General features: G+C 53.8%; 2 protein-coding genes and 2 long non-coding RNA genes across 9 annotated transcripts; 2 read left to right on the forward strand and 2 right to left on the reverse strand.

Moving 5' to 3' along the window:
• The first annotated feature begins 3,841 nt into the window (after positions 1 to 3,841).
• On the forward strand, positions 3,842 to 13,596 carry ERFE (erythroferrone). The gene is made up of 8 exons (XM_036086448.2): positions 3,842 to 4,036; positions 6,469 to 6,591; positions 7,750 to 7,852; positions 8,984 to 9,228; positions 9,300 to 9,408; positions 9,488 to 9,578; positions 10,408 to 10,486; positions 11,681 to 13,596. The coding sequence occupies exons 1-8, from the start codon at positions 3,842 to 3,844 to the stop codon at positions 11,777 to 11,779; spliced, it is 1,044 nt and encodes a 347-aa protein (XP_035942341.1). The 3' UTR covers positions 11,780 to 13,596.
• A 1,310-nt stretch (positions 13,597 to 14,906) lies between these two features.
• On the reverse strand, positions 14,907 to 36,141 carry ILKAP (ILK associated serine/threonine phosphatase). 5 transcript variants are annotated; one of them, XM_036086447.2, is made up of 12 exons: positions 35,989 to 36,141; positions 28,678 to 28,743; positions 28,150 to 28,206; positions 25,377 to 25,496; positions 23,998 to 24,124; positions 21,740 to 21,846; positions 21,279 to 21,372; positions 20,912 to 20,999; positions 19,490 to 19,611; positions 16,543 to 16,662; positions 15,386 to 15,467; positions 14,907 to 15,200 (listed from the first exon to the last, which is right to left on the reverse strand). In XM_036086447.2, exons 1-12 carry the CDS (start codon positions 36,041 to 36,043, stop codon positions 15,057 to 15,059), a joined length of 1,182 nt encoding a protein of 393 aa, XP_035942340.2. In that variant the 5' UTR covers positions 36,044 to 36,141; the 3' UTR covers positions 14,907 to 15,056. The 5 variants fall into 5 exon arrangements, with proteins under 5 accessions (XP_035942340.2, XP_077927661.1, XP_077927662.1 ...); XM_078071535.1 differs by lacking the exon at positions 35,989 to 36,141 and adding an exon at positions 35,263 to 35,692; XM_078071536.1 differs by lacking the exon at positions 35,989 to 36,141 and adding an exon at positions 35,263 to 35,692 and having other exon boundaries at positions 28,655 to 28,743.
• Positions 36,142 to 36,287: 146 nt separating this feature from the next.
• On the forward strand, positions 36,288 to 43,690 carry LOC144381668 (uncharacterized). Of its 2 annotated transcripts, none has more exons than XR_013447438.1 (2): positions 36,288 to 39,800; positions 43,531 to 43,690. It is a non-coding gene; the product is annotated as an uncharacterized LOC144381668 (long non-coding RNA). The 2 variants fall into 2 exon arrangements; XR_013447439.1 differs by having other exon boundaries at positions 36,288 to 39,642.
• A 2,336-nt stretch (positions 43,691 to 46,026) lies between these two features.
• LOC144381669 (uncharacterized) lies at positions 46,027 to 55,301 on the reverse strand. Its single transcript, XR_013447440.1, has 2 exons — positions 55,051 to 55,301; positions 46,027 to 47,378 (listed from the first exon to the last, which is right to left on the reverse strand). It is a non-coding gene; the product is annotated as an uncharacterized LOC144381669 (long non-coding RNA).
• Positions 55,302 to 58,802: the final 3,501 nt, after the last annotated feature.

The raw sequence follows: 58,802 nt of genomic DNA on the forward strand, positions 1-58,802 counted from the left end.
GATTTGATTTGGGTCCTCTGGCAGGGCCCATGACATCACTAGGATTGTTCACTGTTTGGGAAAATAACTGTTTTTCACATGGCAACAGCTCCTGTCCTCAAAGCCGGCCTCATGCGGGCTAGGGCCCCCCACTCTGAGGTGGAAATGAAGTCACATGAACATCTTAAGGATCACATGCCCCAAATTGGATCCTTCCATTCCCAGAAGGCCCCAGTATTTCCAAAGGTGACAGAGCCCGAGCTTCACCTTTCCACAGTGTAGGTTGGGCCAAATGGCATCGGGCCCTGAGAGCAGTATGCATCACGTTCCTGCAGAGAGAATCCAGGCCAGCCACCCAGAAGTGGGGCACCCAAGCAACCTGGCCTCCATGCTGAGGGTCTTTGCTTTGCCTGCTCACACCTCACTTATGAGTGGGATCCCAGACAGGCTCAGGGGCAACAGCCATTATGCCCACTCTATAGTCCAGCAAACTGAGTCTCGGAGAGATGAATGCCTAAAGGAGGGCCTCCTCCAAAGCCAAATATGACTTTTGCTCCAGATGGCCAAGCAAGAACCAGGTTTGCTGAGCAGGCCCACTGCCGGGTCGGTCTATCCTATGCTCCAATCATGCTCTGCCTGGAGCCTCTGTCTTCACATCCGTCTGAAGGCAGCCCCCCATGACATGGTGCTGATGGCCTAGGCCAGGGACCTTTACAACTTAGGCAGCCTAGAAGGCAAGCAGGCCTCACCCATGGCCCTGCACAGTGCCCACCGTGACCTCAGCTCACCCTAAAGCAGGCTCCAGAGGCAGGTGTGCATTGATCCCACCTCTCAAGGAAGAAAACTAGAAGAAAACTCCAAGGATCTCTGGAACAAACTGGCCACCATCAGCAGCGAGGCAGAGTCAGGGTCTGCAAGTGGCCCCCAAGAGAAGCCTCTTCCCTCCCCCACGCAGGGCTGCCCCCATGGCATTCCACCTACCACCCAAGGTTGGAATGCTCTGTGGGTGAGCCCGCTGGGTTCAAGAGTGGCCAGCCACACGTGTTTCCCTGGACCTCCCAGCCAGACCCCCACGGGAAATCCCACGCCTATGAGTACTGGCTTGCTTTAGGGAAAGGACAGGGCCACATTTTCATCAAGAACCTTCAAGCTCATCATGTAGCTCATATTTCCCACTATCCAGAATAGGAAGGACCATAATGGCCAAGAGGTGTGATTGTGAAGATGGGACCATGCCCAGTGGGCAAGAAGGCCTGGCCCTGGCCCCGAACCCCGGCTGGGTGTCCCTACATAAGCCACCCGCCTCGCGGGGCTAGTCCGTGTGGTCTCCATGTGGTCGGTGAAAAGCGGAGGAGGGGCTGGGTGTGGACGTGTATTTTCAGAAACATGAAATGACCGTTCGCAAGCTGCATCTCCCAGGGCCAGGAGCCTCTCTCTACCAGCAGATTGGTAGAGAGAACACGCCCCACACTTGGCGTCCTATGGACTCAGATAAAGTCTTCCTGAATAAATGAAACTGAACAAAATTATAATAGTTAACACTGAGGCCCATGTCCCAGCACAAACATGTCATTACAAAGTTCTACACACCCAGCTTCCTAACAGACTTTCCTCGGGGGACCAGAAACAAGAACCCACCCAAGAAATCCTTAATTCTCTGAAGTCATTACAACAGCCTCAGCCAATTTGATTCCTTATTAGCGACAAAACGGTTGAATGTTTGCAGATGAAAGAAGTTCATATATTTTGTTGAATGCATATTACATAAGCCAGTGTTTACCAAATGTCTTCTTGGGGATCTGCAGTTTCTATAGGAATTTCAAATTTTTTATTCTACTGATAATTTAAAAAAAAATTTTTTTTCAAGATACAGACAGAACTTCTCTGTTGCAGTCTTAATTTGCCTCCGAAAGATACCCCACAGAATAAGTGTGTGGGACACACTGACCCCTGGGGGGACAGACTCTCAGGGTAGGCAGGGTATTTGGTTTGTTTAAACACCCTCCCCCCAAAAAACCCCAACTCTATCACCAGACTCACCTTCTAAAGGAAAAGAGGCAGGGTCACAGAACAATGAACACCTAATACCAGGCTTTTTCTAAAGTATGAAATATTTTCTGTGTCCCCCACAGCCCTCCATCTCTCCCCCTCCCCCGTCGGGCACAGGAAGCCAGCCTCTGAAACAGTGCAGGAGTGGGGGGCTCCTGGCTGGGGACTTCCCATCACCCCTCCCCCTGGCTAGGGAGGGTGCCACCGGCTTTCAGTTCCCAGTGTCTGTGAAATACAACAGGGTGAGGCCTCTTCTCTTCTGAAGAGGTGGAAATCATCTCCTGATGGGGGTGGCAGGCCCTTGGAAGCATGTCCCTTAGCTGCGCCTTCTGCTCGTGAACAAAGGACGCGGTGTGCCCACCAGGTGCGGGCGACTCAGTGCTACCCTCCCGCCTTCCGCTGCAGACGGAGAGGCAGTGGGCATGGAATAGAACAAAGCAGCCCAGAGGGGGTGGGGGGCCGTCTGGAGGAGCCTGGAGTTCAGGCCTGCAGGATCTGGGTCCCCTCCTCCAGCAGGGCCCTGGGCTGGGCCTTGGGATCTAGCCCCCGCGCCTGGCTAGGTCACCACAGGGCTCGGTCCTCCCAGCCTGGGCCCTGGTTCAACCACATCAGTGCAGGGTGGCTGCCCCAGGGTGTGGATTCCTTCTGTGCACCGGGATGGGGAAGGCAGCCCACTCTGAGGTTAGGGCACCCCAACCACGGGGAGAAGGCAGCCCCGGAAGAGAGGGGTCCCCACATGGGAAAGAGGCACTGGGGAGGGTCTTTGAGTGTCTTCCTGCTTGGATGTACTAAACCTGTGTTGGTGGGGTCTGGACCTCACAGGGTGCCACCAGGATAAGCCTCGTGGTCCCCACAGGCCTCAGAGCAGAACAGATGGGAGAAGGGCTGCCCCCAGGCTCAGAGGAGGGAGGCGACCCGGCTGCCCGGAGAGAAAAGGGTGTCAAGAGGGCAGAGGGTCCAGGGTCAGATGAAGGGTCACCCCAGCTCTCCTGAGAAGAGCTGACAGCGCAAAGGGAGGGGCCACGGGGCCTGGAGATGGAGCGCAGACCCGCTCAACAGGACTGGGCGCTCCAGCCAACGCGAGAGAGTCCTCCCTGCGCCCCTGTTGGCCCCCCTAGTCCCCTCCTCGTAGCCCCACCCTACTCCGTGCCCCTCTTTCCCACCCCGCGCCCCGCCCTGCACGCCCCCCTCTGCTGCAGCGTCCCCTCCCTCCCCACTCTCCGCCTCCCCGCGCTACACACACACACACACACACACACACACACAGGCACAGAAGCACACACAGGCGCGCACACGCACACGTACACGTACACGTACACATACGGGTAGACTTAGGCACGCACCCGGGCACACAGACACACAGACACACAGACACACAGACACACACAGGCACAGAAGCAGGCACACAGGCGCGCACACGCACACGTACACATACGGGTAGACTTAGGCACGCACCCGGGCACACAGACACACAGACACACAGACACACACAGGCACAGAAGCACACACAGGCGCGCACACGCACACGTACACGTACACGTACACATACGGGTAGACTTAGGCACGCACCCGGGCACACAGACACACACAGACACACACACAGACACACACACAGACACACACACACACACACACACACACACACACACACGCGCGCGCGCGCCCAGGCAGACGCTGCAGTTCGCGCCGGGGCCGGCAGGGGGCGCAGGCCCGTGACGCGCGGCGGGCGAGGCGGGGGATTCAAGCGCGTTATAAGGCGCGGAGCGGGAGCGCGATCCCGAGACGTCGGAGGCCAGAGGGACCCGCCGCCCGCATGGCCCCCGCCCGCCGCCCCGCCGGGGCCCGCCTGCTGCTCGTCTGTGCCGGCCTGCTGGCCGCCGCCGCGGGCCTCGGCTCTCCGGAGCCCCGCGAGCCCGCGGACAGCCGCGCCCGCCAGGAGCCGGGCCCCGGGAACGAGCTGCCCGCGGGCCCCGGGGAGAGCCGCGCCGGGCCGCCCGCCCGCCCGTCGGTAAGAAGCCGCGGCCTCCCTGCGCTCCGGACACCTCGGGCCTCAGTTTCCCCAGCCCGAGTCCGCAGCTCCCTGAGGTCCGGGTGCCCTAAGGGCGGAGGGCGCTTGCTTCGGGCGGTGGGAGGCGCGGCGTCGCGGGCAGGGACCTGGGCTGACCCGGGTGTCGTCCTGTCTGAAGTGGGGACGGAAGCGGGGCTTAGCTTGCGGGGCTGGGGGAGACCCAGGCCGTGTGGACGCGGCCCCTCTGCGCAGCCAGCCGGCCTGAGCCTGGGCTTTGGGGTAGTTCGTGCAACATTCTGCCAGCGCAGGTAAAACGCCGGGGTGGGGGGCAGAAGGAAGTTGCGAAGTGAATAAAACGTAAATAACTTGGTTCTCCTGAAATTGGGAAGAACCTGGTTGTAAAAGTGTGAGCCAATTACTGGCCACCCTCCCCCCAATCTATTAGGTGAAGTTCTGTCTGAAAAACAAATCCAGAGAAGTGCCTCCCTTTGGGTCTGGGGAGCATGGGGGCCTGTGACTTCTGACCACGAAGGGGTGATTTTTCGTTCTGCCCTGTTCCTTCCTGTGAGGGCAGTGAAGAGTGGTCAAGGTGGGGGAAGTGGGGATCGGGGGCTTCCGAGGAGCCCTCAATGTGGGTGGGGCCTTTCAGACAGGGAGGGGAGAGGGCCCTCAGGGAAGATGCTTAGGGGCAGTGCGGGGACTTGGAGCGACAAAGTCCAAGGACACCTCCTCTGAAGAGGGTGAAGGTGGCAGCCGGCCCTGGGGCTCCCTGGGAGGAGCCTCTCCCAAGTCCTCCTCCCCACCCCTGGAAGCCAAGGAAGGCAAACCCCACCCAGACAACTGGCCACACCTTCTGGAGGAGGGAGATGTCAGGATAGTCCCCAGGAGGCAAGGGGCCTTCTGTGCTTCCAGGAGGGGTTCTGGCCTTGGACTGTCTTTGGGGGACAACGTGGTAGCAGAGGCTCCCCACCTCCTTTCTGAGAGCCCCTCAAGGCTGGAGACCTCGGTGGGGCCAGGACCGCTGCCCAGCACCCACCCCCAGGCCTGTCTGCTGAGGCCGCAGGCTGACGTGGTTCCACCTGTTTCTGCTCCCCCCAAACCAAACTGGGGTCCGAGTCCAGCTGGGGGGTCAGCTTGGTGCGCCCATCCAGCCTGTGTGGAATACTCCCGGCATGTGTGCCCGCCAAAGGCAGCGTGAGGCCGTAAGCGGAATCCAGTCCTGTGTCCATGGCGAGCAAAGCAGCAGGACGGCACGTGGCAGGGCCCAGCACCCAGCAGGTCGTGGGGAGGCCCTGGGCACTCTGAGGCCTTCCTCTCTCCAACCCCAGGCTCCTCTGACATGGACAGCCCTGTCTCCCCCCACCCGTAGCACACGGGCTCCCAGAGGGAGGTCCCGGGCCCTGCAGAGCGGCTAGGAGACCGCTGGCCCTGGCTCTGACGGAGACCGCTGGCCCTGGCTCTGACGGAGACCGCTGGCCCTGGCTCTGATGGAAGGTCCTGGCTCTGATGGAGACCACTGGCCCTGGCTCTGCCGGAAGGTCCTGGCTCTGATGGAGACCACTGGCCCTGGCTCTGCCGGAAGGTCCTGGCCAGCTCGAAAACCCCGGGTCCTTCCATCGGCCACCTGCACTGGTGCTCATGCCCTCATCTGAGCCCTCGAGCTGATTTCCTTCCCAGCTGGAGGCCTTGCCTAGAGCCCAGACTACCTGAAGTCCACTGACTAATGGGCCAAAGGCCTCTCCCTGGAAGGCACCTCCTGGAATTTTCCTCAGTATGAGGACTGGTCAGAATGCAGCATGTGGGGGAATGGATGTTTCTGGAATCATCACTGTCCTTGTTTTGGAGGTCCTGGAGAAGCCGAGTGACTCAATGCAGGGGCCTTGGGTCATAACATAGCAGTGCTAGGCCACCAGCCCTCCAACCATCTTGTACCGCAAGCTGCGGCTACCCCAAGGGCCGAAATGGGCGTCCCTGGAACATCAGTGGGGGCCGCACAGGGGGCCCTGATGGTCACAGTCGCCTCTTGCCTGGCACTTGTGAGTCTGTTGGTCCGATCCTCCTGGTGAGTCTCCCAGGGTGGTGTGTTCACTGCAGCTCCCACGGAGGGAGGCCACAAGAGGCCGGGCGGCCCAGCCACGCCAGGGTTCTCACTTCTCACCTGCTATGGAGCTCTGCACCCCATCTTCCTCCACCCACAAAGTCTTCTCGCACAGCGCCCGGCCGTGGTGTGGCCTGGCCGTCCTGCATGCGTCAGAAGGGAGGGAAGCACGGATGGGGGGCTGTGCCGCCTTGGAGGGCACCGCTGTTGACAAGGACAGGGGTCCGAGGGCGCTGAAGGCCCGTCCCGCACGGTGACGTCCTGAAAAGTTCCATCTGTTTGGCGGGCACCCACTGGGGGAGGCGAACCAACCCGGGGGCCGGCTGTGTTCCAGGAGCCCACCACCGAGGGAGCACGTAACTTCGACCCCAGGGATGCCTGGATGCTCTTCATCAGGCAGAGCGACAAAGGTGTCAACGGCAAGAGGGGAGGCAGAGGCAAGGCCAGGAAGCTGAAGGTGAGCACAAGAGCCCCAGCTCTGTGTGTGTGTTTCCTGTGGGGGGCGGGTACGGCAAGCAGGGGGCCTCCACCTGCGGGCCCTCCATGCACCGCCAGCCCACCACCACCACCCCCTTGCACCCCTCACCAGCCCCACTGGCGCACCCTGGGCCTTGCCAGCGAGGACAGACCCTCCCCCTTGGCCTGGGGTCAGAGAGCACAGGCGACCCTGAGTTTGAGGCTTGTACCTATCATTTTTCCTGCACCCCTAGAAAGCTAGGCAACCCCATCAGCCACCCCCCTTTCTCTTCCCTCTGTATCCTAGTGAGGGAGGCCTGGGCTGGCCTAGGGGGGCAGTCAGGGACCGAGCTGGGGGGCTGCAGTGGGGCTGGAGTGACACACCGTCTGGCTCCCAGGAGGTGGGGAGCCTGGGGACCCTGCATGCTGTGGGGTTCCAACTGTCATTCAGCCTAGCCAGAACCCTGGCACCTGGTCCTGATGTCTACCTGTCCCCTGGGATGGGGAGCTCTGGGCTAGGGCTGTGTTGCTCACACTGGGTTTGGGCTTCTCTGCCACCCCCTCCCCCCCAGGGCTGGCCTCTCCCTGCCCCGGGTCGGCCCCAACACTGGAGTGCCGGGCTCTGGCCTCGCCTCACTGCCACCCCTTGGAGCCACCTAGCCCCACCCCAAGCTAAGCTGGGGCTGCCCTGTGCCCTTCCTTGCGGGGGACCGACTTACTCCTGTGTCGGGGTCCCACCCCCGCCCAGGTGGGCTCCCTGAGGGCCCCAGGCCCCAGCGCAGGGCCAGGCACAGTGAGAACCTGCTGACCTCGGCTGACCTGCGGTGTCCCTCTCTCCCTCTTTCCCTCCATCCGGGAACACCTCTGTGTCCCCACTTGGGGTCCTTGCCTGCTTGGAGCCCCCCCCCCAGGGGCCCACCACCCCAGCCGGCCCTGGGCCTCAGGCACAATCCAGTCCTCACACTCAGAGCTGGTGGCTTTCAAAGTGGAGCCTTACTGTCTCCGCAGAGGAGTCTGAGGCCCAGAGGCTGCCCTCCGCCCCACAGGTCAAAGCAGGACCCCCTCTTGCCTGCCTCTTAGTGGCAAGAGCTTGCAAAGGGGTCCCAGCAGTCCCCTGCCTCCCTGCTCAGTTAGCCTCACTGCTGAGGTTCCTTTTCAGCTTGGCCTGCCAGGGCCCCCAGGCCCCCCCGGCCCCCAGGGCCCCCCTGGCCCCATCATCCCTCCTGAGGTACTGCTGAAGGAGTTCCAGCTGCTGCTGAAAGGTAGGGGGAGTGCACCTGTGGGGGCACACACCCCCTCGGTGTGCGTGCAGCCGCGGGAGGGTCTCCTGGGGGAGCCGAGATGGCTAGATATCCCCCCATCAGCCGGCACTCAAGGAGGCCCCTCTGTGCTGGGCTCAGGGGCGGGGGTTGGCAGGAGTGTGGCAAGAAGGAGGCTTCACACAGAAGGTGGACTTGGCACTCAGTGTTCCGTGGGGGCTCGGGGACCAGCACCCATGCCCCCTCTGGGAGTCAGGTGAGCCCAGCCAAGGCCAGGACACCTGTACCCAACCCCGGCCAAGTGAGGATCGTCGGGAAGGGATCAGAGGTCCTTAACCTTGCAAAGTGCTCTTCTGATCACAAAGAAACCATGGGGATTTGAGACTCACCCCAGGTGACACGGGCCCCGACTGAGACCCCAACTTCTTCCCCTGGATCACCGTGTCCCTGCCTGTTCCCGGGGCAGGTGTCAGCGGCCGGCCAAGAGCCCCACGGGGGGCAGGAAGGAGCGTGTAGTGGGCAGCGCAGGTGCGGCCCAAGCTGGGGCCGCTGAGCTGGAGGCGGCAGGGGGAGGGCGGACAGCTGAGCCGCGCTGTCCTGCCCAGGAGCTGGCCCTGCATGTTCACTATGTTTACCAGAGTTCACTTTATTAGGAGAACTACTAAGAGAGCCTTTCCCCCGTTCAATTCTGTACTGTTTATTTAACAAGACCAGCTTCGGAAAGCTAAAGAACCCCGCGCAGTACTTCCTTACGCAGCTGCCTTGCAGAAGTGAGCAGGGCCGCTTACACGACTGCGCTCGGGGCACAGGAGAACTGGAAGCGGAGGGGACAGCAGCGTCGGGGGAGGCGTGGGGCGGCTGGCGGGGTGAGGCGGGAGAGCCCGGGCGGCGTGGGGCAGGGCAGGGTACCGCGAGCTCCCTGCTAGCCAAAGCCTGAAGGGAAGCGGCAGCAGCGCGGGCTCGGCAAGCGGGGCCTGCGGGCCCTGCAGCCCCGGAGGGGTCTGCGCGGATCCCCGGGCGGGGACGGCGCGTCGGTCGGCTGCCGTGGGCAGCGGCTCCCAGCGCTCGGCAGGGCGGGCTCCGAGCGAGGGGCAGGGGCGCGGGCGGGCGCGGCCACGGCTGGCTCTGCGGCAGGCGCGGTGCGGCAGCGCGAGCGCACGGAGCCCGAGCCCTGCACGCGCGGCCCCGCCGACGGCACGGCCGCCATCCGGGAGAACGAGGAGGCGGCGGCGGGCGACGCGGGCGTGCTGGCGCTGTTGGCGGCCCCCCTGGCCCCGGGCCCGCGGGCGCCGCGCGTCGAGGCCGCCTTCCACGGCCGCCTGCGCCGGGACGCGTCGGTGGAGCGGCGCGCGCTGCACGAGCTGGGCGGCTACTACCTGGTGAGTCCGGGCCGGCGGGCGGGGGGCGCGGGCGGCGGGCGGGCCCCGACTGACCTCCGTGCGCCCCGCAGCCCGACGCCGAGGGCGCCTTCCGCCGCGGCCCCGGCCTGAACCTGACCAGCGGCCAGTACACGGCGCCCGTCGCCGGTTTCTACGCGCTCGCCGCCACGCTGCACGCGGGTGAGGCCCGGGGGGGGAGGGGTCCGCCCCAGCGCGCGTGGCCCCCGGCCGCCCGTGACCGCCCCGCCTTGCCCCGCAGCGCTCGCCGAGCAGCCCAGGCGGGGGCCGCCGCGCCCCCGGGACCGCCTGCGCCTGCTCATCTGCATCCAGTCCCGGTGCCAGCGGAACGCGTGAGTGGGCGCGGGGGGGGGGGGACCCCGGCGCCAGACCCGCCCCCACGTGGCCCCCACCCGCGCCCCGTCTGGCTTGGACAGACCCCCTCCTCCATCGCCCGCCCATCGCCGCCGCACCGTGGCCCCGGGCGATCCCACACCTCTTCCTGGCCTCCCAGTGCCAGCAGGGGTTGGCAGCAGGCCTTCCCTTCCCGGCAGCGGGGGCTCCCTGTTCTTAACCCACCGCTTCCCAGCCTCGGGCTCCCCTCACCCCTGCAGGGGCCTGTCACCCAGAGGCACCAGTGGTTCCTCCTCGGAGAGGCCTCTCCTGACCACTGCAGCCCACCACCAGTCTCTCTCCTCGTGGCCGTGGGCTCCCTGACATGATCGCACCCCCCTTTCCTCGCACCTGTGGCCCCCGAGGGCAGCGGCTGGGCCTCTGAACCCCCAGCGGAGCCCAGGCACCCCACAACAGCTGTAGAAGGGAATCAAGTTCAGAACTTCTCATCCTGCGTTCTGAGGCCTGAACCCACATTTTAGCGTCAGTTGCTGCCACCCGGCCCCAGCCCAGCCCATGTCCTGTTTCCAGCAGAGCCAGGACTTCTCAGCCCCTGGCCCGGGCCCCGGCTTGCCTTTCCCGGCACCCGCAGAACCCCTTTGGCCCTGTGGACACTGTCCTGACTCTTCTTGGGGATCCAGTTCAGCCGCCACCTCCACCAGAACATCTGGCCAAGACAGCTGTTACCACTGCACTTAGCTGGGCCCGTGTTGGTTGCTGGGGTGATCTGTGGGTGAGGTTGGTGGAGCCTGGGGGTGTGGGCTGATCCTCTTTCTGTTTCGGCCACAGCTCCCTGGAGGCTGTCATGGGCCTGGAGGGCAGCAGTGAGCTCTTCACCATCTCGGTCAATGGCGTTCTGTACCTGCAGGTGCGTGGGGCAGGCTTGGGCATGACTGGGGGGTGACCTGGAAGGGAGGGGTGCTGATGGGGGCTCTGGATCTCTGGGAGCAGTGCTGGCAGACTCTGGGCCTGGGAGAGGTTGCGGGCCACACCAGGGGGTTCACGCAGGCTCACGCTTCCCCCAAGCGCTGGCCGGTCCTCCTCAGCAGGCGCTCCGCTGCTCAGGCTGCAGTCAGACCTGCCCATCATCCCACACTGAGGGCAGGTGCTCCGTGTAGGGGCTGGTGGCAGAGGGAACGGAGGTCCGCTCCACGCTGGCCTGGGCCTGTTGAGACTGTGGGAAGCAGGAGGCCTACCTTCTACACAGAACCCTACCTGACAGTCTCTTTCTGGCACTGGGGGGCTTTTGGCAAGGGATCGAGAAACCGATGCGAAGGTGGGATTTACTAAACAAGAAAACACTTAAGTGCAGATGTATGGAATCACAGCGGGCCCTTCAACAGCACTACACCAGGCCCTGTTCTAAGCTCTTTACGTAAATTATCTGCTTAATTATCATAGTGCTTTGAAGTCGGTAGTACTTTTTTGCTTTTTTAAGAAAATGTTATTGAAGTACAGCTGACGTACAGCGTTTCCACTGTTTCTAAATAAGGGAACGAAGGCGGAGAAGGGTTAAGTAATGTGCTCAAGCCATGTGGAATCGGGGGCCGGCTGAGTCCGGCCGGCTGTGGGTGCTGGAAGGCATTCAAGGGTCTGGCCCCAGGTACTGCTGGGGGCCACATGGTCCACCTGGGGTCCTAAGATGCGGAAGGTGGGTGGGCCCCCAGGTTCTGCTTCTCTGGGAGTTCTCAGGGAATGTGCCGCTGTCGCTATGTGGACCACACTTGGAGCAGGCAGGCCAGGGTCCCGGGCCCACGAAGGCTCTGCTAAATGGCTGGAGGCCACCCTCACCCCAGTTTGGAGAACCACATGCAGCAGAGAAACCTGTTTTGGGTCTTGAACCTGTTGCTGGCCTCGAGCAGAGGCTCACCCAGACACACTTGAGCTATGGGAGCAGCGAGCCGGGGAGAAAGCCCTGGAAGAGGGGTCAGAGGCGCCGGGTTTGAGAGCGAGGCCGGCCCAGCCCGGCCCTGGTCCTGAGAGCTTCGGGGGCTGGCCTGCTTGTGTGTGGGGCGCACGTGCGGGCCAGCAGAACCCGGGCTGACTGTGGCCTTCCACGCAGACGGGCCAGTACACCTCCGTCTTCCTGGACAACGCCAGTGGCTCAGCCCTCACGGTGCACAGCGGCTCCCACTTCAGCGCCGTCCTCCTTGGCGTGTGAGCGGCCACACCGCGCCCTTCGTTTCGCCCGGTGAACGGAAGTGGGGTCCGAACATTCTCTGGGCGGTGTTGGGGTGGCGGAGGCCACACGCAGGACGAAGCCCACTGGAGCCGCCCGCACTGGCCACTGCAGGTCAGCCCAGAGGTGGCCGACTACCGGCAGCCCGGGGAGGGGACACGCAAACGGGCAGTCCCAGAACCAGGAGGGATTTCAGGGTGCCGTCTTTCAAAAGGAGAAGAGCCCTGTTGGGCTGTTATTCAGCCCATGTTTCTAGTGGGCTCAGTGCCCAGGAGGACTTGCTTTTGTTCCTGGTTGCAGACCGGTTCCCCTTCTGGCCTATAGGGCAGCTTGCCCAGATGGCCTCAGCCTCTTTGCCTTGGCCCAGCCCCACCTTTTTCATTTTTTTTAGTGTTTTTGTGGGCTGCCGGAACGCCAGCACGGAGGGGAGACTGGTCACCTGCCTGGATGCCGTGCGGGGAGGAGGGGCAGCCTGCACCGGCCAGAGGGCCTCCCAGGGAGAGCGTGCTGGGCCCGCACAGCAGCCTCCCCGTCCCTCCCCTCGTCTCCACCTGGGGCCTCCTGGTCCCCACCTGCCTCTCCCCACCGGTGCCTTTGGCCTGGACCTCCTGCAGTGACCACAGGACTCAGAGTCTCACGGCCCCTTGGCACAGCAGCCTTGGGCGCCAGAGTGACACTGGAAAGGGGCTTGTGGGGGGACAGAGAACTCGTAAGTTCCCCCTGCAGATGGCCTTTGCAGAGCGCCCTGTGGCCCCCCCACTGCTGTAAAGCCTGTCCTAGACAGGTCCCTCTTCCCATCCCCTAGGAGGCTCTGACTCACCGTGGGGACCCAGCCACCAAACGAAAGATCTAGAACATCTTTGCAGATCAGAGACGAGCAGGCCCTGCCCATCCATCTGAACAGATAAAGCAGAGGCTTCCCATGAGCCAACAACTCCCACTGCCCACCCGTGGCCCCACGGGGTCCAGCCAGCTCTGTGGTTCTCCCATGTGTCTTCCCCCTGGGGAGACATGCAGCCCTGAGCTCAGGTGGAGAAAAGACAGATGGAGATGGTGCCCAGAAAGCTGGTCTTGGTTCCCCAAGACCTGGATCCCGAGTCCACCGTGATGCTGTAGCAGTGGTGGGACCGGGGCGGGGGGGGGGGGGGCATGTCCTGGCAGGGGAAACGGGCATCCACCTGCAGCAGGTTCCTTCCAAGGTGTAGGCCCCCCCCCGACCCCCTGCGTGGCTGCAGGGACATGGTACCACAAGGTGTCCTGGAGGCCAGGCTGGTCTGACTGGGGTGTGTCCAGGCCTGCAGAGAACAGGGCAGTGGCCACAGTCACTGGGACTGACCAGCTGGCCTCAGGCGCAGCAGGTGACTGCGGCCAGGTCTGCCGGACCCCCAGAGCCTACAGCGTCCCTCTCCACTGAGAGCCCACTCCCTCTCTCCCTCCCTCCCGGCCTGGGGGGGGCCCAGGCGCCCCACACGTAGGGAGCCACGTGGTGCCCTTGGCAGGCCCGGCGCGATTCTCAGTAGGGCCCGAATCCGCCCTACCGGGAAGCACTCTGATAAGGGCTGTGGGGCCACACCCTTCTCTGGATTTCACTTTGCACCCAGCGGGCGCAGATACTTCAAAGAAGTTCTCCTTCACCCTTGAAAAAGCCACAGATCTTTCCTTTGCTCAACCTAAGTGTATTATACCACAATTTGTTGAAGTATTTATTGTGTAATGTTGCCAGATGGAATGTATTTATATATATAACTGACTGGATGAGATGCTCAAGTACTTCAGAGTTCTCGTGCTACGCGACTATCCAGAGTTATAAAGAGTTATAAAGGGCAGACCTTAAAATAACGGATCTTCATCATTTCACCCAGACCCACTGCGGATGGCGAGCAGTGGACTGGGGGAGGGGAGGTGGAGGGTGGCCTCCCGCCCCAGGGGGGCCCTGGACCATGTGAAGACCATGGCAGGGGTGGGGGCCTGCCAGGGAAGCCTCCACGCAAAGCCACCCCCAGCTCTGGGATGGTGGTGTTCGGGGAGTTAGGGGCGCCTGGGTTGTGGTGGGGAGATGTGGACTAATCAACTCTCCTATTTCTCGGCTCTGGGATGCCGGGGTCCTTTCTTCAGGGGTGCCCGCCGTGCGAGGTCAGGGATGGAACCTGTGCTCCACACTGGGGAAGGGCGTGCTCAGAACGCTCCCGAGGTGCTTGCAGCAGGGACTCTGCTCTGCTAACGGAGCTGAAGGGGCGATAAGGCGTGAGCTGGGCGGGGGCCCGAGAGCATTAGCAAACAGCCTCTTCCCAGGCAAGGTTTTAGAAACTTTCATCATCCGCGGCAAACTCTACACAAGGCCTAGGAGCCGCTTTACTGAAATACGATTACAGCGACCGTGTGACCTGTTTTCTACAAGGACTCGAGAAGTACTTTATTCTTGTATACGGGCTAGTTACGCACTTGTTAACATCTTTACCACAAGGGTCCCCCTTCCAAGTGTCCCCGCAAAGACCGGCCTCAGCCCGGCACAGGGCAGAGGGAGCACACATTCCTGAAACTGGAAGCTGGGGTTCAGAGGCCGTTCCAGACGGCAGCCCGACTGCTCAAAGCAGGAGCCTGCCCGCTTCCCACCCCCACCCACGGCATCCAGATGCCAGTCCCGGGCACGCCGGCGCTCCACAGTCCTTGGCCACACACCGCATCTACCACCAGTGGGGTTGAATCCGAAAGCAGCCGAATTCCATGCCGTTCTGGGAGGGCCTGCCCGAGACCCGCTACGCCAGACAGTAGCAGCTTCGTATCCCGTCCCCCAGCAAAACCTCGCATCCTGCTCAACGTTTACGTAGCCTTCCTTCACTCTGACAGCTCATCTGGGCAGGTTCCTACCTCAGTCTCCTCCCTATACAATGCCACTTCCCCAACCAGGGTCATTTCAAGGGCAAGAGAGCACAGGAAAGGTGCCAGGAACTACAAAACGCTGCACACTGAGCAGCCTGTGGGTCCCTATCACAGGCCAATCCGAGATGCCACCGATGGTTTAATAAGGAAGACCCAGAGCGTATCCAGAAACACACACAACCCCTGAAGGGTCAGGAATTGCTCAAAAGTAATAAAATAAAACACTAGGAAAAAAAAAAAGAAACCTTTATTTACAACCATGGGAGTCCCACAGGAGTACACGAAAGACACAGAATGTGCACACACACACGATGAACCTGTGAAGTCAATACCATGCCGCGCTCCCGGCCCCGCCGCGCCCTCGCTGCCCCGCCGGCCCTCACGGGGACCCTATCCGCACCACCATCACGGTGACGTTGTCCGCCGAGCCCCGCTGCACCGCCTTGTTGGCCAGCCTGTTGCAGGCGGCTTCGTAGCGGGCGTCCACGGTGGGCTTCCCTTCCCGGCTCTGGATCTTCTCATCCTAGCGGGCAGGAGAGGGTCCCCTGTCACCCTCCGAGACGCCATCTCCACGAGGCGGCGCTGTTCCCCAGCCACCGTCAGAGCAAGGCAGTGAGTCCCCGCGGGGGAGCTCACCGGGCAAACCGCCCCAGGCCCGCACCCCAAGCGCAGCTCCCACAGCTGGTCCTCGCTGGTGAGCTCTCTTACCTCCAGGCAGGACAGGATGAAGTTCACCGCTTCTTCTGGCGTGAAGACCTTGAAGAGGCCGTCACAGGCCAGCAGAATGAACCTACAGCACGGACGAGAAATATAAACGGGCCGTGGCAGCAAACCTTATAAAACAGCGTGACGATGGAGATGAGATAAATACTCGAAGGCTAAGACATGAGCTTCCCCACAGTGTTGAGACAGAATCCTCCTTGTTTGTTCATTCTCACACCCAGGTCCTGGTTTTCCTCCTCTGAGGGGCACTCATCCAAAAGTACTCACTGATCACACGCTGTGCCTGGAACCCAGCAGGCACAAGGCCAGGCAGGCTCCCACCCCCTCCAGTTTGGCGACATACCCCGAGTGACCCGTCCCACAAACCCACGACGACGACCCCAAGCAGGGGCGCTCGCACAGTGCACACAACAGGGGGCCCGGGGTTCAGAGAACCAGAGGGGCTGGTAGAAGCGTCCCAGGCCCCCAAGGTTGGTAAGAGCACAGCGGCCACGCGGGCCAGAGGCACGAGTGGAGACTGGGCAGAGGCCGAGCAGGCAGGGCCAGGGGGAGGCTCCCTCGCACAGCACAGCGGGCAGGCCTAGCAGGGGCTCCTCACCGAGGGCGTCCCCTGGCTGTGGCCGGGCAGGGCGCCATCTCCGTGGGCAGCTGAGCACGGCCACCTCTTTCTCCACCTAGCCCGGCTCTGCTTCAACACCACCCCTGGTTCTCCATCAAGCATGAGCTAAAATTCAAACTCCTCAGCGCGGGACTCAGGACCCTTCCCAACCCGTCCCCAGAGCACCTTGCTGTCACTCCTCCATCACTCTCCAGGACTGGCATCTGCCTGGCCTTCTGTCCCACTGTCCCACTATAAGGGCTCTGTGGGTTTTCCCTCTGCCAGAGAGCCGTTCTCCTTCCTCCAACAGGGATGTGGCCCAAGTCTCCCAGAGCACCCCACACTCCCGACACACGGTGCCGGAATCACCCACTCACATGTACGCTAGCCTACCAGACTGGGGAGCCCCCGGGTCTGTCCGTCCTGCCCCGCCAGGCCCGGGCAGTGCCCCTGACAGGGCCTCCCCGACCCACACCAGGTTCAGGATCCAAACTACAAGTCGGGAAGAGAACAAGACCCTGTGCCTTTGCTGGGGCGCTGTTACCTGTCATTGGGGGTCAGCTGGCAGCGTCTGATGTCCGGCACTGAGGTGACCCCGCAGCGCTTGTACTGCCCGTCCCCGATGGAGCGCGACACTTCCAGCACGCCCAACACACGACCGTCCCTAAAATGAGGGAAACACAAAGACTCCATCTGACAGATCACGGGTTCACAAGACTTCCAGGCAGGTCTTCCGGGCAGAGCGAGGGATGGAGCCTGTGGCAGCTGCCTCATTAACCAGCACGCTGCCCCTGCGCACTTCGTGCTGCTCGTCACCGTCCTAGATCAGGAACGTCCCTGCTGTCCTCGGCGCCCCAGCCCCGCAGCACCCTGACGGAGCAGCCCGCAGCCTAACCCGCTGATCTGCCCACAGCCAGGCTGGACTTGACGGGACTGGGCTGGGGCCTGGCTTTGCTTCTGTTTTTTGTCCTAAAGCTCCTTCAGGTGATTTGAGCATGCAGCCAGGATAAGAACGGCTGGACTAGACTAGAAGGATTTGTATTTACACCAATTCAGACCTGGAAAACCCCTGGAAGCGACTAGTCCCAGATTCTGAAGCAGGTTTTCTTTACATGGGCTATGGATAGGCTTCACTTTAAACTGGATTAATTGTAGTATTCTGCACATTCAACTTCTACCCGTTCTATTTTTAAACGAGGCATCCAGAATGGGGAGGCGACCTCTAAACAGGATGCATGTCATTAGAGTTCTCTGAGCAGGGGAGAGAGCCCCGGCTCGGTGCCCCCAAGAACAGTTCTGGCGGGCCTACGCGCTACGCGAGCTCGCAGGCCCTCAGACCTTCACGTGTGAAACCAGAGAAGCCACACAACAAGGGACCTGAGTGCTCGGCAAACCCCAACGCTGTTCGTGGAGGTCTGTGGAGGTTTCCCAACGGACGAGAGCTCTGGAGAGGCGAGGCGGATGGACGTGTGTGGTAGGAAACGCCTCCCTGGCCTGGGCTGCCGCGTTGGGGTCAGGATCCAGCCTGGCCGCCGGCACTTCACCACAGCCACAAAGTCACCCTCCCAGTGGGCACAGACCTGCTGGCATCTACAGACAGCCGAGCAGTCTTCTCGAGTACAATCAGTGAAAGGAACAGCGAGAGGGGCCAGAGGACTCAGGAGCAGGGCCGAAGCCCAAAGGGCGGGGCGTCTCTCAGGAAGCAGCGCCAAGCACAAGCACCGTGAGAACCCAACGAAGGGCTCCTTCAGTGACCAAGTGACGAGGTACTGGGCGTGGATCCCCCCCACCTGAGTCACGAAGCTGGCTTGTTTCAACAAGACTGAGTGGCAGGTCCCAAACACCCGTTCGTGCCGCAACCCGGTAGAGAGAACACGAACGACTCCCGAGCCGCACCACAGAAGCCAGCACCGTGCTCCCCGCCCTGCTGGAGGGACAGGGGACAGCGGGAGTCCACGGAACCGCGGACCCAGGAGAAGCCCGCCATCTGTATTTCAGAGCACGGCAGGACAAGCTGACCGCACTCTGAGTCCTTCAGGACCGGCTTCCAGAGGAGAGGAAATGCACACAAGCCACTTCATGACCCACGAAAAATGCAGGCCAACGGGCCACTGGTGACCCCACACGACCGCTGGCCTCCCCTGCCGGCCAGCCCGAGTGCAGCCAAGCGGTGACCGTGCCACACGGGAAGTGGGAGGAGGTAAGGCGGACGCTGGGTTCAAAGACCCTACAAGTAGGTGGGGGAACAGGGATCTAGACGAGGCGGGCGAGAACCCAACCCCGGAGTCCTTCCTTCCCGCGGCTGTCTGCGACCAACCTTCACACAGGCCGGCCTCACATGCGCACACAAAGCTAATAGGGCAAGACGTTAACTACTGAATCCAGGCAGTTGATGTTTTACTATTTTAAATTTTTTTCCGAAAAACTTTCAAACGAATGCTTTAATGATACAAGTGGAAGGGTGTGGAGAAAAACACCCAGCAGGCCAGCCCAGGCCTCCGGTGAGGGACAGACCAGAGCCCGGCCCTGCTGCCGTGAGGGGCCCATCCCGAGCCGCACTGTCCAGTCACGTCTCTAAGGCACCCAAACCCTGCTCTTAATTTTGTGCAGAGTGGGAAACAGAAAGTAACTGCCAGCCATAAGACTGTCAATGTCAAAATCTCTCCATGGAGTTCAGGCAAAAGCAGAATTTTAAAGTTCTAAGAAACTTCTGAACAAACTCAGAGTTCTGACTGCTCCCCAGAGAGCCCCCGGCACCACCGGCCAGAACCCGGCTCGCCACAGTGAACGATGGGGACGAAGCTGCCGTTCCAAGGACAAGCAACTACAATCTTACAGGGATACCTTACTGCTCTCTCATCCCAACGCAACATAATATCCTAATGGTCAAGCTGTAAAATGAACCAGAAGACACTCTGGCCAAACTCCTAGCACAACGTCCTTGAAGGGGAGTTCTCCTGCGGTCCAGAAAAGACGTTCGCCTCCAGCAGCCACCTCAGGGACGCGGCGGATCTAAACCAGGGCAGGCACGCGGTCGTCAGAGACACCCGGGGAGGTGAACCGGGGCCGCAGACAGAGCCAGCCAGGCAGGGCCCTCTGTGCCAGGAAGCCCAGGGATGCTCAGCACGCGCTACAAAGACCTACTGTCTTCACCACTTCAGATCTCCTCTCTGGAGAATTTGCCTACAACTGTAGCTTATTCAGAGTAGCATTTAAGAAAGTTCCTAGGCACAGAGAAAATGTTGCAGATGGAGAACGTGAATTTGAGGCAGGCTTCCTCTTCTGCGAATGCAGGGAGCCATGTTTCCGGTACCCTCTTTTGCTCCCACTTGGACATGATGTGAAATCCTACAACAGCCATTCACCTGCTTCCCCAGGTTAGACCTCGGACAGTCTCATCTCGCTGCAGACTGCATCACATGGAAGGTTCTACCCGACCACTCCCACAGGGGACAGCCCACCTCCCCGGAGTGCCCGCCAGTCCCCGTCACCTGACGTTTCCTCCAGCCTTCTGTATTCTCATTCGCTCTTCGTACTGTGTGGGATTATGCTCCTTGCTGAGGCTTAAGGCTGCATGCTTTTGACTCTCCTCATTAAAACGACACAGGATTGCCTGGGAACATGGAGATTACAACAGTCAGGAAACTCAAAGTCGCCAGCTGAAGACAAAGCTTAACCATGGACTTTCAGATTCCACCTCCTGCTGACAAACACGAGTTCAGAGGCTCAAGCAGCAGAGGAGCGTCCCGGCAGCCAGGGAGAGAAGCCCTGCTCTGCGTCTCCAGTCTGCAGCTCGCACCGCTGGCTGAGCACCGTGCCCTTCCCCCGTGGGCTGCTGTCTTCTCGCCTGTGACACAGAAGGGAGGCCCCTGCCGAGGGTCAAAGCCCCTCCAAGTGGCACTATCCCATGAGTCTACAGGAGGCAGACATGGGGGCGGAGGGCGCCGACCACACTGGCCTCCATGCGCCCCACCGTCATGTCTGCCGCATGGGGACTTCTGGGAAAACCTCAGACTTCCAGAGAAGGAAGCCGAGGCCTGGAGAATGGGTATCGTGCCTACAGTCACGGAGCAGAGCCAGGAGCAGAGCCAGCAGAGCAATGCGGATCTGACTCCAGAGGCTTTTTTTTGGCTGATTTTACATGTTATTTGTTATGTTATTTAGCCTAAACACATGTGCACCTGGGACCATCTACTAGAAAATCACCAGAATATAAGACCCACTCGTGCAGGGACTGCCTGTGATGTTCACTGCCGCACCCCCAGGGCCGGGCATTTATTTAGAAGTCACTCTGTGATGGGGGTGGGAGCAGCAGGTCAGCAGACGCCGCCTGAGTGTGGGAACGGTCACTACGGCACTGTGACTGCTGATGGAGCGCAAGACTCGCTGCAAGAGGTGATGGAAATGACCGTCGGGTTCTGAAGGGGAGCAGGGGGCCCTGACTGTAGGGTGCCGCCCTCCAGCTTGAGGTCACTCCCCACAACTGGGGCTGGGATACGGGTGTCACCATGGGACATGTCACAGTGGGAAACTGGGTTTTCTTCCCTTGGCCATGTGGCCTGGGCTCTGGACAAATGGCACATCACCTAGCACTTCTCCAACTATTTTTGACTTTTTCTGAAATCACAATGACTTTGGGAGGCAAGGGTTACTGTCTGAGGTCAGAGAAACGCAGCTGGGAAATACTTAAGCGCCTTGCACACCAATGGCCCACAGCCCCGAGATAGGCGTGCACACACACTGCCCAGGGCGTAAGTGTGCCAGAGAACAAACTGCCTCGAGCGTGGCTGCCGGTCCCCCACCCGGATCATCGACTCTGCAGAGGCCCCGGCAGCAGCCCCACAAGACAGACTTCACCCCCGCCGGCACGTCCATCCTGCTGCACACTCGCGGGCCACCCGACTAGCACACACCCGACTATCTCCGAGGTTGGCGATATAGAGAATGTTGTCCACGGCCAGAACACACGTCGCGGTGGAGCCATCCTTCCAGGCAGGCTTCCTGCAGGGAGACACGTCGGAAGTCCAGTCACCACCAACATGCCAGCAACTTCGAGATGCACTCCAGAGCTGACTGGTCAGTCAACGTGGCAAGTTTCTCAACAACTTTCTTTTTTACCGTTTCAGATTCAGTTACAGTTATGAGAGCTTACTCAGTGCTAGGTACTTTTCAGACAGTGAGCACTAACATTCGGCTAAAAGAAGACCTAAAACGTGTTTAAGGAAAACCACACACAAACACATACCCACCACTCACATATCTTTATGTGGTCACACTTACTGGCTTGAAGCTTGTTTAAGAAACTCTTCATCAGTATGCTTGAAAGTGTCCAAAAGGCATCTCTTCACGGTTTTCTCTACACTGATTACATCTCCTATTAAAGAAAAAACAAGACAACAAACTCTTAAGAGGAAATTCTCCTCTTGCTGCCATTTTGTTTTTGTACTGTGACCAAGAACATCTCTACTTCCTCGCCTGCAAGGCAGGCTCGTTTGAGTCTGGTCTACAGTCTCCCAAATACACTCTCCTACACAAACATTCCACACAATGTACCATCACGCAGACAAGAAGTCCTAGGCCAGCACCCTACTCGGCCATCACCTGCTCACCCCAGAGCCCACTCTCCTCGGCCCCACCTTCAGAGAGCCACTAAGGATTCTTTCCAATGTGGCTTATCTTCCTGATTTACACAAACAACAAACACCAAGATGGACACAAACCAATTTAGTTCTCAGTCCCACCTTTAGGAAACTTCCTGATTAAGTTCTGATGCAAATTCTGTGCAGCAAACTTTGAGGCTCGAATTCCTCCATGACCATCAAAAACAGCGAAATACGAAACCCGGGTACTGGAAGAATGAACTGACGGTTAATGAGATTTTCACAAAGATCACGCCTCCCCACTAAGACCTCTAAATCCTTTTTTTTTTTTTTAATTTTATTTACGAGAGAGAGTGCACATGTGCACATGGGTGGGGGGAGGGGTAGAGAGGGAGAAGCAGGCTTCCCGCTAAGCAGGGAGCCCGACATGGGGCTCGATCCCAGAACCTCAAGATCATGACCTGAGCTTAACTGACTGAGCCACGCAGGCGTCCCAAGGCCTCTAAATCTTATCTCAAACAGTGAGCATTCACAAGACAGAGGATGTCCCTTGGTAAAGACACCACATTGTCACAAATGAGAAAAAAGGACACAGCATTAACTGAGACAAATGTTGAAGTAACTTTGATGGTACTTTCATTTTTATTTTTTTTTTAAATTCACTGATTTAAGTAATCTCTACACCCAACATGGGGCTCAAACTCACGACCCTGAAATCAAGAGTTGCACGCTCTACCGACTGAGCCAGCCAGGCACCCCAAGTTTTTAACTTTTAATTTAAAAATGCCATGAAAATAGGGGTGCCTGGCTGGCTCAGTCAGAAGAGTGTGTGACTCTTTGATCTCCGGGTTGTGGATTTGAGCCCCACAATGGGTACAGAGATTACTTAAAAATAATAATTTAAAAAAAGTTGAAGACTCACATTTTTTTTAAAAAATCAAGATCTATTAACTGATCTTTCACTGAAGACTAGAACTTTTTTCTATTTAAATCGGATTTAGTTTTATAAGCTAACACACTGATAAAACAGTTACTGATCCAAGACAAGAAAAAACATCTAAGAGAGCAGAGGGTAATTCCAGAACTGCTGCTCAGACTGATCCAACATCTAATTCTCGAAGCCCATCTCACCACTCTTATCCCTATTCCCCTTCCAGATTTTGCCAGAAAATGTGCATATATGGAACAAATGTCATTAATGATTTGAACTGTTTTGAGAAGAATGAACGAAAATGCCTATGAGAAATGACATTTTCTGTGCAGAGCTGCTTTTTCAAACATGGTTTGAGTTCCTTTTCAACGGAGACATCCTGAGCCATGAAAAAACAACTTCCTCTGGTTCCTAACCCTGAACCGTTCTCATATGCATGGTACTTGCTCAGTACGGTTTAGTGATCCCAGTGAGGTCTGCTCCCCTGGGGCTCTCCAGAAGTCCCTTTCCTGGCTTCAAAAGTAACCCCAGAGCACACTCCAGGTGAGCAAGGGCAGCCTAACAACAGTGAGCACATGTACATACACAGTCCCCTCCACGGAGGACCAGGTCCCCTGCAGGGGCCTTACTTCCTCAACTGGACAAAGGCCTCTGGCACCAATGGCTCAGCACACTGCATGTTAATGGCCACCTGGTGTCAGTTACTGAATGTAACCTACACATTACGTGACTATGGAAACCTGGTGGCATACGGACTACGTAATTATATAGTAGACAGCTCATCGTATGTGTAAATGTAATGCACGTTCACTTACCTTGGTAGGACATACCCTGATGTCCTACCTTCTGGTGGTTTTCCTCCATGCCTAAAGCTTATCCAAAGGCTTCATTTTAGTTTGTGCAGTTGCAGGGAAATTTTCCCTGTTTTTCTTCTCCTTGATGCCATTTCTGCTTTTTCTTCTCTTTTTGGGCCCTATTACGCTAGCTCTCCTTGATCCCATGTGCAGCTGTAATTAGCAGCTTTCCGCTCTACCTACCGGCTCACGGAATAAGAATATTCTCTGCTGGAAGCTCTTCAGATACTGATGAAGAATACCACACCCCAAAGACCCACAACGTGGAGACTCCTTTCCCGTTTAACAGGTTTCTCAGCTTCGGCAGGAAGGACATTTGGGGCTGGACAATTCTCTGCTGCAGGGCTGTCCTGTGCTCTGTAGGATGTTTAGCAGCATCCCAAGCCCCCCCAACCACCAGATGCCAGTTGCACACCCCTCCACGTGACACCCAAAAATGTCAGGGAGGGGCAGCAGTGTGCAAAATCAACCCCAGCTAAGAACCCCTGACCCCGAACCAAGCAGTCCCATCGATAAGCCATTCTTTCCAGTAAATACAACTGAACACGGTCCAACCACCCAGTCAGAACAGAGACTTCTGTGCCAACCAGGCTTGTCGGAGCATGGACACTCACATGAGGGACGACGGGGGCCTACACTCCTCCGTGATGTCATTCAGGATGACGTGGGCGTCCTGCATCTCCTCCCGCTCGCCCTTCCGCTCGGCCACATAGCCTTTCAAACCGAAGATCACTGAGGAGGCTAAGGAAAAGAGAACAAAAAGCCAATACAAAACTGTGCTCTTCCCTCCAGAAGCCCTAGTCCCAGAGCAAATGAGAGGGAACTCTGGCTGTTTTACTCAGTAATGTCCTAATTGTGCACATAAAGAAGCTGTACCCTCAAGCCATCTAGCTCCCCAGCTCCCCAGCTGGAACTAAAATCAGACCACTGTTGGACGAAGACAGTCTCTCAAAGGCTGAACAGCAAAGAGGAGGCAACAGGTGACGGTATGTTAGTAACCAACAGCGCCGGCTAAGGCACTAAGTCGAAGTACCAGAGCCAGGAATGTGCGTCATCCCGGACCGGGCAAGGAACTATGCGCACATCTAGTCTTGTCGGTAACTAAGGAGGGCAGAAAAATTCCGAGTTTAAGGAAATGCTAGTAAGTAGAGTTTACCCCAAATGCCCTGTTGGACATCTGAAAATATCGATTTCCATGCCTGAGGCTGGTAAAGAACTTGAACAAATGGTAAGACAGTTGCTTCTACTCTGCCTGAGGAAGAGAAGGATGAAAGAGCCCACGGAGGCAGAGCAGTCTATTTATATGTAAAGCCAGGCTAAGTTTGTTTGCGGACACCGCAGGGCCACGTAACTACTGAGCCGCTGCTGGCAGGCATCGTACTCCTGAGCTAAGGGCAGCGACGAGCTAAGCTGAAGACCCCGTCCTTACAGCGAGCTAGTAACCCTCTCGCACCTCTGCGGCATGGGACGAAGTGGGCTGGTACGGTGCGTGAGCACCCACAGCTACCTCTCTCTAACGGATACCTCTCATTTCTTCTCTACTCTGACAAGTTACATAGCTGATGACAAATTCCAACTGCTTTTTCCAGCCTCAGGCTCTCTCTTGGGACGCTGCCTACTAAGCTAGTCACAGAATTCAAGGTGCTCATCAACAGGCCGTGAACAGCGACAGGGAGTCAGAGAGAAAGTGGGTGCTCAATAAGCTAACTGTTCACTAGAGAAGATAAAGTCAAAACCACCTGGTGTTTTCACCCTTGAGGAACAAATGTAGGTTTTGTATCTGACCAAAGGTAGGATCACACATGAATGGGGAAAGTAAAGAGAGGAGGCAAAAGTAAATTTGGAAATCTGTTTGCAAAAAGGGAACCCTACCGGCTTCTTAAATATAGACACAAAAAGGAAGCGCCATAAATCAGAAAGCGGAGCTCGATTTTGCTCTGGGTTGTTTTAAAATATGAAGTCTAATACATTTGTTTTCAAACTGTCTGAAAACCTTTACAAACTTTCTTTTCCACAAGCTCTTCACTGCCATTCTTCTCTTCTTCGGGGGCTTTTCTCTTTGCTCCTTTCTCTTCATTCTTTACCGTCTGCGACATCGACGTGTCGAGAGGACCTGGACACAAGGCAAAGCCAGAGAGAGACAGAGCTATAAACTGGCAGGAAAGTCCCCAGACCAGGCCCCACCCCCGACCCGGGACACCACACGATGTGGCGCATGAGTAGGGGCAGAGAGGCAGGTGCCGTGGTCACGACTACGACCTCGAGGGGCAGGGCAGCGCGCCCGGGGAACCAGCGGGGAGGACCCCATCGCACACACACGGTATCTCAGAGCCACAGGCTCTTATTTGTAAACAGGGAAGTTTCCAAAATCTGCCAAGTGACACATCCTAAACAAGTCAAAAAAGTAGTAAGTGCCAAAAGGGGGTTAACATGAGGTAAATGTCAGGCTTTAGGAACTGTTGGTGTCGTGAAAGGCAAAACAGGGCTGCTGAAGCCATCCACACTTGCAGAGGGACGAATCCGTCCTCAAAGCCGACGCTAAGAGCGCCTGCAGTGCGAGCCCGTTTTGGGCAGAGAAAAGTCTCGTTTCAAGTCCCAGTTCTGCCACTCATGGAGGTGTGCCCTTGAGGCAAGCTACTTAAGTTTCTTCATCTGTGACACAGGGAGAATTCTGTCATCTCGGAAGGTGACTTTAAAACCGATGGGGACAAGGTATGTAAAGCATTTATCATGGTGCCTGGGTCATCACGTATCCCATGAATGGCAGCCGCTGTCCTAATAAAGGGCTCTATTCTCTGCGTTTCAGTATGAAGACAGGCAACCGTTACTCAACTAGTGTTTGCCAGACATTTCTGAGCACCGAGGAAGAAGGGAAGAAAACGTCCCTGCCCTCAAGAAGAGTCAATTACTTGCAAAAGGACAGACGACGTCTGCAACACGAGAACCTAACACACAAGTCCCGCCCCACATAATCAGGCACATTAACAGGGAAAATTTCACAGATGTTTCCAATACACTTTCCCCAGAGGTCTCTCCCGTAGCCTGTCACTTACTGTCGGTTCCAGCTTTCCCAGTGTGTATGTAAAACAATCTTCCTCTCTTTTAACTTGCAAAACAGAGACATTTTTATAGCTTTGTTGTTGACTCCTGATTGAATCACAGTGTAGCCAGAGAATGTGGTCTGTACATGAAATCAATTCTTTGTTGGGACTTACTTTATGGCCTAGAATGTAGTCGATTTTTGTAAATGGTGCCTATGTCTTCTCAAGAAATCCAATATATTGGATGCAAGGTTAGATTCTATATCCGAAAAAATCAAGCTTGTTAATAATGGTGCTGAAATCTTCTAAGTTGTTACTAGTTGACTGTCTTTTGCCCTATGAAGAACTAAGACATAGCTATGGTCAATTTTCTTTCTTTTATTAAATCTGTTAAAAGCCCTGTTTGCACACATTAACTTTCATTATAAGAATACTGTCTTGGGGCGCCTGGGTGGCTCAGTCGGTTAAGCGTCTGCCTTTGGCTCAGGTCATGATCCCAGGGTCCTGGGATCGAGCCCTGCTTGTGTCAGGCTCCCTGCTCAGCTCGGAGTCTGCTTCTCCCTCTGCCCCTGCCCCTGCGTGCTCCCTCTCTCCCAAATAAATAGAATCTTAAGAAAAAAGAATACTGTCTTTATTGGGACAGTTTTAGCCTTAACTGTGTGAGAATGCTGTACTGTTTTAGTATGGGTCCACAGGCCTGAAAACCTGAGAATTCTTGTGTAAGATGATTATAACAACTTTTTCTAAATACAGGAAGTATACTAATTTAATCTACACATTCTAGACTAATCCTGATGATTTTTATGTAATGAATTAATAACACAAAAAAATCTACTTAAAAAGCAGCAAATGTTTCACTTGATGACATAAGGAAGGTTCTTACACTAGAAGATAACTGCATATGAAAACAGACAGCCTGCATCCCGCACTGTCCCCTCCCTCTGTCCTGTCTGCCCTGCCCCCACTTGGGGGAATTCCACGTGAGAAGCTCTCAGTCATATGGAGTAACAGATTCATCACGGTGACAACGGACAGGAATCTGCTCTGCTCTTCCCTCTACCTAACTGGGACGTAAAGAGGAAAACACATTTACAGGAACAGGTGCAACCAATGTTAATAGGCCTGACAAAAATGAAATCACATCAATAAAGAGATTCTTGAGAACGTGTAAGGATTGACTGAAAATAATCAACCAAGGTCTTGAATTTCAAGAAAATTCCTGCACGTGGTCTGTACCAGTCACTACACCAGTGTCATTCAGATTTCATTTTCTTAAGATCAAAGTCTTTTTAATGTAAGTGCCATAAAAGAGAAAACTATCGGGTTCAGGGATATTAAACATGTTGTAACTATTTCATATATTCAGATACTTCTGCTGAATATATCTGAGTTTGTCAGGGACAGAGGGAGAGGCATACTCTGAGATTTGTTGTTGTTGTTGTTAATAACAAAGTTCAAAGTAAATGATTGAACTCTTTAATTCTTAAAGTTATTTGCAAGAGGTTGAATTCCAAGTAAAAAATAATCACCAAAAAGTGACGTAGTATATGATCTTTTTGCTTCCACCTGATGGTGCCTATGTATTTTTTATTTTAATAAATCTTATGCTGTACTTAATGTCATCCTAAACCCTGTTAAAATCTATTAATAAATACATTTTACATAAGAATAAATTTTGTATGTATTATTCCCATCAACACACTGAATTTTTTCCCTACCACTTACCTGAATCACCACTGCTGGCTGGTGGGAGATCATCAAAAAGCAAAGGTCCCCCTGACCCTGAAACACAGCAGAACACTTGGTGAGCCCACAAAAGCTGGATGAGGCTTAAGTTTCAGAATCCATCCCACCAGGACACCAATGCAGGTCATTGAAATAAACTCAAAACCTCTCGTGTCAATCCAGTGGCAACTCATACTTCGGTAAATAATGTCTTGAACCTATTTTATTTTAAGGTCCTCTCAATTCAAAGGAAACAATATCTGCCTGAAAGAGTTAAATCTTATTTCAGCTAATAAAATAAACACTCAAATGAACCAGAGAAAACTGCTCAACATGTTTACGCAGTTCCTCAGGGCTAGCGACTAGCGGATTTTTCTGCCTTACCTGATGCCATGGATTCAAAACTTAAGACAGTCCAACACCTAAAACATCTGTGTGTTGAAAATGGGGGAAAGGGAGAAAGATTCAGACAACTACAACCCCAGGATGACACGTTGACACACACCTGGGAGAGCCTGAAGACTGTACCTGAGTCAGTACTGCGGGCCGGAGGGAGGTCATCAAAAAGCAGAGGCCCCTTCTGAGCTTCTTTGCCTGGAACACAGAGAGCCTGCTTAAAGAGCATTCGGTCATCAGCCAGGACAGGTGGTCAAAGGGGGAGGCCTTCTGAGATGTTTGCTATTCAAATGTTCTCCTCCTAGCTGTGCCAAATTCTACAAAGTATCTTCTCAGTAGCTATTTAACACAGAAGTCCGCTTCCAACAGTTACAATCAACATAAATGCAATGAAACACGACCCAATGGGCGCCACTGGATATTCCGAGGAAAACAAATATTTTTCTCGGTAATTTCATTCCTGCAAGCAGCAAACACTGAAAAACCCTTTTTTAAAAAATGAATCCTGGGAAGAAATATACTGGTTCTAGAGCAAGAAAACAATTATTTGGTCCCTCAAGATAAAACGTCAAAGACAGAGGGATCTCTGTCTGACCAAAGATCTACAGTCTTAAAAAGTCTGATTTCAATAGCATTCTGAACGAACCACCCACTAGAATCTCAAACAATGAGCACAGAGAAGGTGAGAGGCTGACGGAAGCAAATCTGCGTGAACTTGGCATCCCCAGCACAGTGCCCACTTAATTACTGCCTATGGAGAAAATGAGGAATTTCAGATACTCCAACATAAACTCAGGAGAAAGCCAGGGAAATTTTTTAAATCTAAAAACCTGAAGATTTATACACCAAGAGGACTGGTCTTAAATGTTTATTCAATTGTCCCTTTCCACATAAAATTTAACCACCGTTCTTCATTGTCCAGCTTTCCCAAAAATTTCTATTTAAGCTATTAAATATAGGGACTGGTACACAGGAAATGGGGGAAACAAAGGGCTGAAGACGTAGGCGTGCACATTCCCATCCTATGAAGTTTGTCCCACCTCTTGTTCCTCAGAGTTCAAGTACAGAAATGTACTCATTTAAAAACTAGTTCAACTGTATGCTCCAAAAGGCTCATCTATATCGACCCTTTGCCTCTAGGCAGAAATGAACTGGGTATCAATTCTACTTTTTTTTTTTTTTTTTAAGATTTATTTATTCATTTGAGAGAGAAAGCGCACGTGCACAAGCATGCGAGCAGTGGGAGGAACAGAGGGAGAAGGACAAGCAGACAGCACTGAGCGCAGAGCCCCACAGAGGCCAATCCCACGACTCTGAGACCACTGACCTTAGGCGAAATCAAAGTCGGACGCTTAATCAACTGAGCCACCCAGGCGCCCCCAATTCTACTCTTTTAAAAACAAAAATTTAGGGGTGCCTGGGTGGCTCAGTCGGTTAAGCTGGGAAAGCTCAGGTCTTGATCTCAGGGTCGTGAGTTTGAGCCCCGTGTTGGGCTCCATGCTGGGTGTGGAACCTACTTAAAAAATAAACAAAGAAACAAATAATAAAAACAAAAATTTAATTTAAAATTTAGAAACTCCTTCAGGAGTTTTTAGGTCAAAAGTACCTTAAATACCTTATAAATTCCTGATTTAACAAAAAGCAACTCTTCTGCTTTACACCCTAATTCAAAATGGGAAATGTCTACTCCATTAAATTATACTGTTATCCCTCAGGATTCTAAACAGACTAAGTAACTGCAAATACTTTCATTTTCCTCACAAGTGACATACACACTCTACGGAGGTATTCAAACAGCAGCATCATGAGGACATTAAATGGCATTTAGAACAACCATTTACTCACTCTGTAATTCTCCTACAAGAATCCCTAATATTCTCGCAGGGCACTTCCAAGAGGAACCCAAACCAAACTGGGTCTAACCATCAAATGCCCATTCTCCTCACAGACTGAAAACTGTATGGCACGATGCAGAGCAAGCACACTATGTTCAGTGGGGCCAGAGAGCCGGGCTTCTTGGGGGAGAGAGAACATTACAGGGAGGAGGCCAACCTGAAGAGCAACCAACCCCTGGGTCAGGTCAGATTTTAATTTCCAAATTAAACTACCCATCTAAATCAGGTCTTTCCCCTGCCAATGTCCAGTGGGGGAAGTCCTCCTTCCCAGGCAATACATTTTCAGCTCTTACAAGCATTTGTCACCATAGAGCTTCCAGCTTACCACCAGCCTGGCCTCTGTCCTTCGGCTACAGCTCTGAAATAGTGCCCTGATCTGAGCACCATCCCCAGACAGTGGCCCATTTCCTCGTGCCGAATCAAATGAGCCTCCCCGCTTCTCCTTTCTCACTCTGGAATACTGTGAGTGCTACTTCAATTAAACACAACGAGATCTTCTCATTTTTGGTGGTCACAACTGAGAACGGCTCTTAAGAATAATTAACGCTGCCTGCCTGCCAGGCACTGTTCCAGGGCTCTCTTTGTGTTTCCAATGCACTAAATCCTTACAGCAGTTTTATGAGGTGAGTACTATTATTGCCGTTCCTCACTGATGAGGAGACTGAGGCCATCAGGTGGAACTAAGGGAGAGCCGGTGAGGAGCGGGCAGTCAAAGCCAGGCATCCTTGTTTCCGTCCGTGCCCTTGTGAGGCGCCACACTGCCTCCACACACCGTCTCATTTAACCCTCCGACAACCCTACGAAGATAATCCCAAGGTTCTTGATCTCTGGAATACTTTTTGCATCATTGAAAGGATCACTTATAATAACTTGTATTTGGATTCTTAAAAAAATAAAAATAAAAATCTGTGGGGCGCCTGGCTGGCTCCGTCAGTAGAACACGCAACTCTTGATCTCAGGGTTGGGAGTTCTTGCCCTACATTGTGTGTGGGGATTACTTAAAAATAAAATCTTAAAAAAAAAAAAAAATCTGTAGGTGATAGATGCTATAATGGAAACGTCTGATTAGCCAGAACCTTACATTCCATTTTGGATAGAGTAATCCAAAGTGATGGGGGTCATCAGCAATAATTAGACAAAGTATGACTTTGGGGAAGTAGGGTAGCAGCTGAGTGTTATGTTCCAATTTCTTTTAAGCTGATGCACTTGTGTACATGCATTTTACTTTTTAAGAGGCAGAAGCGTACTGTACACCACATTCTCCATCTACCCTTGTTCATGTAAGCCCTCCGGGCATGTTCCAGGCCAGCACATCTGGGTCTAACTACTCTTTCCAACAGCTGTGTTCTGTTCTGTGTGGGAGGCCCTGCCACACACATGTCCAGTCCCCTCACTGATGGGCATGCAGGCTGATTCCAGTTTCTCGCATGACAATAATGCCACAGTAAACAACCCTAGACATCTATCCCTACTGAATCTGCTAGACCGCTAGGTCAAAGCATATGAGTGGTTTGAATTTGACAGATGTCCAAATCTGTTTCCAAAAAGTGGTGGTAATGTCTACCCCCAACACACTTTATGAGAATGTCCATTTCTCTCCATCTTCACCACCATGATGCCAATTTTTAATCTGCTGGCTGAAAACATGATGCATCAGTGATTTGCTACTCGTTTCCTCAGTGACTGAGGAAGCTAAGCACTGGTTTCGGCTGACTGGTCATTTGCATTTCTTCTTCCATAAACTGTCAGGATACAGCCTTTGACAATTTCAAATGGGCTACCTGTCTTTTTCTTACTGATGTGTTTGAACCTTTCATTTACTAGGGATCATTGGTAATGTGTACGAAATTTTAAGACTTTATTTATTTAAGGGCGCCTGGGTGGCTCAGTCGGTTAAGCGTCTGCCTTCAGCTCAGGTCATGATCACAGGGTCCTGGGATCGAGCCCCGCATCAGGCTCCCGAAGCACAGTGGGGAGTCTGCTTCTCCCTCTCCCTCTGCCCCTCCCACCTGCTTGTTCTCTCTTAAATAAATAAAATCTTAAAAAAAAAGAGGGTTCACATCCCTCAGAGCTATTAAAAAATTAGAGATGATTCAAAAAATTTATTTATTTATTTGAGAGAAAGAAGGATAAATAGACTCCCCACTGAGCAGGAAGCTCAATGTGGAGCTCCCATCTCTGGACCTTGGGATCACGACCTGAGCTGAAGGCACTTAACCTATTGAGCCACTCAGGCGCCCCTACAAAATTATTTTCTGTTTGTCTTTTGCTTTTGTGGTATTTTGCCCTGCAGAAATTTTTATTTTTACATAGTTAAATCCATTTTAATTCCTTAAGAGTTTTTTCTTGCTTGCCCCTGAAGTTTTACAGTTAGTGTTTTTTTCTAGTATCTTAACCTTTATTTTATATTTAGATCTCCAGGGTTTTTCTGGAAAGAAATATTTTGAAGATGGCCTACCATGCAGTATTTACTTAGTTCTGCCAGCTGACCATCAGTTTTAAAGTATAGCGGCGTAGCAACCTCTAAGTGAAAGAACCACCCTATAAAACTGAAACCAACTTATTGTCAGAGCAACTTTAAACCAGGACACCTTTAACTTGTTTGGATTATCAAGTATAAGCTGTTGATCTTAAAGACATCAAGGTAGCACTTTTAGGAGTATGAGAGAGCAGAGAAGTTTCATTCCTGTCTGATATGGGCATACTTCCTCGTTTAACTCTCTACATACAAAAACTTGAGCCACTCAGCAATCAAATCTATAAGTGCTGGCGTGAAAACTACTCATTTAACACAAAATCTGAAACGATTTAATGCGTTCCTTCTACATTTTTCTTCAGACCATAAAAATTAAGAGGCTTGCAGGCAGGAACATTAGATGGAATGTTTAAAACAAAAACCAAAGAACAAAATACACTCGATGTGATCTGAGCAGTGGGAAAGTTCCTCCCTTTGGACACTCACAAAATCCAGTTAAGAGTGCATGTTTTTTCTTTTAAATAGCCGTAAGGTTAACAGCTCATACACTAACATCTAAGCACTAGCATCTACTAAGCACTGACCACGTGCTACACCTGCGCTAAGCACCGAGCATGCAGTACTCTAACACGTGCTAACAGTAGGAGGCGCCAATCCTACTTTACAGATGTGGGAACAGTCACAGAAGAAGGCACTTAGTGGATGTGAAACCAGTTTGATTACATGTCCAAAACCACTCTTCTCTGAGACCGTGAAAATGACTAGGTCCTTATTGCTCCCTGCCTGAGCACCCGCACATCATGTGTGAGGATCACGATGGTGCAGTTTTGCTCATCTTCCCATCCACTTTATGAAACCAACCTTATTTTCCCTTCATTTACTCCATTTTTAATTTTATCAACCAATATCATTGATTTTCTGAAACAAAGTATGGCATTTAAATTAGTTTTTCAAAAATCACAGTTTTTTCACAAGATCATGAAATCAGATTCTGGGTTTTTTTTGTTCTTTTTTTTAAGATTTTATTTGACAGAGAGCGAGCACAAGTAGGGGAGCAGCAGAGGGAGAGGGAGAAGCAGGCTCCCCGCTACCGCGGGGCTCGGTCCTGCCCGAAGGCAGACATGTCACTGACTGAGCCACTCAAGCGCCCCAGGTTCTGTTCTTGTTCAAATGATTGTTTTAACCTGTTAAATCTCATTTTGTCGGTATTAACTGCCTGTCAAGATAACTTTGGATCCCAACTCTGTCACTCACTTTAGTACTTATCCCGCTCAGCTTCCTGCCATCTACAAATTCAGAAAGCATGCCTTCTTTGTTTTTAAAGCTATTTTTAAAAATACACTCAGCCAAGCAGGCCCTGTGACAGCGTCAGTGCCCTTCCCACAAGCAGGAAGCAGTTCACTAATCCACTTTCCAGGGAACAGGGGTTTAAACACTGCAGCCCCTCTGCTCCCCTGGCATCCCAGGCAGGGTTGGAGATGCCCCCCGCCCCCGACTCACTGTGTTCGGTGGCAAGCTGTCAAATACCAACTTGTAAGAGTTAGGAGTTGTCAGATTTTGTATCTCATAAAGGGTGCCTTCTCCTGAGCAGACAAATTAATTCCGGGTAAAAAGTAATGGAGATTTTTTTTTCTTTAAATGATAGGCTTACAGGCACATCTGCAAATCCAAACTCTGCCCCAAACATACTCAGAGAGAAGGTATACTCCATCGACAGCGTTAAAAAAAAAAAAAAAAAAAAGACTGCATACACAAAGTAGAACAATTTTACCCTCAACTAGAACAATTTAGCAAGTGAATGGCTCAGAGACAGTTATTTAGATGTTTCTGCACCATCAGAACGGTAAGTGGGCAAGACTAAGTGCCATTACTGGGTATAAGGGCTCCATAAAGACTGGCCCGGCCGTCCACACCTGAGAAGCAGAACCCAAGCCCCGTGCAGGGCAGGACCAGCCGTTCCTCAGGGCCAAGTTCACCACTCCTCCACCCTGGTATGCTCGCACAAACCAGAGGGCCGAACGTGCCCCCACGCCGTTCCCTTGCCTAGAATCTCTGCAAATCACGTCAGAGGCCCCATTCCAGCACCGCCTCCTTCCGCAGTCCTCCTGGACGGCCTACAAGCATCGCTCCCCCAGGCACTCCGCGTTTCCCACTGTCCGTAACTTTGCCAGTTGGAATCACAATCACTTGCACTCAGATATAAGCTCTTTTTGCAAGCCAAGGCTGGAGCTTGTCCCCTTCCTGTTCCCTCCAACAGTGGCTTCCAAAACCTCGGTCTCCAGACTCCTGCTGCGCTGGCCGGTCAAAATCCCCTGGGGATTTAACAACACACATTCAGGACCCTACCTTGGAGGCTTTCCGATCCAGGGGACGGAGCGGAGCCTGGAAATCTGAACTTGTTCTTAAAGTTTTCCAGGTCGCCTGCCACCAGACAGGCTCAGAAACGCGGCCCTGCGGTGCAGCGTCCGCTGAACGTCCTGCGCGGGGAAGTGCTAGAAGTCCCGCACAGTCAAACCCGCAGCGAGCCCTGCGCACTGGACACACCGCGCTAACAAAGGCCTGGTCCCAGCTGCTCGTGCGTGGAGCTCACGCACCCGCGCAGGCCCGGCGCGCAGCGGACGAGCGCACCTGCGCTAGTGCTGCTGCCTTTGCGGGGCCGCGGACGCGAGAGAAAACTGCTGCGAAAAGTCAAATCGTAAGAGCGCGGAGGACGAGCGCTCCCCCCTGGGCCTGACACACCAAGGATGACGGCGGCGCTGGCCGCGGCGTCGGGGGTAAACACAAAGCCACCTGCAGCCCGAACTTGCAGCCCGGCCGCAGTCACGCCCGCGGGCCCGGGCCGCCCTCCGCCGCCGCACGTGCGGGCCGCACACAAAGGACGCGGCGGCCGGCGGCCCGCTCCCGCGCCCGCCCCCACCCCGCGCGCAGCAGACATGGCGGAGGCCCGCCGCCGGCCCCGCGCAGGCCGCGCTCGCCCCCGCTCCGCCCCGCCGCCCGCCTCAGGCGCCGCGGGCCTCCAGGCCGCCGCCGCCCGCCCTCCCCTCGCCGGCCGGCCGGGCGGCCACCGCTTACCGACAGCCGGGCGCGGCGAGCGCTCGGGCTCCGGCAGGTCCCCGAACAGGTCCATGGCCGAGGCGGGGCGGCGGCGGCGGCGGTCGCGCAGCCTGCGGGCGGCGGCAGCGACGGCGGCAGCGGCGGCGGCAGCGGCGGCAGCGGGGCGGTGGCGGCCCGGGCGCCGTCAATCACCCGAAGGCGGGCCCGAAGCACCACCAATCGGCGCGCGGCGTGGCGCGGCCGCCCCAGAGTCCTGCGCGCGGGCGGGCGGGGCGGCGCGCATGCGCGCAGGGTGCCTTCGCTTTGGGTGGGCGGGGGCGACGCCGCGGCCGCCACGTTCCCTGCAGGCGGCAGGGCCGGCCCTTCCTGCTCTGGCTTGGCCGGGCATCCGGTTCCTAGAAGGCCGGTGTGGCCAGAAATGTGAGAGCTTAAGGGGCAGCGTAGCGGGCCCCGATGTCCGGGAAGGCGTTCGGTCCCTTCGTCCTCACACCGCCTCGGCAGGCCCGCATTCCTGGCCCGCTGTAGAGACGAGAAGGCGAGGCGGCCCCGGGCGCTAGCACCGAAGCCCGGGAAACGGTGCAGGGCGCTTCCGTCGGCCTGTCCGGCCAGTGCGGGCTGGTGGCGGGCGGGAAAGAGGGCGCTTCCGCGAGGTGCCCCGGAGAAGCCGCGGGCGAGGCCTCGGCGTCCTCCTGCTGGGTGGACGCCAGCCCCCGGCAGACGGAGAACACGAGACCACTCTCATCGTGTTGAGCGCACACGGACCGAGCGTAGTCCAAGCCACAGAAATGAGCGAACCTCCCTCGGCCCTGCCCAGTGCGAGTAAGCTTTGTCGGGGCCTCCCGCCTTTTGGATAAGCTTGATTAAGGCACCCCGTCCCGGAGTTCCCTCCTCTTCTGACACCCAGTCCGCAGCAGAGCCCCGCAGAACTACCTACCACACAGCCCAGCCCCCGAAGCACTTCCCAGCATCCCCCTAGCTAGGTGTCCCCGGGCGCTGGTCTCCGTCGCTGCTGGCGTGAGTAAGAAACCCAGCTTGTTTCTGGTGAGATGTGGCTTTGGGACTCTGCAGGGCCCGGCAAGCCTCCCTGCCTCTCTTCTGCGCCGCGCGTCACTCAGCACTGTTTGAAACCTCACTGCTCCCTCCTTACCCTCTGGACGGGGCCTGCCCCCTCCTCACCGCGGAAATACTCTGACAATACTCACAGTCTCCCGTTCCGTTGCCTCTCGTGCGCAGGGCGGCCGACCGGACCCCAGCTTGACCTCCACTTCTCCAGAACAGTTCCTGCCAAGGCCTCCAGTGACTCCCACTCTGTTGCTAAATGGAACTGAGCTTTCCAGTCATCTTCCATGAATCCCAGCAGTACTGGCAATGGTGGCCTCTTTCTCTTTGGCTGTGAGACACATCACTCTCCTGGTTTTATTCCTGTTCTCTGGCCGCTACGTCTCTCTTCATCCACAGGCCCAACGCCTTCTGCCCAGCTACTCCTGGATGGAATTCTTTAAGACTAGATCCTGGGTCTTCTCCTCGTTCTGTACCCCTCCCTGGACAATCCCATCCACACTTGGCTTGAATTACTGTTCATCTGAACATGGTTTATTAATTTATATTTCCTACCAGCTCCAGATCGTGAATTCAAATAAGTACCCACGTGATACCTCTTGGATGTCTCAAAAGTGCCTCAAATTCAACGTGTCCCAACTGGAACCCTTCTCTCCACTCCCCACCCCTACCCCCTTCAATCTATTCTTCCTGGGTTGACACAGCCCTGTGCTCCACCCCAGAACTCCTCTATGGAAGAGAGCCTCCGAGTGGCCCCCATGATCTCCATCTCCTAGGATTCAACCCTTGTGTGGTCCCCATCCCTTGAGTGTGACCAGGGCCCGTGACTTGCTCTGGCCAACAGAGTCCAACAAAGGTGTCAGGATGTATGTGATTATGTGGATGTGATTCTTTCACACAGGTCTGTGACACCCGTCCTGCTTGGGGAACCTCCCTCCCTTGCTGGCTCTGAAGAAGCAAGCCACCATGTTGTGGAGAGGACCACAGTGAGGAACTGAGGATGGCTTCCAGGTGACAAGTCAGCGAGAATCTCAGGTTTTCAATCCAAGAGCCCACAAGGAAACGAATGCCACCAACAGCTGTCTGAGCTTTGAAGCAGATCCTTCTTGTTGAGCCTCAGACGAGAGCCCAGCCCCTGGCCAACACCTGACTGCAGCCTCGCAGAGGACCCAGTTGTGCCCAGACTCCCAACCCATGGAAACGGTGGGATACTAGATGGATGGGGCTTTAAGCCGCTAGGTTTGTGGTACTTTATTAGGCAGTGGTAGATGCCCAGGACACCCTCCATCACCAAGTCCTATCAGTCTTATGTCCTGAATGCCTTTTAGATCCACTCCCTGACTCCCTCCCCCACCAAGTCTGTGTCACTGAATCACAGCCTCCAGTCAGGCTTCTCTCTCAGAACGTCGCTCAGTCCCTCATCCTTGTCTTTCTCTTGTCCCAAGATATTTTCTCAGTGGGTCCCTTGGCTTGGTATGTTCTCCTTGACTCCCTTCTCCTGGTTAAATTCCATTCATTCCTCAGATTTCAGCGGAGTCATCCATTCCTCAGGAAAACCTTTCTTGAGTGCCCTAAGCACGATCCCCCTTTACACCTCTCCGTTAGAGCTTTTGTCCCCGTCACAGTTTTACAGGTATTTGTGTAATTACTTCGCTCATGAGCTGTATCTCCCATCAGAATGTAAGCCAGTAGAGGTCAGGAACCACGTTTGGTTTTACACATAACCGTACCCCCAGCACCTGGCACGTAATAGCTGCTCATTATATTGGATGAACGAATGAGTATGTCCGTTTTTGAAGCTCAAAGTGCATGACACAGCCTTCCGACCTCAGGAACGTCCAGAAGGTTGGAGCCGAGAGCAGTGCCTCCTGTGCTGGCCCAGGACTGCCCAAACTGAGTTCGCTATTTTGCTCTTAGAAAAAAAATCCTAATTTCTGATTTTAAGAATGTGAACTGTCTAGGGACAAGGAAGGTACCTGCTGTCCCAGGACATTATCAGCTGCCTGTGTGGCAGACGGTATTTTCCCAAGTTTGCTGCAACAATATCTCCCATCCCTCGTGCTCTTCTAAAATGTATCCCTGCCACCTTCCATCAGGAGGTAGGCTGCGCGTCCTCTCCCCTCGAAGCTGGGTGAACTGTGACTGCCTTGGCTGTTAGAGAAGGACAGATGTGCCGTTATCTGATCGCCAAGGCTCGGTCATAAAAGGCCATGCAGCTTCTGCCTGCTGCTCTGGAGACACCTGCTGGGGAGTCGGTCACCAACTGCGCTGGAGAAGTTCCACGTCGGCACAGAATTCAGCAACACAGGCTGAGCTCGCAGCCAATAGCCAGCGCTGGCTGCCTGCCTTGTCAGGTGAGTCATCGAGGACATCCGTCCCAATGGAACCCTCAGATGACTCCAGCCCCAGCCAACATCTGACTGTGACCTCGTGAGAGGCCTCGAGCAAGGACTGCCCAGCTGAGCCCTTCAAGAATCCTGAGCCACAGAATGACAAGCAAAAAATGTTTCTTAAGCTGCTAGGTTTGGGGGTAATTTGTTACACGACAATAATAACTGGAAGAGCTTGATGTCCAGAGTGGAATACTGACACCTCAAAACCCCAGCACATAAGGTACTGTCCATGGGCCCAGGCAGCAGGCAGCTAGAATGAAGAAGGAGAATGAAGAAATGACAGCTGTGCTGTATTCCAGGTGGCAGGAAGGATTTTATAGCAACTCTGGTGTGGGGAAGTTTGCATAAATGTCAGAAAAGGCTTCACACTGTGCAAAAGTAATTCACTTTGCTATTTTTATTATGAAGAAGGGGCAGAAAACTGAGAACACTGGGTGCTGCCTGTTTGGGGCCAGGTGCTAGTTAGGCACTTTGCATATGATAATTTGATATAATCTCTTAACAGCCTTTGGAGGAAAGTACTATAGCCTGTTGGATAGGTCTGCAGAGGGGTCCCCTTGCATCTTCAGGTGAGAACCGATGAGCACTAGAGTAGGATGACCACCTAAGGCTGGGGGAAAAACAGGAAGGAACAGGACTAGTAATTCTCGAAGTTCATACAGGGCCAGGAATAGTTCCCGTATCCACTAACCAGAGTGGAAAGTCCTCAGGCTACAAGAGACGTGTGTGCATGGGCACCCAAGTGCGTGTGTGGCGTGCACGGCTGTGAGGGGGCCTGGACTGCACACCTTCTCTGGGGCTTCCAAAGTCAGGGGTGAATGTCAGATTCATCTTGGCTAGAGGGCAGCGCACAATGGGGTGCGGGGCTGCCACATCTCTGTAACGGATGGAGAGGAGTTGGGTAGGTGGGTAGGACTTGAGGTCCAAGTTACCTTGGGGTCATTTCACAAGGGGTCCTAAATACCAAAAAGATGAGTTTAACTCTGGGGGAGCCATAGACCTTTTCACAATTAGAAAAATTTCAGTATCCTAAAAAGACAATGGATGGGCGCATGTTCTGCTTGCGCCCTCTGTCTGCAATTTGTAGCCATTTCACAGAATGATAAAGCCAGCTACTGTCATGGCAGAAAGAAACCCTGTGGGGGTTGTAATCCCTAGGCCCTGTAGTCCCACCAGCCTCAAGTTAGAAGGGAAATGTGGCCCACTCCGAGCCCTCTTTTCAGATTTGATATTGGCTTCCCTTTATCTAAACATTGACACGCCCAGGGCGTGGTCCTAGACCCTCTTTTGTCTTTAATTTACTCACTTCCAAAATCATCTTTATTAGTTCTTTGGCTTTAAATACACCTGTATTCTGATGACGCACCTGTACGTGTCTCTGGCCTTGACCTCCTCTCAGAACTGTACATACATATATCCCCACCTACCTCCTGAGCATCCCCGCTTGGATATCTAGTAGGCACCTCAAATCATGCCATTTACAGTATATGCCAAATACAACTCCTGCCCTCTCCCCAAAACCTATTCACCCTCGTCTTTCTCAAATCACCATTTACCTAGGCATCAGCCTTGATTCCTACCTTTCCCTCATCCCACACATACAATTCGTTAGTAGATCTTGCCTCTTCTACTTCCAAAACTCTTCCACGTCCCATTTCTGCCACTGTGACCCTAGACCAAGCCCCATTACAGGCATATCTCATTTTATTGTGCTTTGCTTTATTGTGCATCACAGACACTGTAGTTTTTACAAATGGAAGGTTTGTGGCAATCCAGTGACAAGCAAGTCTACTGGCCCCATTTTTCCAGTAGCATTTGCTCACTTGGTAATTTTCGCAATATTTCAAACTTGTTCACTATATTCGTTATGATGATCTGTGCTCAGTGATCTTTTTTTTTTTTTTTTTAAAGATTTTATTTATTTATTTGACAGAGAGAGACACAGCGAGAGAGGGAACACAAGCAGGGGGAGCAGGAGAGGGAGAAGCAGGCTTCCCGCCAAGCAGGGAGCCCGATGCGGGGCTCGATCCCAGGACCCTGAGATCACGACCTGAGCCGAAGGCAGACGCTTAATGACTGAGCCACCCAGGTGCCCCATGTGCTCAGTGATCTTTGATGTTACTACTGCAATCATTTTGGGCACTATGAGTGGTGCCCATAGAAGACAACAAACGTGACCAATAAATGTGTGTGTCCTCGCTGCTCCACCCACTGGCCGTTCCCCATCCCTCTCCCTCTCCTCGGGCTCCCTGTTCCCTGAGCCACAACAATATTGAAATTAGGTCGGTTAATAACCCTGCAATGGCCTCTAAGTGCTCAAGTGAAAGGAAGAGTCACATATCTCTCACTTTCTTTTTTTTTATTTTTTTAATTTTTTATTTTTTTAAAGATTTTATTTATTCATTTGAGAGAGAATGAGATAGAGAGCATGAGAGGGGGGAGGGTCAGAGGGAGAAGCAGACTCCCTGCCGAGCAGGGAGCCCGATGCGGGACTCTATCCCGGGACTCCAGGATCATGACCTGAGCCGAAGGCAGTCGCCTAACCAACTGAGCCACCCAGGCACCCACATATCTCTCACTTTCGATCAAAAGCTAGAAATGATGACGCTTAGTGAGGCAGGCATGTCAAAACTGAGACAGGTCAAAGGCTAGGCCTCTTGCACCAAACAGTCCTCCCAGTTGTGAATGCAAAAGAGAAGTTCTTAGGGAAATTAGCAGGGCCACGCCAGTGAACACACGGTTGAGAAGAAAGCAAGACAGGCTTATTGCTGATATGGAGATAGTTCTCGTGGTCTGGATAGAAGATCAACATTCCCTTAAGCCAAAGCCCAATCCAGAGCAAGGCCTGACTCTCTTCAATTCTGTGAAGGCTGAGAGAGGTGAAGAAGCTGCGGGAGAGAAGTCGGAAGCTGGCAGAGGTTGGTTCAGGAGGTTTAAGGAAAGAAGTCAGTCGTCAGTCTCCATAACATACAAGTGCCAGGTGAGGCAGCAGGTGCTGATGAAGCTGCAGCAAGTTGTCCAGATCTAGGGAGGTAACGAATGAACGTGGCTACACTAAACAGATTTTCCCTGTAGACGAAGCAGCCGTATGTTGGAAGAAGGGGTTATCTAGGACTTCGACAGCTAGAGAGAGGTCAGTGCTTGGCGTCAAAGCTTCAAAGGACCGGCTGCCTCTCTTGTTAGGGGCTCATGCAGCTGCTGACTTAAAGCCAATGCTCACTGACCGTTCTGAAAATCCTGGGGATTTTGGGATTATGGGAAATCTACTCTGCTTGTGCTCTATAAATATGATAGCACATCTGTGTCCAACATGGTTTGCTGAATATTTAAGCCCACTGTTGAGACCTACTGCTCAGAAAAAAGGACTCCTTTCAAAATATGACTGCTCACTGACAACGTACTAGGTCACCCAAGAGCTCTGATGGAGATGGACGAGATGAATGTTGTTTCCATTCCTGCCGACACAACATCCATCCTGCAGCCCGTGGATCAAGGAGTCATTTTGACTTTCAAGTCTTATTATTTAAGAAATACATTTCATGAGGCTCTAGCTGTCATCGTGGCTCCGCTGATGGATCTGGGCAAAGTAAACTGAAAACCTTCTGGGAAGGATTCACCATTCTATATGTTTTATATTAAAACAGTCATGATTCATGGGAAGATGTCAAAATATCAACATTAATAAGAGTTTGGAAGAAGCTGATTCCAGCCCTCACGGATGACATGGAGGGTTCAAGCCTTCTGTGAGGAAGCCACTGCAGATGGGCTGGGAACAGCAGGAGAACTGGAATTACAAGTGGAGCCGGAAGATGGGACTGGATTGTGACAAACTTGTGATAAAACGCGAGGGGTGAGGAGTTGCTTCCTATGGATGAACAAAGAAAGCGGTTTTCTGAGACAGAATCTAGTCCTGGTGACGATGCCAATGAAGACCGTTGAAGGGACAACACAGGATTTAGGATATTACATACGCTTAGGTAATAAAGCAGTGGCAGGAAGTTCTACTGTGGGTGAAATGCTATCAAACAGCATCACGTGCGACAGAGAAATTGTCCGTGAAAGGAAGGGGCCATTGATGCACCAAACTAACTTTGTTGTCTTATTTTAGGAACCTGCCACAGACATCCCGGCCATCAGCAGCCACTACCCTGATCTGTCACCAGCCATGAACATCAAGGCAAGAACCTCCGCCAGCAAAAGGACTATGACTCACTGAGAGCTCATATGACGGTTAGCATTTTTTAGCAATAAAACATATTTTAATTGAAGTATGTATATTTTTTAGACATAATACTGTTGCCCACCTCACAGACTACAGTATCATGTAAACATAACTTTAATATGCACTGGGAAACCAGTAAGTTCACTTGACTCACTTAACTGCAATATTGGCCTTATTGTGGTGTTCTGGAACCAAACCCCCAATATCTCTGAGGCATGTTGGCATTTCTTTCTGAGACAAATGAGACTGCCTCCTCCCTGTTAGACTCTTGCCCTCCTATAGCGATTTTTCAGAAAGGGAGAGAGATCATTTTAAAACACAGCTTGGCCTATTGCCCTCTCCTGCTTTAAGTTTCTCAGTTGCTTCCCATTTGCTTGGAATCAAATCCAAACTCCCTGCCATGCTTATGAGGTCCTCCATTAGCTCCCCTTCTCCCCCCTCCAACCTCATGAGTCCCATCCCTTGTCTGTGGCGCTGCCCCTGGGCTCCTTTCTTTCTCCAGGACACAGCAGGTCTTTGGACCTCAAGCCTGGGTCCCTGCCGTTCCCTTTGATTAGAACAACTTCCACTCCTGAAGCGGCTGCTCACTCCCCAAATTCAGCTCAAAGGTCACTTCCTCAAAAGGCTTTTCTGGACCCCATCTCAGGCACTGAGATGAGCAATACACATCTTATTTATGAATATATTTGACTTTTCACAAATGAGATTTGATCTAACATTTTCTGAGAATTTTTAACCAGGAAAATAAATTTACTAGGACACTTTTATACTTTATTCATGTAAGTCAGTGATACATAGGTCACCATTATTCACTTTTTTTTAAGATTTTATTTATTTATTTGACAGAGAAAGACACAGCGAGAGAGGGAACACAGACACAGTGAAAGAGGGAGTGGGAGAGGGAGAAGTAGGCTTCCTGCGGAGCAGGGAGCCCAATGTGGGGCGGGAGCCCGATGAGGGGTGAGAGCCCGATGCGGGGCTTGGTCCCTGGGGTCACGACCTGAGCCGAAGGCAGATGCTTAACGACTGAGCCACCCAGGTGCCCCACCATTATTCACTTTTTTATATAAAAAATACTTTTACTACTTTATTTCCACCGGGTACATAATTTTCTGCTATTTGTAATGATTGATTTCTTTGATTTTTTTTTTTTAAGTAAACTTTTTTTTACTGAAGTAAAACCATACTTACAGGCAAGTACACAAATCCTAAGTGTATATAGCTTGATGAATTTTCACCAAGTAAATACTCCCACTAACTAGGACTCAGATCACAAAACAGAGTATTTCATGCATCCCAGAAGCCATTTCCAGTCACCACCCTCAAGGTTAGCACTATGCTCCAGGCTGATTTTGCCTGGGTTTGAACTTCATATAAGTGGAATCATACAGTACGTGCTCTTCCAACTCTGACTTCTGTCGCTCAGCACCACGTTGGTGAGACTCGTCTGAACTGTTAGCGGTCGGACCTGACCTCTTCTCGTCACTGCCGAGTAACCTCCGTCTGGAGGCAGCGCCCTCGCGTTACGGACAGCTGAGTTGTGTCCAGCCTGAGGCTCTCAGCAAATGCTACCGCTCTGAACTCTCCCATGCGGTCTCCTGGTGCGCACTGGCTCTTCACTGGGAGGGGCCCAGGGAGGCAGTTATGGGGTCTTGGGTATGTTTACGTTCTGCGCGGTTGATGACTTTCCTTAGTTGACTTTTTCATTGTGGTAAAATATACATAACAGAAAACTTACCATTTTAGCCATTTGAAGCGTCCCCTTTAGCGCCATTAGGTGCCTTCACGACGCTGCACCACAACCACTGTTTCCAGAACTTTTCAGCGCACCGGACGCCAAGTGATACCTCCTGACCCCTTTCTTCCCCTGCCCCCAGTACACTCTAATCTGCTTTGTCTCCGTGAATTTGCCTACTCTAGGTAACTCGTGTAAGTGGAACCCTACCCTGTTTGTCTTCTGTTTGGCTCATTTCACCTGGCAAATGTTTTCAAGATTCACCCATGTTGTAGCATGTATCAGAACTTCCTCTTTTTTTTTTTTGCTAAATAATAGTCCAAAGATTTTTCTAAAGACTGTTTTTTTTTTTTTTTAATGTTCTAGGCAAGTGAATTCACTGGGATTGGCTCATTTATTCCGAAGAATTGTCTTTATTTTTCATGCATACTTTTCTGCAGTAATATAACAATCAAATTTTTGCAATGCAAAAAAAGGTTTCAAAGATTAGAAAAATTTAAACAGAATCTGTGACCTTGAAAAGTTGATGTTTCATTGTGATGGTCTCTAAAATGGAAGTGTTTTTTAAAAAATATTCAATCTGATGGTTTATTAGATGACGCCTTGCAGAAGATGATGAAATCAGAGAAACAAAGAATGGCAGAATATTTTTTTTTTAAGATTTTATTTATTTATTTGACACAGAGAGAGAGAGACAGAGAGCACAGGCAGGGGGAGCGGCAGGCAGAGGGAGAGACAGAAGCAGGCTCCCTGAGGAGCAGGGAGCCCGATGCGGGGCTCCATCCCAGGACCCTGGGATCATGACCTGAGCCGAAGGCAATCGTTTAACTAACTGAGCCACCCAGGCGCCTTGAATGGCAGAATATTTTGAATGATTTTAGCTATGACACTTTGAACAAAAAATAACGTGCATCTTAGAGAATCCCAAGAAACTGCTGGAGGTCCCTATGTCTTGTCTAATAAAATACAGAACAAATGTGTAATGCTGTAAGCAAACCACGTAGATCGCCTATCAAGAATAAAGGATGCAAATACTTCTCCTTACTCTCTGATTGTGCTCACTGTGAACAAGTGTCAGACTGTGAGGGCTGCTTGCGTGGAGAGTAATGTCGTAAGGATAAAATAACATATACTGACTTTATCGAAATGAAAGAAAAAGCCTCCTAGGTCTAGCGCAGGAAAGTAGAGGTTGGAAAGAGAGTTGATATAAAAAGTGCTCGTGAGCAGGGATGTAATAAGGGAGCAAGGATGGCGAGTTAATCAAGAGTGCGTACACCATGATTTTCCCCGAAATATGACCGTGTCACCTTGGTGCCTCCCTCACTCATAATCTTCATGTGCAAAAATGCCCCTTGTGTGAAACCAGATTTGATAAGCTTCTTTAGCACTGTGTAAAAGCCATAGACATGCATCTTTTTTTGTGATTTCAAAAAAAATGAATGAGCAGAAGGGATATTCTGATGTCTGTTCTAAAACCTCCGTTAAAAACACATCCAGATACCCCATAAGGTTCAAAATTAAATGCAATCAGGCACTTCACCCACAAAGATATTTATAAATATTGAAATATATATCAAATGAAAACTACAATACGTTGACATTGAAAGCATCGCAGTGCAAACAGACTGCACACGTCTCCGTCTGTGTGGGACGCTAGACAGTGAAACAGGACTGTGCATCCAGCTGTGCTTAATGCTGTCCCTCTGCTTACGGCACAAATGTAACTTGAAAGTCGCCGATGAATGTAAGATTGTAGCAGAAGATATGAACATACGGCCTGAGTTTCAAAATAAAAATATGGAAGTTGAAAAGGAATCGCTGGACAGTGGGGCTGATGATGAGAAAGCTGCACATCCGATGGAGATTAAGCTCCCAGACACTCTCCTGCCACGCTGGAAATGAAGACATGAAAAATGAACACGTCTTCAGATTCTAATGCTGTGCCAGGAACTACCTCTGAAGGCTACACATTCCAAGTTCAGGATGGCACTCCTGGAACCTTAAAAAAAAAAAAAAAGCTGTCTTCAGATTCTGAATTTTTAACTGGAGAAAAATTATTTTCTGTGTATACATCTGATTTCCGCAAAGCAGCCACCGAATGGACTCTTCAATATTCTGACGTAAATCCTCTGGACTACAGAAGTTTCATCTGGAATTATCTAAGCAGCATGCAATATCAGTACTTGATGATGTACAATGATCCCCGTGTCTGGTGTCTACATCTTCTAGAACAGTTCACAGTGCGGAGTGCACGCCTCTCTACTCTGGGAGCGGCCTCGAGAAGGCCGTTCACCCTGCCCGTCCCAGTGGCGTCCCATAAGACATCTCAGTAAGCTGCAGTTCATGACCATGAAACATTTAAGCTCATCACGTGGTCAAAAGAAATCAACCTGGCCATTCTCTCCACTGAAAATAAGGAATAGACTTTGGAAATATGACTGAGTTTGTTTCCATTAAAACTGGTAAGGTAAAATCATCAATTGGTTTTGTATAAATATTTAAACTGAAGAAATATTTTGAATTTTAATATACCTATTTTTTAAATTTTCAATGGGTTTTCACCTGCTTTAACGCTCTAGAAATTCCTCTTGCTTTGTGCTCCAGGATTGCCAGGCAGGGTACTGAGCGTTTGCCTCTGAGAGGGAGTGGGGACTGATTGAGGAGCATGAGGGGACTTTCTGGGGGTGACGGGGATGCTCAGGATGTTGGTAAGGGTCTGAGTTACAAAGGTGTACGGATTTGTCACAACTCAGCAAGGGTTCACTTATGAGCAGGGCACTTCACTGTAAGTTTGGGGCCAAAAGGAATACTGTGGACAATGAATTCTAGTTAATGTGTGCATGCTGAGGCACGTAGGGGAAAGCATCCTGGAGTCTCTAATTCACTCTGAATGCATCAAGAAAAAAATGGACTCATGGATGGTTGCCCAGATGCAAGGAAGTCTAGGAAAATGTGAATGGTACAACTGCAGATTTCCATAGTAAAGTGTTGGGGAAGAGAGAAGGCGCCTCTCATCCTCTATACTTTGCTGGTCCACCTGAGCACCCCCTCCAGCCTGAGTGTCTCCTGGTGGAACCACTGGGGCGGATCTGGGTCCAGTATCCTGAGGGAGAAGTGGGCAAACCTCCAGGGGGCTGCATCAAGCCTCGGAGGAAAGAATTGGCACCAGGCAAGAGGAGTTCTGGAGTATGCTCCCCAAATCGGGCAGGGCTGGGGCCGGGAATCCATCTTCTCCCTCCCTTTTCCTTCCATTCCATCAAGGCTGACAGCTTTGCCGGTAAGGAAACCTTGAGCCCTTCCTAGATTCGGTTTATTACTTACACAGACGATGAAAGGAAGAATAGCCAAAGGTGCCAGCTCCCCAGGACCCTCACGCAGAGTAAAGGGGAAGTGGCCAGATGACCACGATGTGGAAGACCGCCCCTCCTGCTGAGGGCCCCTGCCCTCCCTGGCTAAGCTGCTGTATGGCTTCAGGCCTCATCGGAGCCTGCAGGTGGCGCACCCTATGTCAGGACAGCCCTGGGGACAGGGAGTCAGCTCCTCCCACGCCGTTCTGTTCGGGGAATATCACAAGGCGTTCTGTCAAGACTTGGATCCGTCTGGGGTCCAAGCCTTGTCTGTGTGGCCGGGGGCACCAGGGCCCCTACACTTCCTTCTCAGATTTTCCTCCCTGTTCCTCCACTCCCAAGACTGGGCCATCAGGGGCTCTGGAAGTATAAAGAGATGGCGGGCCCACCGTGGCTCTGAGGAAAACAAATAACTCGTAAGCTTTTTCTTTTTTTAAAAAAAGATTATTTATTTGAGAGAGAGAGAGCGCGCATGAGCAGGGGGGAGCGGCAGAGGGAGAAGCAGGCTCCCCGCCAAGCAGGGAGCCCGATGCGGGGCTCGATCCCAGGACCCCGGGATCATGACCTGAGCCGAGGGCAGACGCTTCACCGACTGAGCCACCCAGGCGCCCCTAAATAACTCGTAAGCTTAAGAAAAGATGCTCCATGTCACTCGGGAAATGGGAACGAACAATAATCAGATGCCCTGGAAAGGCTTACTCAGGGAATGACGTAGACAGAATGCTTTTTAAAGGAGGGCACCTCTTGCCACTGCACTGGGTACAACTCTCGGGGTACATCTCTCTCGTGATGGAACAATTCAGGTTACAGTTTGAAAAATGCCAGTAAAATAAGCAGAATATCAATGCATGGAACGCAGTATTGGGACACCTGGAGGCCCGGGGCCGCTGGAGGGGCAGAGACAGAGCGGCCCCTACCGCGGCCCTCGATGACCCCACTCTCCGGGTCCCCACGCCTGGGTGACCCCCTCCCCTGGAGTGCGGCCTGCACTGGACAGACAGATGCCCTCTTAAATGAGGCTACAAAAAAGGCAGCCTTCCTCCTCGCCTGCCCTCCCGGGCTCCCCCAGAGGGCAGCCGCCGGCCCCGCGCTGAGCTGCCCTCTGGAGAGGCCAGTGTGGCAGAGAGCAGGACAGAACGGGGCCCTCAGTCGGACAGCCCGGGAGGAACCGGTCCTGGCGCCACCAGCGAGGGAGCTGGCGCGTGCAGCCTGCCTGCGTGGAGCCTCTGACGGCCACGGCCCGCAGCCTCGAACCCAGCCCGGGGCGCAAGCCCCCGACGAAGCCGTGCCTGGTGCCTGGTCCCTGACTCCGGGACGGAACAGATGCTGGCCTTGGGCTGCTAACTTGTGCGGCGACTTGCTACACGGCCACAGATAACTCTGCTTGTCCACTTCTGTGGTTTTCCTTCTACGGGATACGGAGTCCGTGGCCAGCTCCCGCTGCCCCGGCTCGGCCTACCCTCCCTGCTCGGGCTCTGGCCCCCAGAGTTCAGGGAGGGCGAGCAGCACCGCTGGACTGCAAGGCCGCTGACAATCCCAGTCCCCACTGACCCCGGGAAGCTGCTCCCGGGGAAGCTGCTGGAGAGGGAGCTCATGTGGAGAGAAGCAGAATGAAGCCCCAGAGGGGGCGCTCTCTCTGAAGCACTTCCGGGTGCTTCACCCTCCTGGTTCCTGCCCCCCCCATCCCCCCCGTGTCATTCCAGGGACCAGAGACGGCCACAGGAAATTCTCAAGTCAGATTCAGGAGCATGGTGACCTCTGGGGTCTAAAGGTAAGTCCTCCTCCTCTGCTTAACCTCCTACCTCCCCCTGTCAAGAACCTGGCTGTCCTGCAAGGCTCACATACCACCTCCTCCAGGAAGCCTTCCTTCAGGAGCCTCTGCTTGTGGAAGGTCATGTCACCCTTTCCTCCACCCTCCAGCCCTATTTCTTGTTCTCTCGTGGCCTTTGTGTCCTGTACATTAATGATCAGGAAATGTCTGTCTCGCCTGAAATTACATTGTCCTTAAGGCAGAGGCCCTGCTGCTCCGGGTGGTGGGATTTCCTGCTGGAACTCTTCCTGGTTACAGGGGGCACGGGCTGCCCCCGAGACGTGTTCTCAGCTTCTCTGGAGCAGCGTGTGCATGCCCGCTGCCCGCCCCCAGCCCGCCCGTCCAGGGCCCAGCAGAGGGGTCTCACACGGCTATGCCGTTAGAGCACGGGGACAGCCAGGCCTCAGCAGAAGTGCAGGGGTGTGGGCCTTGCTACAGACCAGCTCTTAAGGCAAAGCCCGAGGACAAAAAGCCAAGAGCTCTGTGCCCAAAGGACCTGCGGGAGCTTTTGGAGGAGGAGCCAGCTGGCCACGGGCTCTGCGGAGAGTCTCGGCGTTCGTAAGGAGCCCTCAGCAGACCCTTCAGAGAAGCGCTGGGGTCTGGCCTCACAGCCTCACCCTGTAGCTCTGATTTTCCCACAGGATAGATGTGGGGATATGTGGTTCCCCCTCCTGACTTTGTCCCGGCATCTCCAGCTGAGCCCGGGTCCTTCACTGAAGTCTGAAGCCCCCATGAGAGACCCCTCCCTGCACTGGTCCTCAGCTATGTTAACTGGGTAGCCCTCTTTTTTAACCACCAGAGTCAAGCCCAGCAGGAGCTGTCTGTGGGCACTGGAGGAAGAAACAGAAGAAGGGGAGCATCCTGCCCCCCACTCCCAGCCCACCTCTCCCCGTGGGCAGCCGGGCTCCCCGAGGACTCGCCTCAACAAACGCTGGGCATGCTTCCGTGGTGCCCCGCAGCTCTCCTCAGCATGGTGACTATGGTAGCCAAGGCGCTGCCCCAGGAAGAGAGGAGCGGAGGGCCCGGAGGAACGGTCACCTGCCCTGCAGAGCTGGGCTGTCTCGCTCCGCCCCACGGCCAGAGAGAGGGGCAGGCAGCAGCCACAGGGCAGCGCGCTCCCCCGAGGGAGGGAGGCTAAGGCAGAGGAAGGCTGGAGCAAGACAGGGAAGGAAAGGCAGGAACAGAGGTGGGGGTAGAGGTGGGGAGAGCCCACGGAGGGTGGGCGTGGGGGACAGGTGCGATGGGGAAGGGCAGAGATGAGGGGCAGCAGAGCACGAAGAAGGAAAGAGAACAAGGTAGAGACAGAAAGAGAGGCCATTCTAACCAAGACCCGTGCACATTCTGCCCCCACAAAATTCAATATCCTTCTCTTAAAAAACTTGTTTTCATCGTCGTAAATCAGTGAGATAGGGATGTCTACTATTAAGGAGAGTGCAGAAAACTGCCCCCTTCTCCACTGAAGGTGGAGTGTAATGCAAGACAGGTTTTCAGGGCAGCAATCTGACATTTACACATTTTCAATGACATGCCATCTTAATTCTAGAAACATAGGGTACATGTTGCAAAGTACACAGGCTGTTCGCTGAGCACTGGTCTTGGAAAAGCCTTGGAAACCCTGTCTGCACCCCGGGTGAGGCTACTGTGCATGGGAAGCCTCTGCGCGCGGCATCGCGGTGGGTCAGGCGGGCCCCGCGAGGGAGGGGCTTTTCCTCCTCACCACTGTGTCCCTGGTGCTGAGGACAGAGCGTGCCACGTCCCGGGTACGCCACTGAATCAGGGTTGTACTGCTCGGTTCTAAAAGTTGCAGAATGGTACGTACAGGATGGTCCCATTTGCAGAAAAAGACGTCTATCCTAGATACGTGCTTGCAGAGGCATGGAGAGCATGAAAAGGGTCACCCAAGAAACTGTTAACTGTGGAGACTCCTGGAGCGGGGGATGAAGGGATGGGGTGAGAAGACAGAAGGAAGACCAGGTTTTCCATGGCCGGCCCTCTGTAATGCTTGACTTTTCCTGGGAGTGTGTATGGCTTTTTAAAGAAAAATCTAGTTTAAGAAAAGTTACTTAACCTCTCTGAGCCTCAGTTCCTCACCCGTAAAATGGAGACGAGTAATACCTACGTCGGGTCGGGGTCACTGTGACATTTAAGGAACGGATAAGATCCCGTACACCGAGGGCCCTGGCAGCTGGTGTCAATGAAGGGATGGCACTGCTGTTGTTACGGAAGGAAATACAGACACACCAGGAACGACTGTGAGGAGACTATGGGGACCCAGCTGCCCAGGCCCCAGAACCAGCCCCACTTGCTATTTCTTCTTGGAACATCCCTTCCCTGGAGAGCTGCTTGCTCGTTCCTCCACATCATCACTTCCCTGCTCGAATGAAGCCTACCAGCCAGGTTGTCTCTAGCCCACCCACCCACACCTGCACCCTGCTTCCGCGCCATTCCTCCCTGTCCTCTTGACCTACTTTATTTTCTTCTTGGCACAGAAACACTGCCTGCCGTATCATCTGTTTTTTGTCTGGTTCCCTGCTAACAGTGCACGCTTGAGAAGAAACTTGATCTCCAGCAACTGGAATCATGCCTGACAAAGAGTAGGCATCCAGTAAATATTGTGAGAGAATAAATAAACATTGTCTGAGTTAAACCATCAGGAAAATGAAAGAGAGACACTTGAAAACTGCCTAAAACTGGGTGCCCGGGAAAACCTTCCCAACCTTGAAAGCAACTGCAGAGAAGAGCAGCAGGGGTGTGGTGTGTGTGTGTGTGTGTGTGTGTGTGTGTGTGTGTGTGTGTGTGTGTGTGCAGCAGGGGTGTGTGGTGTGTGTGTGTGTGTGGCCACACACCTGGCAAGGAGACGGAAACAGGGACGGGAGCGGGGGAGAGGGGCTTGGAGGCGGAGCTCTGAAGATCTGAGTGGCCCCGGGGAGTCGTGGGCCTCCCGCGCTCTGCTCATCTGCACAGTGCTGGGCTTCTGAAGGCCTGCAGTTCAGGAGGTAATCCTAGGTGTAGTTTTCCTAAGGATCACTGCCATCCTCCAGCTGGGGGTAAGAACCTGACCTAAGAACGTGGCAGCAGGGACAGCGGGAGAGGGACGAGGAAGGAGATGCAAACTCATTCATTCGTTACAGCGACTAAAGAGGTAGAACTGAGAGTTCCTGGACGTTGCTCACATGGTGCAGCGGAAGGGCGAGGAGGGATCTCCTTGGCTGTCAGGCATCTGCCCTGGGTGGCTGAGGACGGCCGTGGTGCCCTCGGGGATCCAGAACACGACAGGAGGCGCAGGTCCTGCAGAAGAGCTGGGTTCAGGTGGAATTTGCTGAGTTTGAAGAACCTGCGGGAGCCATGAGAGCCAACAACCAGGGGCAGCTGGATAAACGCCACGAGAGCTCCAGAGAGCCCAGCTGGGCCGGAAGTCATTTTTAGTCAGTGACACAGGAGGGAAAGCCATGGAGATATACAGACTTTCGTCTAGAGATAAGAGGACTAAGGAAGGAAACACGAACAGAGCAATAAATCGTGGGCTGAGAAGAGCCCTGTCTAGAATCTGAGGAGGAATGGGTGAAGAAGCAGCAGGACAACTAGACCGAGAACAGGGTTTTGAGAAGCATGAGGTTATGGACAGTGCCAAATGCTGCAGTATTTACATAAGAAGAAAACTGAAGAGTCTGCTTGGCAATAAGGACTTCATCAGAGACTTCCAGAAGTCTTCAGTAGAGTGACAGAAATGTGGGCCAGAGTGAAATTTTATGATGAGCAAACAGGTGAACAAATGAAGAAAATGAGAATAGAAATGATTTTCAAGAAACCTGACTGTGAAGCAAATGCCAGGACAAGACTAGGGGATCTCAAGGAGGGTTAGCAAGTTTGTTGGGAGAGAGTGGGTAAGACAGAAGGTAGAGCTTACAGTTGGGAGCTAGCCTCACTGTGAGGGGTGACTGAGATGCCTAAGGGCAGGACAAGATTTTCCGAGGTTCAGGGAGGGCAGGATCTGGAGGGGGCAAGAGGATAGTACCCCACGTGTCATCCACTGATGGTTGAGGCAGCGGTGAAGCAGAACAGGTCCAGCCAGAGTGAGATACCTGGGCGCTCCCACGAGAAGCTGGTAGCCTCTGGGTCCCCAGTGTAAAACCGTATCCCTTCTCCTCCTAGATGCACCCAAACCCAAGGACGGACCTGAATAATCTGGTAAGCAGGTGGCTTCCCTGGCTGCTCTCAAAAGCGATGCCTGTCTACCTCTGCACGTTGCGGGGGCCGGTGGCTCTCTGTGGGCTCTCGGCCATTTAAGAGAATCCACGTTGCACGACAGCAGGGGTCTGTCTGGGCAGTTCGTCTGGGCCGCAGCCCACACCAGGTGCTCGGCGCAGGCGGAGAGTGAAGGCCGCTCAAGGCGGGGCTTGTCTCGGGCACCGTCAGCAGGGCTCGTGCTCCCTCCCCAACGAACCCGCTCCCGTTCCACAGCCCGCAACGACCCCCTCCTTCCTCGGCACCAGCCCTGCGGGCTTTGCCTGCACCTTCATGCTCCGGGCCTCCCGAGACCGGGCGGCAGTCTGCGCAGAGCCCGGCCGGGGCGCCCTCTGTCTTCGCGTCCTCACGCGGATGCGCGGCTCGAGCTACGAGGCGCCTTGCTCTCTTCCTGTCCCGGTCGCAGGGCTGCTGGAGAGACGGCAGCCCAGCCTCTGTCGGCCACACGGCCCCTTAGCCGACCGCGCGAGGTTCCCGGAGGCGGCTGGGCTCCGTCCCGCGGAGGACCCGGCTCCGGGCGTTCGCGGCAGGGGGCGTGGCCTCCGGGCCCGGAGGCCTCTGGGAGTCGCGGTGCCGGCTCCGCCTGAAGCGGCCTCGCAGAAAGGGACGTGGAAGGAGAAGAACTACATCTCCCAGGAGGCTCCGCGGTTCGCCTTCGGCGGGCGGGGTGGGGGCGTGTTCAATGCCTCCGCCCCGCTGAGCGCGGAATGCCTCCCGAATGTCCCCAGGGTGCCCCCCAGCGTCTCCGAGCGCCTCCGTGAGCTGGGCGCCGGGGAGTCCAGCCCGAGGGCCCCTGGAGCTCCGCTCCCTTATTCCCAAATTCCTCCGGTTTCCCCAGCGCCGGCTCCAGGCCGTCCAGGAATAGCACTGAGCGAGACTGGCCGGATCCCCGCTCTCAGGTGTCTAGCCAAGGCCCGAGCCTAGAGCAGAGCTACGGGAGGGAGGGACCCTGGAGGCGGCCTCTGCCAGGAGCCCCACGTGGAGGTGGGGAGGCGAGTTAGCCCTGCTGCCCAAGTCCAGGTTAAAGATGAGATGAGGATGTCAGCACTCTGTCGGTGGAAAGATGACAACTGGAGACTGGATTTAGAAGTAGAGCTCATGGGGAGCCTGGGGGGCGCAATCGGTTGGGTGCCCGACTCTTGGTTTGGGCTCAGGCCGTGATCTCAGGCTGTGATCTCGGGTGGTGGGATCAATCCCATTGTGGGACTCTGCGCTCAGCGGGGAGTCTGCTTGGGACTTTCCCTCTCACTCTGCCCCTCCTGCTCGTGCTCTCTCTCAAATAAATACATAAATCTTAAAAAAAAATGTATAGCTCATGCACGTGATCGGCCGGAGGTGAGATGACAGGCAAAGAAAGAGTGTGGCTTCTATAGATTTTTTTGCCTAATCAGTAGGGTGCCATGAATGGGCAGTGAGTGGGGTAGTGACAGTGCATCGGGGGTGAGAGTCAGTGGCGCTTGGGCTGTGGTTTGTGATGCCCATCAGACGTCGGAATGGAGATACTAAGCAAACAGGAGAGTGTAGGGGCCCACAAGGATGGAGGTGGGCTTTGGATCAAGGGCGCACGATGGAACAAACCAAATGGACCAAGTGGGGTCTGGGCAGGGGTGATAGGGAAGGACACAGAGCCTCAAGTGTGCATCTAGGAGAGGCGAATCTAGCAAAGGAGATTGGGGATGGCCAGTGACAATCCAGGACACCCGGTGTTTTTGAGTTCGAGAGGAGAGTTTCAGGAGGGAGGGACTGATAACTCACGAGTGCTTCACTGGAAGAAGGTTGAGCAAGAAACTTAAGGCAGGACCACTGGACTTGGAAACTTGGCAGTCACTGGAGATTTTGACCAGGGCAGGGTCATTGGAGGGGAGGGAACAATGGCCTGACGGAGAGGCAGGAAGGGAGGTGAGAGGTGCGCAAGTGGAGACAGCTAGCGTAAACAGCACTTTTACAGAATGTTGCTTTCGAGGAGAGCAATGAGGCAGAAGCTAATAGGGTACGGCAAGTCCAAGGAGCTTTTATCTCCGCTTTCTCTAGATGGAGATATTTCAGCTTCTTTGCAGAATGAGGCAGAGGGAGGAGAGATTAGTGATGCAGCAGAGTCACTGAGAGGTCGGAGGGGACCGAATCCAATGCCTGCGTGGAAGGCTGGCACCATACTGCATCATGATGGAAGGCAGGATGCCTGGGCAGAGGCCCACGTGGGTATGGTTGGCAGAATAATGGTCCCCCAAAGATGTCCACATCATCATTCCTAGAACTTGTAAGTGTGTTACCTTACATGGCAAAAGAGGTTTTGTAGATCTGATTGAGGATTAAGGGCCTGGAGACAGGGAGATTATCCTGGATTATCCAGGTGGGCCCAGTCTCATCATGAGGGTCCTTAAAAGTGGAAGGAAGAGGGAGGCACAAGGGTCAGAAGGAGATGTGACTATGGAAGAAGGGTGTGATAGATGCATTGTTGCTGGCTTTGAAGGTGGAGGAAGGGGGCCACCAGCCAAAGAATGTGGGTGACCTCTGAAGCAGGAATAGGAAAGGAAATGGATTCACTCTCAAGCCTCCCTGAGGGAATGTAGCTGTTCTGAAAGCTCTAGGCTCTTCTTTAGCCTAGTGAATCCTATGTCAGACTTCTACAGAAATGCAAGATATTAAATTAATGTTACTTTAAGCCACCAAGTTTGTGGCGATTTATGGTAGCCACAGAAGACTAATACAGTGGGCCAGGGACTTGAAGTGGGAGGGAGGCTCATCTCAGGGAATGACGAAGCAATGCTACCAAAGTCAAGAGCAAGGCCTGTGAGGGAGCCTTGGGGGTTTCAGAGAGGGGAGGTGGTATGAAATTGTTGTCTGGCACAGTGGGAAATTTGCAAAGAGCTTTTGAAGGAATGCAGGCAGGAAGCTGGTGGTCCAGGCTGCAAAGAGGCGAGAGCAGCTCTCACTCATAGAGGCTGATTGTGGTCGCCGCTCTGGGGACCACTTACATGTCTGGTAAAGAGGCTGCTCCAGAGGCACACAGTAGAAGCTGACTTAATCAGAGGTGGGAGGAGGGCAGGACCAGAGCTTCGGCTTAGTGGCTTCTGACCTGAGGAGGCGACACCCTTCCCCCCAGGTCAGCCTCCTGCACCTTGCTTCCTGAGTCCTGGGTCCCCTTGGCCCTCTTCCAGGGTCTCTGGGAGAATGTGACAAAGTGTGGGCATGAGAGGAAGGAGTTGATGCTTCCAAACAGTCCCTGGCGGATGCCCCCCAGATGGCTCTAGGACTCATCACAGTGGCCTTTGGGTGCTGTCGGAAGCCAGCACGGGCACCTGTGCTCCATCCGTGTCCCCATGGACACATCCTGCATCAGTCTGTCTGGGGCAGCTACAATAATCCCCCTTGAGCCCTCCCTTACGGAGCTGCCTCTCCCACCCCGTCCCAACCTCTCCCCAGTCGCTAAAAATAAATCGCATCTGGTTAGAGCCTAGTGGCTGAGGTCTGAGACTGAACCACAGGGGAGCCCATGTGGCCAGGACCCGCCGGGAGGCTTTTGTCAAAGGGCTGCTGGGAAAGATGTTCTCGAAGCAAAGGCGCCAACCAGAGAGGAGACCCACGTGTCAGTCCTGAGTGGTCACACCGCAGCCCCAGTCTGGGCACCGGCAACCCAAGCTGCTTTGGGGTCCTAGAGTAGGAGTGACCGGGCCAGGCTCCCCGGGGCAGTGACCGCTGTCCACTGACCACATGCTGTCTGCGGCCCTGGCCCACCCCGGAGGGAACCTCCCTCCACCCTCGCTGCCCGTCCCGTCCCCCTCCTTCCAAGGTCTCTGACCTCTTGGGCCCACTTTGACCTCTAGTCCAAGCTGAGTAGAGCCACGGGGGCTTTCAAGCCACGAACGGGGAGGGTCTCCATGTCCCTGAACTCACTGGTACTGGGGGAAGATCCCTCTTCTGCCAGGAAAAGTGACCACCTCACACAAGTAGACTGACATCTGCATCACGCTTGTGGATCCTAAAACAGGTCTTTGAAAGAAACTTCCAAACCACACGGCTA

The sequence above is a fragment of the Halichoerus grypus genome, chromosome 4 (assembly GCF_964656455.1).
Source record: "Halichoerus grypus chromosome 4, mHalGry1.hap1.1, whole genome shotgun sequence".
Lineage (NCBI taxonomy): Eukaryota > Metazoa > Chordata > Mammalia > Carnivora > Phocidae > Halichoerus > Halichoerus grypus.

What these genes read in the sequence shown, in the direction of transcription:
- ERFE (XM_036086448.2), top strand. Translation starts at nt 3,842, where the DNA reads ATGGCCCCCGCCCGCCGCCCCGCCGGGGCCCGCCTGCTGCTCGTCTGT. An exon ending in GGCCGCCCGCCCGCCCGTCG is followed by an intron (nt 4,037 to 6,468) that starts GTAAGAAGCCGC and finishes GCTGTGTTCCAG; the next exon opens with GAGCCCACCACCGAGGGAGC. An exon ending in CGCCGCCACGCTGCACGCGG is followed by an intron (nt 9,409 to 9,487) that starts GTGAGGCCCGGG and finishes CTTGCCCCGCAG; the next exon opens with CGCTCGCCGAGCAGCCCAGG.
- ILKAP (XM_036086447.2), bottom strand. Translation starts at nt 36,043, where the DNA reads ATGGACCTGTTCGGGGACCTGCCGGAGCCCGAGCGCTCGCCGCGCCCG. An exon ending in AGGCCCCCGTCGTCCCTCAT is followed by an intron (nt 21,847 to 23,997) that starts GTGAGTGTCCAT and finishes TCATTCTTCCAG; the next exon opens with TACCCGGGTTTCGTATTTCG. An exon ending in AAGGCTGGAGGAAACGTCAG is followed by an intron (nt 16,663 to 19,489) that starts GTGACGGGGACT and finishes CCCTCATTTTAG; the next exon opens with GGACGGTCGTGTGTTGGGCG.